Here is a 72,089-nt window from a genome sequence, read left to right on the forward strand (position 1 = left end):
CAGGGTATAATTAGATTACAGTAGCACCGAAAGATCAACACAAGACGACATTCACCTACCTGTATGGTACATTCGTATTTAGACGCATGCCATTTGGTTTATGTAATGCACCTGCTACATTTCAAAGATGTATGATGTTATTTTTACTGATATGGTTAAGAAATACTTGGAAGTCTTTATGGATGATTTTTCAGTATTCGAAGATACATATGATGATTGTCTAGCCAATCTAGCCAAGGTACTAAGGCAATGTGAAGAAACAAACCTCGTACTCAACTGGTAAAAGTGTCATTTCATGGTACGAGAAGGTATTGTTCTAGGGCATCGGATAACGAGACATGGAATCGAGGTAGATAAAGCAAAGGTAGACGTTATTGAGAAACTCCCACCTCCAACATCTATAAAGAGTATTAGGAGCTTTTTAGGCCACGCCAGTTTCTATCGAAGATTTATCAAGAACTTCTCTAAAATTGCTAAACCCTTATGCAAATTATTGGAGAAGGACACGACGTTCAAATTTCATGAGGAATGCTTAAGAGCTTTCAAAGATTCGAAGAGTCAGTTAGTTTTGGCACCTATAATTGTCACAGCAAACTGGTATTTGCCATTTGAATTGATGTGTGACGCAAGTGACTTCACGATAGGAGCTGTCATGGGCCAGTAAAGTAACAAAGTTTTTCATCCCATCTACCACGCAAGTCAGACTTTAACAGGAGCTCAACTGAATTATACGGTAACAGAGAAAGAGTTACCTTCTATTGTGTTTGCTTTTGACAAGCTCCGATCTTATCTTGTAGGTACCAAAGTGACTGTCTATACGGACCACTCGATAATTAAGTATTTACTTGCAAAGAAAAACACTAAGCCGAGACTGATCCGATGGGTACTTCTACTTCAAGAGTTTGATCTAAAAATTCAAGTTCGAAAGGGAGTAGGAAACCAAGTAGCAGACCACTTGTCTAGATTAAAGCCGCAAGAAGGGAATTCTCCACTTATACCTATTCAGGAGACATTTCTAGATAAACACGTATTGAAGGTAAATCATGTCCATAGTACCCCTTGGTTTGTTGATATTGCTAACTATTTAGCTTGTGGTCTGATGCCGATTGATAAGACATATCATCAAAAGAAAAAGTTTCTTCATGATGTGAAGTACTAGTTTTGGGAAGAACCATACTTGTTTAAAAAGTGTGCAAATCAAATGATCACCCTATACGTTGGTCTTTGGGAAAGCCTGTCATCTACCCTTGGAGTTAGAACACAAAGCTTATTGGGATCTCCAACAACTCAACTTGGATCTTAAGCTTGCTAAAGAGAAATGGGTGCTCCAACTCAATGAGTTAGAAGAGTTCCAAATGTTCTCATATGAGAATGCCAAATTGCTCAAGAAAAGACTTAAGAGATGGCATGACAAACACATTTGGGTCGAGAATTTGAAGTAGGTCAGCAAGTCTTGTTATTCAATTCCAGATTAAGGTTCTTTCCAAGTAAATTAAAATCATGTTGGTCTGGTCCATTTACAATTCACCAAGTTTACCCATATGAAGTTGTCGAACTTCAAAGTAAGGGAGGTAATTTTTTAGTCAATGCTCAGCGCTTAAAACATTACTGGGGAGATAAAATTGAATGGGATTAGATATTTTCTTTTTTATTATTTTTAATAAATGATTTAGGGTATATTTTCAGAATTAGCATGTTTAAATAAATTCTGTCTAGGAGATTGGAACTTAACCAGGACCATTGTAACCACTCCAATTTTTCCTAAGAATTGATTTTAACATAATCTTCCGAGAAATTATTCCTTAAATAGCAAAATAAATTTTTAATTTTCAAATAAAAGGGTCAATTTTGATCCAAGTTTTAAATTGCAACTCAATTTCAAATTTTCTTTAAGTCTAAGTACTTAATTGAACTATTTTCAAAATTTGGTTGCTCTTTTTGTAAATACTAAAAATTAGATGTCTCTTTTTGTAAATATTTTCAAAAGGCATCTAGAATAAATGTTTTTTATTTAATTTAATAAATAAGATGATAATCATTAATATATAATTATATCTATTATAATATATATTAATTATTATCAACTTTCCATAGAATTAGGATTAGTTTAAATTTGATCATATTTTGTTTAATAAGTATTTATCTTTATCTTTAATAAATTAATAGCAAATAATAATTTAATATGCATTATATTAATTATTAAGTGTTTTTAACTCTATGTAGAATTAGAATTTGGAATATCTTAATTATTAATTTGTTCTAAGAATTCTAATTAAACTTTTACTCCTTTCACTAATAAATTTCATCCACCTTTGCCAATTTTTCACTCATCCCTCCATCAATCCTAGCATCCAAAACCCACCAAGTACCAAATCACCTAGTGCCAAATTCTCTAGCCACAACACCGCCCAGCTCCGCCTGTCACCCACACGCCTAGCAGCAGCCCACGAACGCACCCAGCAGCCGGCTCCTTGTCGTCGTAGCCACTGCACGTCCAGCTCTAATAGCTGGTCAAGCCTGCTCGATGCACCTGCTTGCTGCCCACTTCCCTGCATCCGCGTGGCACATGTATGCCCTACTGCTTGCGCAAGGATCTACTTGACAGTGCCGCATGTTGCCTACCATCTGTTCACACCGTACATTGCTACTCGCACCAGCACCCTTGCCTATCGCACCACACCATCAAAACACCCTACAACCATCCCTAAACCAACCCCTTTTTCTTTATATATATATTTGCTCTGAGTTCTTAATTTTTCTAAAAAGGTGGTAAGTCAAATTTTTCTCCTAAAATTTTATTTTATTTAATTATTTAATTTTCCAATTTAATGAATTATTAATATTTTATACTAATTAAATTTTTGAGAAAATATTTGTTTCCATCTTATGTTTAGGTTAATCATGCCTCGCAAGAAAACTCATGCCTTTGCCCAAATAAAAAAATCACAAAATAAATTCCACTGTGAAGAAGCCAAAGCGAGATACTAAAGTGTTTTCAAGAATTAACAAATGCACCCAGAAAAAGGCTTTACGCTGAAAGAAAGCAACTATATTGATTTTGATAAACCGTAATATATACATATTTTTACCTTATGCTTGACATATTTAAGGATGATTTTTCCTTGGTTTTATTGAATTCGATGCTCCTAATCCTTTAAATTCATATTTTATACTCAGAAGAGCTTAGGATGGCGAAAATAGCAAGAAACGGTCCAAAAACAGACAAATTCAGCCTAAATCAGTGTTTCACACGGCCTAGGCACTTCCACACGAGTGATCCACACGCCCGTGTGTGACACACGGGTAGACCACACCCCGTGTGTCATGGCCGTGTAGACATTAGTCGAAGTCAGGATTGCACACGGCCTAAGCACCTTCACACGGGCGTGGCACACGGCCATGTCCCTGTCGAGCCGAAGTCTAGTTCTACTCGAAAAAGAACTGTTAAGGGTTTTGAAGCATTCTAAAGACTATATAAACACCCTAGAAGTGGATTAAAGGGGATACGTAGAGTAGAAGGCAGAAAGTACTCAAGGACAGCCATCGGAATCAGCTCGGGAAGAGGATCTACATCAAGACTGAAGATTTCCATCCAATTTTCTAGAAGTTCTTTGGGTTTCTTTATGTTTTGTTGTTTTCCATACTTTGAGATGTTTTCCATTATTATCATGAACTAAACTCCCTAAATACCTAAGGGAAATGAAACCTAAGACGAATCTTATTACTTTTTGATTTATATGATAAATATTTGTTCTTATTCTTAATTGTGAGCTTTAATCCTTACTTTAATATTCCAGGATATTAATTCAGGTTTTTGATGTGCTGATTCAGTGGAGGAAATGTCCTGTTTAAGACTAGATCATTCATAGTTAAGGGGAGTTGCATGCAATCCTAGAGATAGGACGACATAAATCTGTCGGATTAAAGTCAAATCTAATAAGGGAATCCATAGATCCAGTTAATGCGACTATAGGAGTTTTAATTAGAAAGAGATTTCAATTAATCAACCTAGAGTCAGTTGTTTTTAGTCTCAAAATGGATATTAACATAAATCAGGGATTTCTACGGAATAAGTCAAGTGAATAAATCGTCTAATTCAAAGGTAATAAGTGAAGTCTAGGTGGATTCTTTCTTGGGTATTGTCTTCTCAATCGGTTTTTCAAAAGTATTTTCCAACCTTAATCTCTGTCATAATCTTAGCTAATTAGATAATTAGTCTTAGTTTAAAAACATTCTTTAAGTCTTAGGCTAGATAATAAAAAGATAGTAATTACTAGTACTTTTAGTCCTCGTGGATACGATATTTCTGGTCTCACCATAACTATACTACTGTTCGATTGGTCGCTTGCCTTAGTCGAATTTTTTTAGTTAGTTTCACGACCATCAAGTTTTTGGCATCGTTGTCGGGGACTAAGATATTAGGAATACTTAATTTTTATTACTTTAGCCATTTTTATTTTTTATTGCAATTTAATTCTATTTTTATTCACTAAATTTTTTTTTCTTTACTTCTAGTAGGTTTTTATAGTTTATGACTAGAAGAAACCCCTCAGGACCTCTACTTTTTGATAGTGAGATCGAGAGCGCAGCTCGCAGAAACCAAAAAGAAAAAAGGCGCAGCTTACAATACATAGAGGAAGAGCGAGAGGACAATATCCATACTACAACCAAGGATTATACTAAACCTACTTTAACAGGAACTGAATCGAGTATAGTTAGACCTGCTGTTGCTGTAAATAATTTTGAACTGAAACCTAACACGATTCAAATGATACAACAGTTTGTTCAGTTTGCTGCTTTGCAGGATGAAGATCCAAACACTCATTTAGCGAATTTTCTGGAATTCTGCGACACCTTTAAGATCAATGGCGTTTCTGACAATGCCACTCGCCTTCGGTTGTTTACCTTTTCATTAAGGAATAAGGCTAAACAGTGGTTGACTTGTTACCATGAGGGTCAATCACCACTTAGGAACAAATGACCGAAAAATTCTTACTTAAATATTTTTTGCCGGCTAAAATGGCTAAATTGAGGAATGACATCTCTTCTTTTATGCGGATGGATCTAGAATCTCTTTATGATGCATGGAAGAGATACAAGGACTTATTAAGAAGGTGCCCTCACCATGGATTACCCCTTTGGCTACAAGTTCAACCTTTTACAACAATGTGAACCCTTCAACAAGGCAACTTATCGATACAACCACCAGTGGAACTTTAAACAACAAAGCACCTGAAGAGGCTTACGAATTTATTGAAGAGATTTCACTGAATAACTATCAGTGGCATGTCATACGAATAAAGCCGACAAAAGCAGCTGGTGTTTTCAACCTCAACACGGTCACTATGCTATCCAACCAGGTAGAACGTTTAAATAAAAAGATAGATGGTTTGCATGGTTCTATTCAGGTACATCCAGTGATGAGGTGTGATTCAAATGGAGGAGGAGCGCACAATACAGATTATCCATCCTTCAACCCTAGCACCGAAGAAGAACAAGTCCACTATATGGGTAATAATTCTAGACCTCAAAATAACCCGTATAGTAACACTTATAATGCAGGTTGGAGGAACCATTCCAATTTCTCGTGGGGTGGTCAGGGAAATCAACAACCACAACATTCTTTTGGTTTTCAACAACCACCTTCCCAACAAGAGAAGAAACCGAACCTTGAAGAGATGCTCACAAAATTCATCTCGGTGTTAGAAACTCGTTTCCAGAATATCGAAATAGCACTTAAGAATCAACAAGCATCGATTCAAGGACTCGAAACTCAAATAGGATAGCTTGCCAAGTTGCTTTCTAAACGACCACAAGGTAGCATGCCTAGTAACACAGAAACTAACCCAAGGGAGGAGCAACTCCATGCCATCACTGTGTGTGATGAAGAAGGGTTAGTTGAATCTAAATTTGAAACGAGGCTCGAGGCTGGGGTAAGTAATGGTAAGGATGAGATGAATCATGGTACAAAGGAGCAGGTAAGTAAAGAGTATAAACCTCGTGTGCCATACCGCAAAGCGACAAGGAAAGACCACACGGACAAACAATTTGGTAAATTCTTTAAATTACTAAAAAAGTTGCATATTAACTTACCGTTTATTAAAGCTCTTTCACAGATGCCAAACGCAGTGAAATTTTTAAAGGAGCTCTTAGCTAATAAATGAAAGTTAGATGATGCGTCACATGTGGAACTAAATGCAGTTTGCTCAGCCATTCTATAGAATAAGCTACCCAACAAGTTAAAAGATCCAGGGAGTTTTACAATTCCTTGCTTAATTAGTAGTTTGAATGTTAATAATGAGTTAGCTGATTTAGGGGCGAGTATTAATGTCATGCCCTATAAAATGTTTAAGCAACTCGGTCTTGGGAAACCCAAATAAACTAGGATGAGCATTCAATTAGTAGATAAAACAATTAAGATTCCTAGGGGTATTATTGAAGACGTGCTTGTCAAAATTGATAAATTTATATACCCAGTTGACTTTTTTGTTCTAGATATGGATGAGGATAGTGACGTACCACTAATTTTAGGAAGGCCCTTTTTAGCAACTACGAGAACTATCATAGATGTTGGTACAGGTGAATTGATACTTCATGTAGGAGATGACATGATTACACTTCAAGCTCATGATTCTGCTAATATATCTAGTAATTGAGACGATTGTTTAAATTATGTTAACTCGAGAAATATTATGGCTAAACTTCTTTTAAGGAAACCCCTAGGAAGAACATGATGGAGCTCTATTCTAATCCATACCACAAAAACAGAGCGACTCATGAGGAACAAAGATTACAAATCGATGAACTAGACAAATGGTGAACACATGTCAATGAGAAACCAAAAGCACACGTTGAATCTAAGCAACACCATGATGAGCGTAAGAATGAAACAAATCAATTTAAGGTTGAGGATAAAGTATTGTTAGATGAAAAGGACCCCTAAATTGCTGCTTCAGAGCTTAATGCAAACGGAGCGACTCCTTTCACGGTACTGAATGTTTTCCCATACGATACAGTCAAGGTAAATCATTCTCAATTTGACAATTTTAAGGTAAATATTACTCGACTTAGACTTTATGTGGATAATAGAATTGATAGTAAGAAGGAGGAGTCTCGACTTCGTGATCCACCGTGACCATGCGAATAAGAGGTAGGTCAAGCTTAGACCCTAAATAAGCACTTCTCGGGAGGCAACCCGAGCACCAACACCACTAACTAGTTTATTTTAGCCATTTTTCGTGTTTTTATGCAAGAACAGTGACTCATACGGCCTGGACACACGGGCATGTCCTAGGCTGTGTGAAAGCTGGAGCAAAATTTTTAAATTCTTAACAAGTCAGAGAGGTACACGAGCCAGGCACACGGGCGTGTGGGGTACCACACGGGCATGGGAGAAGTGAACAACATTGCACACGGCTGTGCGATTCGGTCGTGTGAACCACACGGCCTGGACACACGGGTGTGTCCTCAGGCCGTGTGACGACTGGGCATTAAATCCTCGCAATAAACACGACTGAACATGATCCATACGGGCGTGTGACACGGCTGTGTGGCCCAACACGGGCTTCACACGACAGTGTGCCTTTTTAAAACCCCCCAAATCTTAAATTTTACTTTTTTCTTCTTCCCCAAACCTCCTCCCTTAGCCGCCGCAGCCCTTAAACCCCCTACGCCCGTGCCTCCCCCAACGTCGACTGCACCAGCAGCCTGTACTTCTCTACTGGTCGACTTCCTCGCCCCTTCTCTTTTCCTTTTCTCTCATCTTTCTTCCCCATTTCTCTCTTAACCACACAGCCACCAGCCCATTTCCCTATCCGTACCCCACCACCGTGTCACCGACCTCCTGATGCCACTTTGACAGATTTATCCGAGCGATTCACTCGCTTTGAGCAGTAGTGTTTTGAGCGATTCGATAGCATCGATGCTACTCTTCGGCAGATTTGCCACCATCTCGACATCTCTCCTTCGACACCGTCGACCCACGAGGCATCCGATGATGAGGACCTCTGGGTCCCTTTATTTATTTTTATTTTCATTTAAATTTTATTTTAATTTTTATCTATTTTTAAAGACTTATGTTTTATATTTTGAACTATGTTTATCTTAATGGTTATTATCTAGTAAGCCCTTAATTCTCTTCCACAGTTGTATTTATTTTCTTATTAGTAACTCAGAATCATGCCTTTCATTGGTCATATCTACAATTCCAGCCTTCGCTATTCCAAGGATTTCATCCAAAAATTCAGGGCAGTTTTGATTCTCTCCCTCTCTTCTGATATTATGCTTAGATTATTATTATCTATCTCTGTACATTGAGGACAGTGTATATCTTAAGTGTGGGGAGGTTATTATGTGATTATCAGAAAAATCCCTGAATTTTTATCTTGTTCTCAAAAAAAAAAGTTCTTCATATTACTATTAGAATGAATCTTGATTGACTTATGATTTTTTTATTAATATGTTTTGAATTAAATCATAAGTAACTATGCATTGATTGTTTAAACTATAAGACATTAGAGAATCAAGCATGATAAGTTGACTTTTGAGAAGTAAATTTGCTAGGTTGTTTCCCTGAATTGATGTATTATCTTAAAGTTTAGAATTCATAGGATTGACATCAAATACCCATAATTTCTGTGAGACTTTGAGCCTTTTAGAGCATATATCTTTCTTGCTCACTGATTTTATCGGTTATAAGTGTGTCAACATTGATTTGTTATTCTAGAACTTGCTTCGATTATGCATGTCAAGACCACACCTTTGATTTGATATATGAAAATGATAAAGGCACTTAGGTTTCAACCCATTTACCCCATAACAAAGCCTACCCACACAGTTGACCCCTAGTGAACCCCTTTGGGCCTTAACTATTATTTCTTGATTTTCCCCTTTATATTAACCCACAACTTAACCCTTTCTGATTCGTTAAGAATTTCTCCCTTTTTATTGACTCCCTTTTTATCGAGATTTAATTTGATTAGTTACCTAATTATATTAGTTCATTTCAGTTGTTGAATAATTTCTTATTATGTATTTTCCATTATTATATTTGTTCTTATTCTTAAAAAAATGTATATTCATTCAAATTACATATTGTTCTAAAAGGGCTTTGATAAGTTATCATATTGAGAGAAAAGCTCCCTTCACGAGTTTTGGTTAGTGTTAATTCTGGCACTTATTTGTAATTTAGTGATCAGCTTTGTTTTCTAAGTTTGGTAATCTATTAAATTAATCTCGATTCTAACCCTCTTTTGCAGCCTTTATCCATACCTTTAACCCAAGCCCCATTACAACCCTGTTAAAGACCTTTTGATTTGTGTATCATTTCATTATAGAGGTGGAGATTTGATTTTCATGCATGCCTATGGTAATAACTTTCCATGTTTGATTATTGAGTGCTTAATTATTGAACCCTAAACACTTTGAGTGATTTGAGTGAATCATTAGTGAGGATGTCAACCTTATTAATTTGGATTTAAAGGTGATTACTTAGATAAATGGGGATACCTATTATTTTATGATTGAAATGCTCAATTTGGATTGTTTGAAACTTTAATGTTCTTGTAGTTAAGCTCTTAATGTATGATTATTTGTGGATTATTTTGAAAATTATTGATGAGAATTATACGTTGAGAAGGATTTATTTTACTTGTAAGTTGAGGATTTTGCTTGAGGACAAGCAAATGCTTAAGTGTGGGGATATTTGATAAACCGTAATATATACATATTTTTACCCTATGTTTAACATATTTATGGATGATTTTTCCTTGGTTTTATTGAATTTGATGCTCCTAATCCTTTAAATTCATATTTTATACTCAGAAGAGCTTAGAATGGCAAAAAGAGTAAAAAAATGGGCCAAAACAGACAAATTGGGCCTAAATCAGTGTTTCACACGGCCTAGGCACTTCCACACGGGTGATCCACATGCCCGTGTGTGACACACGGGTAGACCACACCCCTATGTGTCATGGCTGTGTCGACATTAGTCGAAGTCATGATTGCACACGGCCTTAGCACCTTCACACAGGCGTGACACACGGTCGTGTCCCTGTCAAGCCCAAGTCTAGTTCTACTAGAAAAAGGTCACTTTTAAGGGTTTTGAAGCATTCTGAAGCCTATATAAACACCCTAGAAGAGGATTAAAGGGGATACGTAGAGTAGAAAGCAGAAAATACTCAAGGACATCAATCGGAATCAGCTCGGGAAGAGGATCTACATCAAGACTGAAGATTTCCATCCAATTTCCTAGAAGTTCTTTGGGTTTCTATATGTTTTGTTGTTTTCCATACTTTGAGATGTTTTCCATTATTATCATGAACTAAACTCCCTAAATACCTAAGGGAGATGAAACCTAAGAAGAATCTTATTACTTTTTGATTTATATGATAAATATTTGTTCTTATTCTTAATTGTGAGTTTTAATCCTTACTTTAATATTCCATGATATTAATTCATATTTTTGATGTGCTTATTTAGTGGAGGAAAAGTCCCTGTTTAAGAGTAGATCATTCATAATTAAGCAGAGTTGCATGCAATCCTAGAGATAGGACGACATAAAACTGTCGGATTAGAGTCAAATCTAATAAGGGAATCCATAGATCGAGTTAATGCGACTATAAGGGTTTTAATTAGAAAGAGATTTCAATTAATCAACCTAGAGTCAGTTGTTTTTAGTCTCGAAAGGGATATTAACATAAATCAGAGATTTCTATGGAATAAGTCAAGTGAATAAATCGTCTAATTCAAAGGTAATAAGTGAAGTCTAGGTGGATTCTTTCTTGGGTATTGTCTTCTCAATCAGTTTTTCAAAAGTATTTTCCAACCTTAATCTCTGTCGTAATCTTAGCTAATTAGATAATTAGTCTTAGTTTAAAAGCATTCTTTAAGTCTTAGGCTAGATAATAAAAAGATAGTAATTACTAGTACTTTTAGTCCTCGTGGATACGATATTTTCGGTCTCACCATAACTATACTACTGTTCGATAGGTGTGTTTGCCTTAGTCAAATTTTCTTAGTTAGTTTCACAACCATCAGATTTCATGGCGCGCATTTGACAAATAATTGAAGCTCTCAATTCGGAGTTATTTCATGATAAAAGATCTAGTGCAAATGAGGAGTTAGTTCGTGAATTTTATGTGAATTTGGCCTCAAGCGAATTGACGAAAGTTTCTGTTCGCGGAATCAAGGTACCAATAACCTCAAACGCTACTAATGAATTCTTTGAATTACCTGATTTCAAAGACGGCGAATATTCTTCCTTGATGAGCAATATTGAGTCTAAAAATCTGCAAGAAATTATCAAGGAACTTACAATTCTAGGTTCTAAGTGGATTGTGTCAAAGCAAGGAATTCATACTTGTCGTAGAGAATATTTGACACCACTAGTGAAGGTAGGGCTCTATTTCATCTGATTCAGCCTTATGCCCATTCACATGCAATTTCACTAGAGCGAATTCGATTTTAACTGGAAAGACAATTGATGTGGGAAAATCATCCTAAGAGAAATGCGGAATTGTGCCGCTAGACGTTCTGGCCCAGCTTACTTTCCCTTTACGATAACAATTTTGTGCTTGAAAGCTAAAATTCTTGCAAACATAAAGAAGACAGGTTATAGCCAAGGTACAATCACAGATTGGGATCTCTACCGAATAGCTGGAGATCTGTTCTACAGCAATGAATTGAAAAGAGTGAGGATCCTGAAGAAGAAGAAGAAGAAGAAGAAGAAAAGATCCCACTGAGATCAAACCAATACAGTCAGCTGAAATCCCTGATAAGGCAGAACCAACCGAACTTGACATCGTAACTTCAATGTTTTGGACTCAATCACCTCTCCCAGATCTTCGAGATGAGCTGTCAAAATTGATGGACATCATGCAACATTTGCAGTGGCAGCAACAAGCTTACTAGAGATATTCAAAAATACGGGATGACTCAATGAGAAGTGCTCTTACGAAAATATACAATGGCTAGTTTATTTTTGTGCCTGAGTTTCCAGATTTCATATTTGAACCATGGAGTCCACTATCAAAGAGGGAGCGAAGTGGTTCATGCAAAAACAAAGACAATGGAACAAAAGATGAGTCGAATTCGGAGGGATCTGCAAATAAATAAAAAGGGAGGATCTTGACTTTATTTTATTTCCATTCTTAGGTTATTTAATAGGACTAGGTTTTATTAGGAATATTTATTTTCGCATAATAAAACAAGAGGTGGAAATCATAAATAAAAATGAACAAGTTACAAAGTACAAAGTGTGGCAATAGATATATACATGTTTAGGATTGGATCTAGATAGAGTTTAGTACTTAAGAAGTCAAATTGACTCACCTCCTCTTTTCTAGAATCCTACCTGGTGTTAAGTATCTATTCACTTTTAACAATGAGGACATTGTTCATCTTAAGTAGGGGGATCGAAAAATTGAAATTATTTCCTCTCAGAATAAATTTTTCTTTTAGTTATGATTAGGTTATATTTTGTTCAAAAATTTGAAAATTTGTTAAGTATGCTAAACTTCAATATGAATAAAGTTCGATTATTTCAATAATTGTTATGTTAACTAAAATATGACATAAATGTATTTTTAATAAAGCATGCAAATCATACCATAAAATTTTTAGTTCCTCAAGAAAATTAGGCATGCATGAAAGTTTAAGTCTCTAGAATTGACTTTGTAGTTTCTTGAGGCGAAATCCTAAGAAGCATGGAATGTTGAAAATGATTTAGGCAACTTTTGTTTGGACCGTTTCAACCTTTCAAGCCAACCTTGATGAATTTTTATCCTTTGAAACCCAACTTTGAGACTATATGGCCTAATTTTATTTGAACCTTTGCAATATTTAGCCATCACTTTTCTCTTAAGTTATCTTTAAATTGTCCCAAACACTATACTTAGTACTATTCAAAATATTCTTTGAAACAAGTTTAGGGGAGTTGAAAAGAAGTATCAAATGCTCAAAAATTTTGTATTAAATACAGCAAAATACTCGTAAAAAAAAAAGAAAGCATATGTACTCAAAAGAAATAGATGTATAAAAGAGCATGTGAAAGCAAAATAAGTTGGTGTATTGAAGGTAATTATTTCGAAGGTCCGATTCAAGCTGAGTCTTGAGTTTTTAGCCTAAATTTATCTATCTTTTACCTACACCTAGCCTAGCCACGTTACAACCTTTTTAAAGACCTATTGATTCAAGTTACTATGTTACCTATATTAGTAGAGATAATATGCTATGTTCAACATATGAAGGCATTGAAGCTTAATCTTGAATAAGGGAATAAAGTCAAATTGGTAGGGATTTAACATGTCTTTTTTTGGAATCATTTAGTCTATTTTTGCTATCATAAGAATGACTGAGATTAATTTGAATGATAAGTATACTTAAGTAGCGTAAATCTTAAAATTATTGTTCTTGAGCATAAGTGTACAAAAATCATAATTTTAGGAAGAATGTTGTTCTGAAGGAATTTTTCAAAGGTGTTTTCGAGAAATTCTTTTCAAATTTGTGCATTTCTCGGGACGAGCAATGAATTAAGTTTTGGGGTGTGGAAACACGATAATATTCACACTTTTTCATGCTCTTTTTAACTCAAATTCATGCAATTTTGGTAAAATTCGTGTCGAAAAATAAATAATAATTATAAAATAATTAAATTGCACTCAAATTATGAACATGATGAATTTTAATTAAATTTTATATCAAATTTTCATTAATTTTGATTATTTTCGATAGATTTGCACAAAAGGCGAAAAACAGCTCGGCAGGCCCTACTAGAAGCATAAAATCGAGAAGCAATTTGAAGCATCAAGGCGAATTAATTTTTTAGCCTAAGACGATCCAAATTATGTGTATTAATTCATAATATAATTAATTTTAATTTTAATCCAATTTAATTTGGGTTAAATAAATTGTTGTTAATTAGTTATGAAAAGGGCCCCAGTTGAGCCGAACCGAGAAAACCGATCCAACCGAACACTAGGCAGCCCAAAACCATCCCACATGCTGACCCAATCAGCTTGTTTGGCTTATTATTTGGCTTGCAAAATGGAGAAAACACCGGATTTGATTCTTGTTCCCTATCCTTTTAATTTTGTTGTTGTTATGATAAACATGTCTATGAATATTTGTAATGTTGAATTGTTTAATTTAATTAATATGGCTTAAATTTAATTCGTGTTAGGTTGATTGCATTTCGTCTACTTGAGTTATTAAAATTGTATTTGTGTTGCTATAGGCATCGGTAAGTTGTTTGATTAAGTAAAACCATGACTAAGTTATTCTTGCATTACAATTGTAAGGTAGTAATGAATTAATTATTTAAATGGATTGAAATTGTAATTAATTGACACGATACTTAATCAGTGCATGTTTAATCATCTAAGGTATCTGAGGATTAAATTAGCAATGGTATTTAACGATACATTAGCCTTGCATAACTTGCAAGATTATTGTGATTAAATTGTTTCAAGGTAGAAATACATTGTTACCTCACGTAATCTTTTATGTGCTTATGAGATTGAATAAATGGTTTGAATTGTCATAGATATATGTAAAAGAGATTATTTTAATTTCATAAGCATATATGTGCATTAACACATTTGCTTATTAAAATTTGTTTAATCAGTTGAATTGACATAAAGATATAGTCAAGAGATAAATAGATTTTGGTAGGTAAGTATGTTCATAAGTTAGCAAATTACCGAGTTGCCGTGAATTTATTCGTAACAACATGAACATGAGTTTAATAATTCTAAGTTAATAAATATAGTTAATCTAACACAATTATGTCATCTTGATTAAAATCATCTTTTGAAATCGTGTATTGAAACTTTTGTTTTATTTTTATTTATTTTACTTAGTTAAAAATCTTAGTTTTTAATCACCTCCTCAAATCAAGATATTTTTCTTCACCAAAGTGTTTTTAATTGCATTCATAAATAATTATTTTCACAGTCCCTGTGTGTATGATAACTCGACATTTCCTTGTCACTTTATTACTTGTTGCGATTGTGTACACTTGCACATTTTCGTCGTTCCAATGTTCATATGATTAAGCTCAAGCATATTGCCTATGTTAATTATTTGGATTGAATTTTGATAGGTTAAATTGTATTTCAATTTGAGTTTTGCATATGATAGGACTTGAGGTAAGTGATATTTAAATTGCATGAGCTTACTAAGTAATTGATGTACTTATATGTATTCTTATTTTTCTGTAGATTGTGGACATTCGAGACATGTCGATCGGACCAACAAGGAGCTCACACCTACTGTCTCTTGATTCGGTAGATTTTTAAAGTTTCGTAGTTGGGTTACTTGTGGCATGTATATAAAATGTTTATGTGCAAGCTAAAAATCATGTTTTGGTATTTTGGTTATGAATGGGATTGATGAAACTTAGATGTATTAAATGTTAGAACCTATTTGATATATGGTAATGAGGTGAATTTAGTCAAGTTTTGGTTAGCTTATTATGTGTTTTGGTAAGTATATGTTATGGTAATTGTTGGTGTTAAAATGAATGACATGAATGGTTTATGTTTCACATTGAATTGTGGTTCCATATGTCACACATTGGTTAGACACAGGTTATATTTGAAATGGTATATTTTGGCATGTTTAGATGTGTTTTGAATAAGTAAAAATGGTTGGAAATAGTTTGGCTTGGGTCCTAAAGAATGGTTGAGTAAATGATTTGTTTTTTAAATTATTTTAGGTGTACACAGCCTGGGACACAAGCTGCCACACGACCATGTGCCACACACGGTCACTCCACACGGCCATGTGGCCTATTTGATTTTTGGTGCAGGATTGTTCACACTGTCTCAAAAAGTTACACGGCCTGGCAAACATGGTTGTGTGATCCTATATCCGAACTGTACACAGTTTGGGAACACAAGGCATGTGGGGTAGCCACACGGCCAAACTTGGGGCCACACGAGCTGGTCTCTTTCACATAGCCTAGCCACACAGTCGTGTGACCCCTGTTTACACATTTTACTTAAATTTTTGTAAAAGTTTCAATTTAACCCTGAATTGGTCTCGATTTGTTTTAAATGTTTTGTATGCTCAATTTAGGCCCTAAATTGATTTATTATCATTGAAATAGTTGATATTGAATTATTTGATTGTTATTAAATGCTTTAATGAAAGTTGTTCATAGTTTATTGTCGTAAAACCTTATAGCTCGGGGAGACTAGACCGGGTATAAGGTGTTACAATACCCTTCCAGTCTCACCTATCTCGATATTCTATCAGGTGTGTCACTCCCTAATATACTAAGTACTCTTGAATAAACAACCAATTTCAGATAAATAATTACTTAATAGATATCAGTTTAATAATCGAATCATGCAGAATATGAATAAAGTAGAATAATCTATTCTACTATTCATACAATGATTAATTGGCCAAATTAACGAAATATAAATAAAATAATAGAATATAAGAGATATGAGAATGCTTATGAATATATATTGAAGCACGATCCCGAAGCAATCTCTTCTTGCAAATGTCTTAACATTGAAATATGAATAATTCCAACTAAACAAACATACAAAGAAAACTGAATAGGAAAAATTGTTTGTCTAAGTCTGTCCTCCAATTCCGGTGACCCTAAGGTTGCTTATACAGGCAACAAGCTACCTGGTGACCACTAAACCCTAGATACATTTAGATACCAATTAATGTGATATTCTAATAAATTTTAGGGTCTAAATATGGAAATATCCCAAGAGTGTTGTCCAAGAATTCAACTCTATTTTGGCCTGCCATCGTGGTGTCCTTGTGACATGGGAAGACTCCTTGTCACGATGTTGCCACAATGAAATCCTTCCCATTTTCATCGCATCATTGTGATGAGGTCGACTCCTCGTTGTGACCTCATCATGACGTGGAGTGCTTTCCTGACCTTGGTAGCTTCGTCGTTCTATCGGGCTCTCTTCTCTCATGGCCCGATCATCATCCCTTGTATTATTGGACCTGAATTGGCATCCTACACACTTAAATAACTCATTAATCACTCACAAGGCCCGAGTTAGCCGTACGGGTAATTGAAGTAACAGAAAATGCGTAAAAACATTTATTTTATTAATATTTAGTTTCTAACCTACTAATATTGAAAATGCGATAATTAATTATAAAATGCTAAGAAAACAAGCTCATTAAGTGCCTAAATATAATTTCAATATCATTACAATTGACGACAGGTCAATAACCATTTTAAGGATAACATTGATGAAAGAGTGACTAAGGCCTTCAACTACCACATCCCTCGAATGGCACTTACTAAGAAATCTCATTTCATCATCTTTGAGGAAGTCCCATACTTCTTGAAAAATATAAAGTTAAAGCCATTAGACCTGAGGGTTCACTTCCTATTCATATGGTTTAAACCCAACCTAACTTTTTCCCTTGTTTCGCAACACTTGTATTGTTAACCCTATTAAAGTTGCAATCCAGAAATTCAAATAACTCTTTTATTACCATTTTGATCTCCCTAGAGTGAAGTAGAACCTTGTTTCCTATTTATAAGGACTTGATCTTATTCATTGTACGTCTAATTGAAGAAACTAGATGAAAGTACATAGTATTTTGATCTCCTTCCTAGAACCATTTAAGCCTCAATTTCTACAATCATACTTGCTCTTCTTTTTTGTACAAATTCCATAAACTAGTTCTATGTATCCTAATATCCCTAATCACAATAAAGTCCCTTGCCTTCATTTTCAATTGTGACTCAAGTAGGTTGATCACATTCCCATGGGCTTTCGTAGATATAATGGGATCAAATTTATTATATTACGCCACTCCTTTGCCCCCAAACTTGATCCCTTGAGTCCTAAACAAAATTATTCCTATTTATTTTTAAGATATTTATATATTTTTTATCTCATTAATGACACATCACATTCTAATTAAGAATAACCCCTAATGCCTTGTTTGATTGGTTAATCTAATAACATAATAAAACGCTTAGTTACTACATCTTTGCTAAAATATTTGTAATAATATCAGTACTAAAATAGTTTAATTGATTGGCAGATAAAAATGTAAAGTGAAACTAAGGTATTACATTATGAAGTGTTACATTTATCCTTAATGACAGGGGAAAAAAAGCTTATTAACTCAAATATTTTTTATGACTTGATGAAATAGTTTTAATGTTTATTTTATAATATAGTTCTAATTTATATTTTTCAAAAAATAAAATATTATGTGTATAAAATTACATGCTGAATTTTTATAAATTCTTTATATGCCTATGAAATAAATTTAATTCAAACATATTTTTAAAATGAAAATAATTCATAAATAAAATAATTTATAAAATAAAACACAAATAAATTTTTTTTAATAGCTTAGAAATTTTCTCAAATTGAATACTTTGAGAAATGTTAAACTACACTAATAGTCACCCAATTACTAATAAATTTCTTTTTTTATCACTCAACTATGAAAAGTTACAAAATGGTCATCGAACTATTTAGTTTTGTAATGGTGGTAGCTTTTAAATTTGATATAATAGCAACATTAACCCTCAGCATTTATAAATTTTGTCAATTCAGTCTTGATTCTTAAAAAAATGAACCCTTGGCATTTACACATTGCATAATTTGAGGGGGTTTTTTTATCTTTTTTGCTATTTTGATTTTCTTTATGACATTGAGGGTTAGTTTTAAAAGAATGAGGAAAAATGAAATTTATTATCTTGAATTTTTGGATGTTTCTCTTTTTTGTATATTTTTAATCCAGTTTAGCTAATAAATTTATTTTTTTAGCTTTTGTGAAAGGGTCATTAAAAAAAAGTAAAACTATAAAAAAAGATCAAATTACACAATGTGTAAATGTTGCGGGGTAATTTTTTTAGAATCAAAACTAAATTGGAACAATGTATAAATGTTAAGGGTTAAAGTTGCTATTATACCAATTTTAAAAGCTACTAGAGTTAGCCAGGTAGTGACAAAGAAAAGACAAATTGAATAATTGGGTGACTATATTGTCACTTTTCATAGTTGGGTGATCAAAAAAGAAATTTATTAATAGTTGGGTGATCATGTTGTAACTTTTCATAGTTGGAAGACTAAAAAAATTAATAATAATTGGGTAACTATTAATGTAATTTACCCTTAAAAATTAAGAAAAAATAAAAAAAATATTAATTAAAAATAATGCTAGAAGTGGGGGAGAGAGAAAAAAATGCAATTTTATTTTTTGAGTAATAACGCTCTTGGAAACATAAAAATTGGAGGAAGGAGAAATTCTTATATTATAATTAGTTTTCTTACCCATGATGCGCGGGTTTATTTAGTGTATAAATTAGTTATAATATTATGAAGCATTGAAATCTATCAAAAATAATTTTTTTTGAATTAGAGATCTATCAAATTTTGAATCAAATAATAAATAGCTAATAAGTAAATTTAAATAATTTAATGTATGCTTATGATAATATTAATTATAATTATAAAACAAAGCATATGTCTGGATAAAGTAATACTTATATATATTAATGGATTTATTGTATTTAAATTAAAAGAAACATTTAATTAATTAATATTTTATATATAATATTTACACATAATATAACTTTCTGTATATATTAAAGATTTACCCATAATATATTTTAGTGCAATCCATAAACACATCGTTCCTTTTGAAAAATGTTTGAAATAAACTTTTAGTTATAGTACGAATGCCCATCAGTACATTCTTTTTTTTAAAAAAAATAAGTATTAGCTCTCTCTTTCATATAATATATATTATTATAGAGAAAAATTCATTTATATAATGTAAAAATTAAAGTAGTTTTACATGCTTCCGTAATTATTTATGTAACAATCCGGTTTAGACCCTAGTCGAAAAGTAGTTTTGGGACCACAAATCCGAGGTTGAAAAATTATTTTAATATTATTTTTTGTGTTTATGACATGAGATTAGATATGTGTGAAAGTTTGGTGTGATAATTTTTTTTCGTTTAAGTGGTTAATTTGAAAAAATGACTAAATCGCGTAAAATTTAAAATTTACATTCTAAATGTAAAAGGTGTCAAATTGCTTTGGCTTTTTAATAAGATGGCCTTAAATGGTAAATAAACCATTTTAAATGATAGTGGACGTTGTTGGACATCTATTATATGTTGAAAATATTATTTCATTAAGGGTAAAATAGTAAAACGGCTATTATGTTAATATTAATAAAACAAATGCATGAATTAGTGTTATATTTATCATCTTGGCCGATTATATCAAAGAAAAGAAGAGAAAAAAATCAAGTTAGGGTTCGACACTTTGATTGCTTGATTAAGGTACGGTTTTGACTCCGTTTTTGATGATTTCTACATTTTCGTGATCGTTGTTAAGTGTTCTAGCTAGTCCATACTTAAATTCATGAAATTGTTGATGATTTCATGAGATGACATTGATGAATTCATGAATTTTGTGATACTAAATGGTGAAATATAAAAGCTTGGTGATAGATAAATATGTTCTGCATTGTGATTTTTGATGAAATTGCTTATTATGGACTAATTTGTGAAAATGAGAAATTAAGGGGTTGAAATGTGAAATAAATGATAAATATGGGCTGATAGAGACTATAGGAAAATTTAGCTAAGGCATGGTTTTGATGAATTTTGTAAATTTGGTGTTTTGTGTAATAAGGACTAAAATGTCAAAATGTGTAATTTTAGGGCCTAAAGTGTAAAAATGCCCAAAGAGGTGTTTGTGTATTAAACTGAATGTGTTAGTGATTAAATGAGTTAATTTTGAATAAATACAGATCAAGAAAAGAGGAAATTGGATTTAGATCGAGGAAAATCAAAGATTATCGAGTAAAAGAACCGTACCGTTAATTCCGAGTACGAGGTAAGTTCGTACGTGATAAATGATGTTACAGTTATGTTTTAATGCTTTGATAATGCATAAGTTGTATAGATATTTGATTACGGTTTGAGCATGATAATAATCGACTAAGTTCGGCACTAAGTGTGCAGTTCAAAATAGCTTCGGTTACAAATGGCACTAAGTGTGCGAGTTAGAATAGCTTCGACTATATGAGGCACTAAGTGTGCGATACCGAGATAGCTTCGGTTTATTGAAATGGTGTAACACCCCAAACCCGGCCCAGACGTTAAGGCCGAATCCGACGTGCCACTTTGAAGTCAAAAACTCGTGTTCCCTTTTTAGTGTTTTAAAAAGCCAGCTTTTGTCAAACTAACCAAGTGAATGGAAGCTAGGCACCAAGTAGGTATCCATAACAAAGGAGGTGAGCCATGAAGGCTGCTTAAGTACCAAGCTCTCCGATTGGATCCAATCCAAGACATGTCCACATCCATTGCCACACTTGGTTATAACAAGTTGAAATTTCTTTGGTAAATCGAATATTCGTGACGTCGTGTTATTTTAAAAAAACAAGTATCGTTTTGAAATCACGCCCTACGTCTAGCCCATTTGAATTAGTATCCATAAATTTAAAGTTGTTTTTAATAATATAATCCCAGAAAAATCAAATAAGAAAATAAAGTTAAAATGGACTTATTACAACCCAAAAATTAAATAGTAATTAAAAATAACTTCAGAAAACGAGTCTCTTTTTTTCAACCCAAAAGTATTCACCATGGCCAATCTGAATCCTCTCCAGCTCCAAGTCACCCACATCAAGGCTCACCTGCAAGGTTAAAGAAGGGGTGAGTTTGGGGAAACTCAGTGTGTAAGGAAAACTCATTCAAAGCCCAAGTCAGCTCAAGCCCATTGGGCCTAAGCCCATTCAGGTAACAGTGGTACTGGGCCAGAACCCTTTTCAGATTACAATAAACTAGGCCTTAGCCCCTTATTCAGATAACAGTATGGCTCATAGGCCCATTTCAAAATACATGCAACATCAGTAAACATATGCAAGCCCATTTGGGGAGACTACTCAACCCACCAACCACTACACTCCACCCGTACCAGCCATACACTCCATGTGGGGATAGCTCAACCCACCCAGCCCAACACTACACAGTTGCAGCATTGCTGCTCAGTTAACAGTAAATTGAGGCAAAGCCTCCAGTACGTGGACAAGCCACTTTCAGTACTTCCTCCGTCAATATCCCAGTCCCATGCATCAGATAATAACAACATGGCATGAAGTAAATAACAACAGTCAAACAAGCATTTAGGTCAATTTAACCCTAGGGGTATTTCGGTAATTTATCTCCTAGGGGTAAAACTGTAAATTTTCCACTTTTAAAGGTATTTCAGTAATTTATCTATTTTAGGGTTTTTCATGCATATTCCTACCTTTCACGTACTAACAGAATCACTACCGAGGGTTCTTACCGAATTGGGCCCGTTGGCCCATCATTCCAATTTTGGCCCATTAAGCCCAAAAATATCGAGGGCACAGAAATCATGCACTTTGCAGTCCAAACATTGCAGCTTACCAAAAATATTAATCGATTTACCTCACGAGCATTCGCACACTCGCAAATCTACAAAATACCAGTTTTCGGTATTTCGGCTTTTCGACTTTTGCCGATCTAGACTAAGAAAGAGGGTGTTAGTTACACACCTGTTTGCGACGATATGATGACGAGATCCACACACGAACCGCCTACAATTGGATTACTAACACATTAATCTAACTATTCAAATACAAACTACGTATTAACCCCTTACAATATTCGGCCAACCACACCTACAGATCATAGTAAGCTTATAAGAAATCAATAAGCAACTCATTAATAATTTTTTGTCAATGTTTACCACATAATCATAATTTCACTGCAAGCTGTCTTCCTGAGCAACAGTCACTAAATCATTTATAACTGGAGCTACGAAACTCCAAATCAACTGCCGTAAATTTTCCCTGAAAATAGACTCATATATCTTCTATCCATAAAATTTTCATAATTTTTGGTATGGCCAATCAATACCAGATTTTTCTTAATGTTTCCCATGTTTCACTGTTTGACTAATCTGACCACTCTTAATTACAAATCAAATTTTCCATTGTACAGAATTCAAAATATGTTCTCGTTTATTTCATTTGAAACTAGACTCATTAAGATTTAATTACATAATTTATTCAGCTTCTAATTCATCTCCCACAATTTATGGTGATTTTCCAAAGTCACGTTACTGCTGCTGTCCCAAGCAGATTTATTACCAAATCACTCTTTCACACCTAACTTGCATGCTTGTTATTTAAACATGTATATCACCAATCAATCATCACATATCTATGATTTTACTTAAGTATAATCTCCATTTCATTATTTTAAAGCACAACATGTTAGCTGATTTTTCCCCTTAGCATCTAAGGCACATGCAGGCTCATTTTTTTGGCTCAGCTTCACCGATCTTCCATTTTTCATCAAAAGAACATGAAACAACAACCAAAAACCAAAATATGCTTCATGAGTTAGGGTAGAATCAAGAAGAACTCATGAACATCAAGATAGAAGCAAAGTACCAAGAACTTACCTTCAATTTTCCCCCCTCCTAGTGACCGAATATTCAAGGGTTTCCTCCCCTATTTGCTCTCTCTCAAATTCGGCTATGAAGAACAAAGAATGAACAAAAACCTTCCTTTACTTCCTTTTGTTATTCTTATCACTCAACATTTTATGACACATAAATGATATACTAATATTTGTGCCATACTCATGCCATAATTCCAATAAAAATATGCCCATAATGCTTACCATGCCCATCATCCATTAACTATTAAAATGCTAATGCTCATCATCCATTAACTATTAAAATGCTAAAATGCATACATTATCAACTATCCATCACCTTAGCCGGCCACTACATTAAAAGTGGGGAATTTGACATGCAAATCCTCCTATTTTGCACTACATTTATTTGGCCACTACAAATTAGCCTATAGCATTTTCAAACATTTTCACATAGGTCCTATTTCATAATTTCACTCCCTTTTTCTTATGGAACAAAAATTAACTAAAATTATCGGGTTCTATCTTAAGCTTGGGCCTTCTAAAGGCCCACTAACATAATTAAACCTATGCCAACATTCATAGAATTCGCAAAAATTGGGGCGTTACAACTCTACCCTCCTTAAAGAAATTTCGGCCTCGAAATTTACCTGATCCAAATAGTTGAGGGTATTGTTGACGCATAGTCTCTTCTGATTCCCAAGTAGCTTCTTCCCTTCCATGATTACGCCACAGTACTTTTACCAACGGAACCGACTTCCTTCTTAGAAGTTTAACCTCTCGATCTAAAATTTGTATGGGTTCTTCCTCAAAGGTCAAATCAGTCCTTACTTCAATGTCCTCCACTGGCACAACATGTGAGGGATCCGATCGATATCGTCTTAACATAGACACATGAAAAACGCCATGGATTCTGTCTAATTCTGGTGGTAATTCTAACTGATACGCTACTGGCCCTACCCACTTAAGAACTCGATAAGGCTCTATAAACCGCGGACTCAATTTGCCTTTCTTGCCGAATCTCAAGATCTTCTTCCAAAGTGAAACCTTTAAGAAAACCATATCCCCAACTGTGAACTCTATCTCTTTGCGCTTTAGATCCGCATACGACTTCTGTCTATCAGATGCCTCCTTTAATCGATCTCTTATCAACTTAACCTTACTTTCAGTATCTGCCACCAACTCCAGTCCAAGTACTTGTCGTTCACCCAACTCTGTCCAACACGTAGGCGTACGACATCTCCGCCCATAAAGTGCTTCATATAGAGCTATCTGAATACTTGCTTGGTAGTTGTTATTGTATGCAAACTCCGCCAATGGCAAGTAGTCCTCCCAACTCCCACGAAAATCGATGATACAACCCTTTAACATATCCTCCAAAATCTAAATAACCCTCTCCGACTGTCCATCTGTCTGTGGGTGAAAGGCAGTACTAAAATCCAAACGTGTACCCAATGCCTCCTGCAACTTCTTCCAGAACCGAGATGTAAACCTAGGGTCTCAGTCGGAAATAATCGACACTGGCACTCCATGTAGTCGCACTATCTCTGCCACATTCAACCTAGCCAACTTTTGCAGGGAGTAATCAGTACGAACTGGTATGAAATGGGCAGATTTTGTTAACCTATCCACCACTACCCACACAAAATCTTTCTTGGTGGGTGTCAAAGGTAGCCCACTCACAAAGTCCATAGTGACTCTCTCCTACTTCCACAATGGAATTTTCACCGGTTGCAGTAATCCAGAAGGAAATTGATGTTCAGCTTTCACTTGCTGGCATGTCAAACATTTCCCCACGAACTCCATTACTTCTCGTTTAAGCCCAGGCCACCAGTACAGTTCTTGCAAGTCGTGATACAACTTATTCCCTCCAGGATGCATGGCACAAAGTCCCCCATGAGCTTCCTTCAATATTGACTGTCTCAAGTCAAAGTCCTTCGGAAAACAAATTCTTCCTTGGAAGTATAAAACTCCTTCAGTATTCAGTCCAAAATCCTCATTCTCACCCTTCTCAACTTGCTGAAATCAAAGAACCAACGGGTTATCCTTCAACTGTTTTTCTTTAATCTGCTCAGTCCAAATAGGCCTCACTTGCAATTCTGCTAATAGACTTCCATCATCAAACAGACTCAAACGTGCAAACAAGGCTCTCAAATCAGAAACAACCCTTTGACTCAACGCATCAGCCACCACGTTAGCCTTACCTGGATGGTACTCAATCGAACAGTCATAATCCTTAAGCAACTCTACCCATCTTCGTTGCCTAAGGTTTAACTCCTTCTGAGTTAACAGATACTTTAGGCTCTTATGGTCCGTGTATATGATACACTTTTCTCCATATAAGTAATGTCTCCAAATTTTCAACGCGAAGATTACTGCTGCTAGCTCTAAGTCGTGCGTAGGGTAGTTCGCTTCATGAGACTTAAGCTGCCGCGAAGCATAAGTGACCACCTTACCCTCTTGCATCAATACACATCATAACCCCACATGTGACGCATCACTGTACACAGTGAAGTCCTTCCCAGACTCCGGTTGAATCAACACTGGTGCTTCAGTCAATACCTTTTTCAAATGGTCAAAAGCTTTTTGCTGACTCTCAGTCCAGACAAATGCTACCCCTTTCCTCAACAGTTTTGTCAATGGTGCAGTAATCAGAGAAAATTCTTCTACGAACCTTCAGTAATAGCCTGCCAAACCTAGAAATCTCTGAATTTTCGATATTGATTTTGGTGGCTTCCATCCCAGAACTGCCTCAACTTTTCGAAGATCCACTTTAATTCCTTCAGCAGAAACCACATGACCTAGAAAAGCCACTTCTCGCAACCAAAATTCACACTTACTAAACTTTGCATACAGTTCCTTCTCTCTCAACACTTACAGCACAATACATAGATGCTCTTCATGTTTCTCCTCGGTTTCCGAGTATACCAGAATATCATTGATGAAAACTACCACGAATCGGTCCAAGTAAGGTTGGAACACTCGATTCATCAGATCTATGAAAGTGGCAGGTGCGTTCGTCAACCCAAACGGCATAACCAGGAACTCGTAATGACCATATCGAGTCCTAAATGCTGTCTTATGAATATCCACTTCCTTTACCCTTAACTGATGGTATCCAGATTGAAGGTCAATCTTGGAAAATACTGAAGCTCCTCTAAGTTGGTCAAATAAATCATCAATCCTTGGCAGAAGGTATTTGTTCTTTATCGTCAATTTGTTCAACTGGCGGTAATCGATGCACATGCGCATTGTCCCATCCTTTTTCTTCACAAATAGTACCGGTGCTCCCCATGGAGACACGCTTGGCCTAATGAAGCCCCTATCCAACAACTCTTGAATTTGAGCCTTTAACTCCACTAACTCCTTCGGTGCCAGCCTATATGGTGCGATGGACACAGACGCCATTCCAGACAACAAATCTATTCCAAACTCAACTTCTCGATTCGGAGGCAATCCTGGAAACTCCTCCGGAAAAACATTTTGGAACTCCTTTACGGTCCTAACCTTATCCACTGTCAGTCCCTCCTCTTCTGACTGACTTACAAATGCCAAATAGACCTCACAACCTTTCCGAATCCACTTTTCGGCTCTTAATGCCAACACCACATTGGACAAATAATCCCTTCGCTCACATATCACCATAACCTCTTCATCCTTTGTGGTCCTTAACACCATTCGTTTAGCAGCACAATCCAGAGTTGTTTTATGCTTAACAAGCCAGTCCATTCCCAAAATGAGATCAAACTCTCCGAACGGTAACTCCATCAGATCTCCAGAGAAAATCTTACCTTGAGTTTCTAAGGGTACATCCCTATACAGTTTGTCTACCCTAACCGAGTGACCCAAAGGAATTAGTACAGATACCTCACTCACAATCTCCTCAGAGTGCACACCCAACGACCCAGATATGGCACATGCAACATAGGAATTAGTAGATCCAACATCCACCAAGGCAGTATACGGCATGCTAGAAATAAAAAACGTACCAGTTATGACGTCAGGTGCGTAACCCTTCTCGCGGCTACGAGCAGCATATACCAAAGCTGGCTGACGATCCTCAGTGTTAACAGTACCCTTGCCAGGTGCCCCACGTCCATGGCCATTGCCACCGTGACCTCGGCCATGACCTCTCGACGGCGACGGTCTACCTCACACTGTTTGCACGGGTTGCACAGCCCTTTGTTCAACCACTTGAGCCTGAGCTGGCCTCTTAGGACAATCCCTGATCTTATGTTCCTTTGATCCACAACGAAGACAAGCCCCAGAACATTTCCAACATTCCCTCAGATGTATTCTACCACAATCTCCACAAGCTTGTGGTCTAACAGTATTCACCGGAACCGCTCGAACTGGTTCCTCCATCCTAGCTCTCTTAACATTTCGGTTTGCAGCACCAGTTGGTCCAGCATCTCTCTTGAACTGATTTAGATCCCTGTCGCGGTTCCTTCGTTCAGCTTACTTCACCTCTTCGGCTATCTTAGCCTTTTCTACCAGTGCAGCAAAATCGCACTCTCTTTGCTGAGCTACGAGCACCCTTAGCTCATCCCTGAGGCCATCCTCAAAGTGAACACTGCGCTCGTATTCGGTAGAGACAATACCATTAGCATACAGGCTCAATCGCAGAAACTCTACCTCATATTTAGCAACGGTCTTACCACCTTGGGTCAGGTTCAAGAATTCCTTCCTTCGCGCATCTACATAGCTAGCTCCGACATACTTCACCTTGAAAGACTGCTTAAACAACTCCCAAGTTACCCTCTCAGCTGGGGTACCCTCTCTCACAGTGATCCACCACTGATGCGCCTCGTCCCGTAGTAAGGATACTGCTCCTTTTAACTTTTGCTCTACTGAGCAGTCCAAGTCATCCATAATCCGCTCCGTGGCTTCCAGCCAGTACTCAGCCACATTTGGGGCTACTCTAGATACACCCCTAAAAACTTTCGCTCCGTTGGCCCGGAGTTGCTCAGAAATGGACCCCCTATTCATGGGCCCGATATTAGCTCCAGCCACCCTTTCCAAAACTCTTAACATGGCTTGGGACAGAGCGTCATCCCCCGCGGCCCGATCATACGGCCCATTCTCATCCACCGGTGGTGGTCGTGCTACTCCAACGGGTATGTGTTCAGAAGACGAAGATCCAGCTTGAGTACTACCTCGGCCTCGACCACGGCCTCGACCACGGCCTCTTCCCTGAGTAGCTCTCGTACTCATATCGATTTATCTGATTACGAATTTTATGCAGTTAGTTTACTGTCTCCACTGTTTATTACAGAATATCTTATGAACAGATAAGGTTTCAGAGTTGTTCTCGCGTAACCACAGTTTAGCTACTGTCTCAGTTTCCTAGGGCTTAGTTTACCCTACAGTCTCAGTTTCGTAGCCTTTACACTATATTATCTATAGTACTATCTCTAAGGTTTAGTACTAACTACAGTACAGTTCAGTATATAAAACTGAATAGTACTTACAGCCTTGGTGTCGGGGATTCAGTGCGCCACCTCATCAGTTTTCAGATAAACTCAAAAGATTTAGACTTTTTGAAATCCATTTTCCAAACATTTGTCTTAAAAAAAACAAGTTCGGAGATTATTTCCTTTAAACAGGAAATTTTCAAAAGTCAGATTTTTCCAAAAATACCCTCCTTTTTATTTTTAGCATAAAGTTTTGAAAACCCTTTTTGGACTCGATCCACAGCAGAGTTGTTGCAAGCTAGGCTCTGATACCACTAAATGTAACACCCCAAACCCGGCCCAAATGTTAAGGCCAAATCTGACGTGCCACTTTGAAGTCAAAAACCCGTGTTCCCTTTTTAGTATTTTAAAAAGCCGACTTTTGTCAAACTAACCAAGTGAATGGAAGCTGGGCACCAGCTAGGTATCCATAACAGAGGAGGTGAGCCATGAAGGCTACTTAAGTACCAAGCTCTCCGATTGGATCCAATCCTAGACATGTCCATATCCATTGCCACACTTGGTTATAACAAGTTGAAATTTCTTTGGTAAATCGAATATTCGTGACGTCGTGTTATTTTAAAAAAACAAGTATCGTTTTGAAATCACGCCCTAAGTCTAGCCCATTTGAATTAGTATCCATCAATTTAAATTTGTTTTTAATAATATAATTCCAGAAAAATCAAATAAGAAAATAAAGTTAAAATGGCCTTATTACAACCCAAAAATTAAATAGTAATTAAAAATAACTTAAGAAAACTAGTCTCTTTTTTTAAACCCAAAAGTATTCACCATGGCCACTCTAAATCCCCTCCGACTCCAAGTCACCCACATCAAGGCTTACCTGTAAGGTTAAAGAAGGGGTAAGTTTGGGGAAACTCAATGTGTAAGGAAAACTCATTCAAAGCCCAAGTCAACTCAAGCCCATTGGGCCTAAGCCCATTGGGCCTAAGCCCATTCAGGTAATAGTGGTACTGGGCCAGAGCCCTTTTCAGATTACAATAAACTAGGCCTTAGCCCCTTATTCAGATAACAGTATGGCTCATAGGCCCATTTCAAAATACATGCAACATTAGTAAACATATGCAAGCCCATTTGGGGAGACTACTCAACCCACCAACCACTACACTCCACCCGTACCAACCATACACTCCATGTGGGGAATAGCTCAACCCACCCAGCCAAACACTCCACAGTTGCAGCCTTGCTGCTCATTTAACAGTAAATTGAGGCAAAGCCTCCAGTACGTGGACAAGCCACTTTCAGTACTTCCTCCGTCAATATCTCAGTCCCATGCATCAGATAATAACAACATGGCATGAAGTAAATAACAACAGTCAAACATGCATTTAGATCAATTTAACTCTAGGGGTATTTTGGTAATTTATCTCCTAGGGGTAAAATTGTAAATTTTCCACTTTTAAAGGTATTTCAGTAATTTATCTATTTTAGGGTTTTTCATGTATATTCTTACCTTTCACGTACTAACAGAATCACTACCGAGGGTTCTTACCGAATTGGGCCCATTGGCCCATCATTCCAATTTTGGCCCATTAAACCCAAAAATATCGAGGGCACAGAAATCATGCACTTTGCAGTCCAAACATTGCAGCTTACCAAAAATATTAATCGATTTACCTCACGAGCATTCGCACACTCGCAAATCTACAAAATACCGATTTTTGGCATTTCGGCTTTTTGACTTTTGCCGATCTAGACTAAGAAAGAGGGTGTTAGTTACACACCTGTTTGCGACGATATGATGACGAGATCCACACACGAACCGCCAATAATTGGATTACTAACACGTTAATCTAACTATTCAAATACAAAATACGTATTAACCCCTTACAATATTCGGCCAACCACACCTACAGATCATAGTAAGCTTATAAGAAATCAATAAGCAACTCATTAACAAATTTTTGTCAATATTTACCACATAATCATAATTTCACTACAAGCTGTCTTCCTGAGCAACAGTCACTAAATCATTTATAACTGGAGCTACGAAACTCCAAATCAAGTTCCGTAAATTTTCCCTGAAAATAGACTCATATATCTTCTATCCATAAATTTTTCAGAAATTTTTCTATGGCAAATCAATACCAGATTTTTCTTAAAGTTTCCCATGTTTCACTGTTTGACTAATCTGACCACTCTTAATTACAAATCAAATTTCACATTGTACAGATTCAAAATATGTTCTCGTTTATTTCATTTGAAACTAGACTCATTAAGATTTAATTACATAATTTATTCAGCTCTAATTCATCTCCCACAATTTATGGTGATTTTTCAAAGTCACGTTACTGTTGCTGTCCCAAGCAGATTTATTACCAAATCACTCTTTCACACCTAACTTGCATGCTTGTTATTTAAACATGTATATCACCAATCAATCATCACATATCTATGATTTTACTTAAGTATAATCTCCATTTCATCATTTTAAAGCACAACATGTTAGCTGATTTTTCTCCTTAGCATCTAAGGCACATGCATGCTCATTTGTTTGGCTCAACTTCACCTATCTTCCATTTTTCATCAAAAGAACATGAAACAACAACCAAAAATCAAAATATGCTTCATGAGTTAGGGTAGAATCAAGAAGAACTCATGAACATCAAGATAGAAGCAAAGTACCAAGATCTTACCTTCAATTTTTCCCCCTCCTAGTGACCGAATATTCAAGGGTTTCCTCCCCTATTTGCTCTCTCTCAAATTCGGCTATGAAGAACAAAGAATGAACAAAAACCTTCCTTTACTTCCTTTTGTTATTCTTATCACTCAACATTTTATGACACATAAATGATATACTAATATTTGTGCCATACTCATGCCATTATTCCAATAAAAATATGCCCATAATGCTTACCATGCCCATCATCCATTAACTATTAAAATGCTAATGCCCATCATCCATTAACTATTAAAATGCTAAAATGTATACATTATCAACTATCCATCACCTTGGCCAGCCACTACATTAAAAGTGGGGAATTTGACATGCAAATCCTCCTATTTTGCACTACTATTTATTTGGCCACTACAAATTAGCCTATAGCATTTTCAAACATTTTCACATAGGTCCTATTTCATAATTTCACTCCCTTTTTCTTATGGAACAAAAATTAACTAAAATTACCGGGTTCTATCTTAAGCTTGGGCCTTCTAGAGGCCCACTAACATAATTAAACCTATGCCAACATTCACAGAATTCACGAAAATTGGGGCGTTACAAATGGCATTAAATGTACGAGATTGTTACAGCTTCTGCAAATCACTGATGTACTAAGTCTGCGAATTCTTAAAGCATGGAAAGACTTAGGAATGAATTAATGTAATTGAACGAGAAGTGTGAATGAAATGAATAAATACGGGAAAGTTTAGGTATGTTCGATACGTATGTGGTAGATGATACTATGTGTATGAAGCTTGATGAATTCGTATGAACATATTAAATGAGATAGAATAAAATTAATGGATGAATTGTGAATTACTAAGTGTTTTTTAGTTGATGTTTCGTATATTATAAACTATTGATTATTTATTGTACAAAGTTACTAAGCTTTAAAGCTTACTGTGTGAAATGTTCTCTATTTTACAGTGTGACAAAGCTAGCTCAGATCTGGGGATCGTCAGCGACATCAATCACACTATCGGACCATTTTGAGAGTTGTATATATGGTATATGGCATGTATAGGCTAGTCTCACTTTGGTATGTTTTGTGTTGTGTTTAGCCATGGGAATTGTCTTGTAAATATAGGTATGTATGGCCTCTTAAGTTGGCCAAAATGGTGTGTTTGATAAGTAAGATATGTGATGTTTATAATGTTTATGTGATGGTACATTATGGGATATTGAAGTAATAAGTTTGTGCATTTGGAACTTTGGTAAATTGTGATGATGTTGGCATATTGATTTGGTTGAGGTTATATAGTTTGATATGTGATTGTATTGGCATGTTTTGGTTGCCTTTAAATGTATGCAAATGATGCAAAAATGTTGTGGTTTTGGTATGCTTGAGATAACTAGGAAATGTGGTTTAAACCAAGCCTAATTTCACTCCGATGAGCACACGAGCATGTGTCTCGACCGTGTGTCTATATAACTTAATTATGCAAGCCAGTCTTAAGCACGGCCTAGACACACAGGCGTGTCTAGTGGCTGTGTGAGGCACACAACCTTGGCACATGGGCGTGTGTGGTCATTTCGAAGGGTACATAGGCTAGACATACGGGCGTGTGGTTGGCCGTGTGACCCAAGTCAGTTTCGACCACGGCCAAGGAACACGGGAGTGTCTTGTGGCCGTGTGGTTAAGTCATTATGTATGCCCTGTTTTGACACGGTTTAGACACACGGGCTTCTCTAAAGCCGTGTGAGGCACACGGCCTATTCACACAGGCGTGTGACCTGTGAAACTTTGAAAATTTTATTAAGTTTTTGAGAAAATTTGTATGTGCTCGGTTTAGTCCCGACCCCTTTCTAAAGCATGTTTAAGGTCTCGTTGACCTATGTAAGGGACTTTGTGACGATGATGCTATGATGATTGAGAAATGAATGCGAGATGTTTAGATTTGTCCAGTAACACCTTTAACCCTAGTCCGACGACGGATACGGGTTAGGGATGTTGCAATTTATATGATTAATCTTTTAAATCCCTATCATATATATATCATATATTTTACAAGATCTTAGGTCCCGAGTGATATGGAGACTTAATTTATTAGAATGTAGCATACCTACTTTAATGACATGTGGCAAGTGTGTTATTTACCTCCATATTTTGTTATTCTAAAAATAAAATATAAATTTAAAAGTACAATACATTATTTGAATAATATCAATAATTTATAAATTTAAATATTTATAATACTGAAATTATACACTCTACTATGCACAAATTTTATAAAATTGAAAAAATTTTAACAATTAAAAAAAACAACATATAAATGGATCAAAATTTAAATCTATAAAACTATTGAATATTTGTATTTTTTAAATAATATTATTTCTAATATATATTATTTATAAATTTAAAATAATTAATTTATTATTAATTAAAATTATGTAGGTGAAAATATCAATAACAAAGATGATTATTTAAATTTAAATTATTAAAATCAAATTTTAATTAACACATATTTTCATAATTGCATTATTATTTTCTTAAATTAATTGTTATATATAAATTATTTATTTCAACAACAAGCATTGAATTCACTAATTTAAATGAATATATTTGCTTCTAACTTTTTTCTCAATATGAAATAATAATTTTAAAAATAAATAAACAAGAAATAAAGATTTGTTCATCCAATTAGAATAATCAATAGTATGTAAAATGAACATAAGACAATAAATTAGAGATTTATAGCTTTTAAAGGTATTCAACATTCTAAATCACAATTTAAGTCATCATTGTTCCAACCTTTTTAAAAATTAAGAAATTCATTTATTAAAATAAAAAATTTACGTCCAATCATTTTTTTTGAATAAAAATAGACTAGACATTAATTTAAATTAAACAATAACAGAAGTTCGATGCTAAGACATGGGCCTACTGGGTATACCCCCAACCGGTCCATTAAAGAAAAATAAAAGAAAAACAAAAACTAGTGGAAAGCAGAATACTTAAAGCTACGAAAATAGGAAACCTAGGGTAATAATTACTAGTCGAATAAGATTGCAGCTGGACACCATTTACAAATCGTCCTTTCATTTCCAAAAAACCCATCTACTGCATTTGATAGCTTTTCAGTTTTTTCCATAGTATGCTATCCAATCCTCTTCATATTTCACAAAGCCATTCTCAATCTGGGAGCCTACTCCATCTTCCCTCCGAACACACATAAATATGGTGTAGTGCCTCTCCTTCCAGGTGTGTTTCTTCTCCCCTTCTTAGCACTTCTTCTGCAATTTTATGAGCCAAGATGTTCTCGATTCTATTGATAAATTGGAACCTGATTTCTTGAAAAAACTCCGACTTTTTTTGAATATCACTGATGATTGCTCCTATAACTGACTTATCTTGCATCGATGTTTGACATTTCTTTATGATGGTTCGTGAATCCCCCTTTACCGTAACTGAGTGTATACCCATGGAAAGTCCAAGATTAATCGAGTGAAGACCTGCATAAGCTTCTGCTGCAAAAGAAGTTGAAACATTTGAATTTAAGACCGTCTTCGTAGCAAGAATTACTCCCATCTGATCCCGAACCACCAGGCTTGCCATCGATTTGAAATCCCTTCGGTTAAAAGCAGCATCAAAGTGAATCGTCATCCCAGAACTCGTATCGCTCTGAATGGCCCTCGTAGCTGTAAATAAGGTACTCCTTTTTTCTGCCAGACCATCAATCTCAGCCAAATACCTTTGAAATTTTGATGCTATCTCTCTTCCTGACTCAACTTTTCTTTCATGCATGAGCTTGTTTCTTGACCCCCACAGGACCCATATGCCACAGCAAAGCAATCGACCTTGTTTGGGAGTGCTCTTTTGGAACATCCAAGTAAGCCAGTCCCAGAACCTCTGAACCAAAAATTTATTAACCAAAGAAGATCTAACATTTGCCAAACTTCAATTGCTACAGGACAATACCGAAAGACATGAGATAAATCTTCCTCCCCAGATCTACATCGAGAACAAACAGCAGTGTCGACTACTCGTTTAGATCGTAAATTAACTAGAGTAGGCATATAGTTCCATGATGATCTCAAAACTGTAATAGTAATCTTTGAGGGTAACTGTAAATTCGAGAGGTTTTTGTAGAAATTTTTTAAATCGGTCTGTAATAATAAGTTGTTAGGATTCGAGCTAGTGCTTTGTAATAGTTTGTAGGCACTTCTGACCGAAAACTCACTAGAAATCTCACCCTTCTACACCTGAAAATCAACTCCTAGGAGTTTCGCCAGAGGGATTTGCAAAATCTTTTGGGCAGTATCTACTGGGAAGGTACTTAGTACTAGTTCAGACTTCCACATATTATTTGTTGCATCAATTATATCTGAAACTAATTGGACTTCATTGTTGTTTTCGTGACTCCTAACAACCGTATCAATTCTTGGTATCCACTAATCATTCCACACTGAGATTCCAGTTCCCCGTCCAACTCTCCAACTCAGCCCACTTCGTAACAATCCTTTTACAGCCCAGACACTCTTCCAGGTAAGTGATGGGGAGTTACCCAACTGTGTATTAAAACTTGGCTTTAAGAACTTTTGCTAGTAAGAAATTTGGATAATTAATGAGGCGCCACCCTTGCTTAGCTAACATAGCGATATTAAACTGGCTAATATTTCGAAACCCAAGACCTTCATTTTCCTTCAAAGTACAAAGGTTCCTCCATGCAGACCAGTGTATACCCCTTCTTCCATGGCCCTTTTGCCACCAAAACTTGGAAATAATATTCTTAATCTCACCACACAATATCTTGGGAAAAAGGAAACAGGCCATTGAGTAAGTTGGGATGGCTTGGAGTATGGCCTTAATAAATACTTCTTTCCCTCATTGTGATAAATGTCTTGTACCCCATTGATCAATGCGCTGCTTGATTCGATCCTTTAAAATTTGAAACGACTCCCTTTTCTTCCTGCCTACCATGTTAGGTAATCCTAGGTAACGCTTTGGGTCACTCGAGCTTCGTACTCCCAATATATTACCCACCACTCTTCTATCAACATCAGGCGTATTCTTGCTAAAAAAGGCAACTGATTTGTCGAAATTAATGCATTGTCCTTAACACATTCTGTACTTTCTAAGGATTTCTTTTAAGATATTAGCTCCTCTACTCGTTGCTTTACTAAATAAAATACAGTCATCAGCGAAGAGTAAGTGTGACACCTGCGGTCCACTCCGACTGGCTTTTACTCATTTCAACAATCCTTCACGCATTGCACGATTTATTAGACAAGATAAGCCTTCCCCACATATAAGGAACATAAAAGGACTGAGTGGATCCCCTTGGCGCAACCCCCTCGTCGGTTGAAAATTCTCCTCTTCAAATCCATTAACTATTATCGAATAGGTAACAGAATTGATGCACTTCATAATAGTCTCAATCCAGTTTGAGGCAAAGCCCATACGAATCATTATTTCTTCAATAAATTTCCACTCAACTCGATCGTATGCTTTACTCATGTCAAGTTTCACTACCATAAAACCTTTCTGCCCCACTCGCTTCTGTTTCAATGTGTGAAGAATTTCATAAGCAAGTAGAATGTTATTCGAGATCAATCTCCCTGGTACAAAAGCACTCTGTGCCACATCAATACATTTCCCAATAACCCCTCTGAGCCTATTGGCAATAGCTTTCGCCATGATTTTATAAATCACATTACATAGGCTAATTGGTCTAAACTGCATCATGTTCACGGGGTCAGCAACTTTTGGAATAAGCACAATGTTTGTAGAATTTATCTGTTTGAAGTCTTTATCCTCATTTAGAGTTTGTAAACAGAAATTGATGACATCCTCTCCCACAATATGCCAACACTTCTGATAAAATAATGCCAGTAATCCACCATCCCTTGGGGCTTTAATGGGTCCCATCTCAAACATTGCAGCTTTAATCTCGTCCTTTGTGTAGGATGCCATTGCAATTGATTATCCTCCTCAGATATACACCTGCCAACTTTTGGTAATACTTGATCAAGATTTCCCCTTCCTTCTGATGTAAATAACTTTTGAAAGTAAGCCCGCGCAATGCCCTTAATTTCTGGGATAATCTCCGTTTCCCTTCCCTACTCATCCTTTATTTTGTAAATCCAATTTCTCATTCTCTGATGTGTGGCTTGACTATGAAAGAAAGCGGTATTCCTATCACCATACTTCATCCAATTTATGCGCGCACTCTGTTCTTTGTAACGTTCGTCCTTGTCAATTTCAAGATTCAGTTGAACTCTTATGTCGATCAACTCTGCCATATTAGAATCGTCTTTCTCATCTGCTAAAAAATTCTGATAATCTGTCTGTAAGAATTGTCTTGCACCGTTTGCGGTCAGCTTGGATCCAAATAGCCCAATTCGTCAAACCATGCTTAAGAAAGTCTAATTTCTACAACAAGTTACCCAAAGATAACCCCCCAAAACTTTTGACTTCTTTCTCGAATGACTCCTCCATTGTCCACCAAGCTTCAAACCTAAAAGCTTTCTTCTTCAACCCTTGATCTACCATGATTGTATTTATCAATAGGGGGTAATGATTAGAGAACGAATGAGTGAGGTGTTTGATAGTTACCTCAGGAAACATGGCCATCCATTCTTCATTTGCAACGCCTCTATCAGGCCTTTCGCGTATATTTGTCTCCAATAAATTTCCCTTCTCCCATGTAAACCATCTCCTTGAAAATCCAACATCCATTAGGCTGCAATCACTTAAGACACTATGGAAAAACTCCATTCTTCTTTCATCTCTCGGTAATCCTCTCTTTTTTTCAAAATCGTACATTATTTCATTAAAGTCCCCGCAAACAAACCACGAAAATCTTTCCCCATTGAATAAATTTTTTAACGCCTCCCAGGAATTATTTTGATCACATACATATGGGGACCCATAAAAGCCAGTAAACCTTCATTGACCTCTCACATCAGAGTCATCTACTACAACATCAATAAACCTTTTTGAGTATTGCTGAAGCGTAACACACACCTCCGCTTTCCACGCCAAACATAATCCACCTCTACTGCCATCTGAATCAACTTCAATCCCATGAACATACCCACACCTACTACAAATCCTCTCCATTTGACTTTTGCATATTTTCGTCTCCATGAAGAAGACCATTTAGGGATTTTGTATCTTTAGCATGTACCAAAGTCTTTGAACTGTTCGTGGGTTCCCCAATCCATGAATATTCCAACTTAACAGTTTCATTAAGCCCGGTCGGCTTGCCTCTTGGCAGCTGCCGATACAAATTGATTTTCTTCTAACAATCTCCTATTTCTGCCCATCGGAGAGTTTTCATTTCCCAATACTATCGCACCCTCCATCTCCCCTCTAGCCTGCTTCTTCCCTTCTTCGCCAATCAGAGCACTTTCCTCCAGATCGTGCTCTATATCAGTTAAATCTGGAACTGACAATGAGTTACTCCCCATGTGATTTCCTAGTATTCTCTGACCTTCCAGATTGAACCCCAAGACTTGGTCGAAAGACTGTTCGTATCTTGCTTTTGTATTTGTACCAGTCTGAAAATTACTCCCTTTTCTAACTGTGCTTCCCTCGTCACAGTTCTTTTTCCCATCCCCTTCGTCTTTCAACCACACACTATCCATTGCTACAGCCATCCGAGATTGCGCTTGTATGGACAAATCCCAACCCATATCAGCTACTTCCACCCATAGCGTCATCTTTGCTTCACAAAATGAATCATTATGCCCAGTCGACCGCAATAAAAGAAAAAAAAGGAGAGTCGCTCGTACCTAAAACTTACATAGGTACAATTCCTGCTGAACAAAATTTGTTTCCTCCTTTTTAACGGGCGCCGTACATCAATCCAAACTCTTACCCGCAAATAATTTGTACTTCCCTTTCCCAAATTTGATCCATCATACTCAATAAATTCTCCTATAAAATTTCCTAATTAGGCTGCCAAATTTTCCAAAAAAATTCCTACGGGGACGTCATGAATCTGGACCCAAAACAGCGCCATGAACAGTGGAATTTTTTTAGGATCTTCTCCCCATTGTAACTTATGTAAAACTAGAAAATGAGTATTAAATGTCCATGGAGATCCCTTCAACACTCTATCCAAATCCATGATATGATAGAATTGAAACAAGAATCTCTTTTCACCCAAATCCTGAACATGAACACCCCTAACAGGATGCCAAAGATTTGCCATTGTGCTTCTCATTGCAAGAAAATGAATAACACTAGCAATTAAAAAAATCCTACTAACTTGAAGATCTCCTCTCCTCTTTCTATATTCGGTTCACTTTGGACTTGTAGGATGGCATCTTTTTCTTCGTTGAGTGATAGTCCTGCTAATTCGTTTTCCATTGATTGCAGGTGTAAATCTCGATTGAAACGAAACGCTATGCAGAAAGAAACCCTATAATCTGGATTTGCGCCATCGCCCTCCACTTACAAACAAAAACAAAAACCCAAGAAAAAAGACATGCCAGGATGGCAGACTAGAAACGTTCCAGAGACGGCAGACCCCGTAGCATTACGTCCAATCATTTTTACTTGTTCTAAAAAATCACATTTCAATTAAAAGTCAAATAAATTATTTAAGTCTATAAATTTTATTTTTTGTTAAAAATAATTATCAAATAAAAAAATTATTATTTTTATTTTCTGAAGTTCAATTTTATAAAAAAAATTACTATCGCAAGAATATTTTTATTTTATTACAATATTAGCAAAAAAATTATATATAGTATAATTTTAAAAAATATTTAAACACTGCACACCATATTGGTAAGAAAACCAGTTATTATATATAAATAAGTGTAAATTTTACCACCAATAAGTACAATTTTTTTCAAAGTTAAAGCATAAACTTAATATAATAGGTATTGGGTTTATTTAAGTCCTAACGCCTAGGCTGCCTTGCACCAGAATGGCAAAAACATCTCCGTTGACCCCAGCACCTGTAAAAAAGGATAGAAAACAGAGCAAAGGAAACAGATAGAGAACAGTAGCAAAAAGTAGCGAAAAATATAAAACATTGTAATGAAATCAACTATAAAGCCACAAAAATCGATTGTAATTTTTTCACACGAAGAAATACACAAAAAAATCGAAATAAAAAGTAATCAAATTTTCAAAGGTGGTATTTTCCTTCATTTTTATTTTGAATATATTATATATATAAAATACAGTAAAAAAATTACCTGGTTTTGTTCTCCGTCATTGGGAGACGAAGGGTCCTATCCCCTTTTGGCCTTTTTTTGGCCACTTTTCTGAAAAATCGACCCCAGATTTGGATTATGGGGTCGAGAAGATCAAAGGAGGGTTTTTCTAAAAAAAATTTACCACCAAAGACGACCGCCACCGCTACCGGTAGCCGGTGGCTGTAGCGGTCCATGGCAGCGCTGATGGCCGAACTTGGAACCTTAGCAGAAAAAACAAAAAAAAAAGTGTTTTCTGAAGTTTTTTTTAAATGGGGTTGGAATGACTTTTTTTCAAAGGTTTTTTGGCTTATATAGGGTCCCAAAACAGCACCGTTTTGGAGAGGTCAGAAAGGCCCCAAAACAACGTCGTTTTGGCCTTCGACCCGATTGCTGGAGCCAAGACCTAAGATCCGCGTGCTTTTTATTGAGAGGGTCTATTTGCGCTTTTGGCCCTTCCGCTTTTTAGACGATTTACAATGTAGTTTTTTTATTTTTAATTTTTACCCCTTAATTTTATTTTTCCTTCATTTTGGTCCCTATGGAACAACGCGTTTAAGAAGTTTGGGATAATTTCAGATTTAGTCCCTATTTCTTTTCGCACGCTTCATTTTAATCCCTCATTCTGTTTTATTAATTATTTTTTGATTATTTACAATTCACCCCCTAATTTCATTCTGGTTTCAATTTAATCCTTAGTCCATTTAACTCCAACCTTTCTACAAACTATTTTATTTATTTTATTTATTTTATTTATTTACTTTTTTTTAAATCATATTGTTTATATCCTTTTATTTGTGCATTTCTTTATTTATTTATTGTTGTTGTCATTATTATTTTATTTTAAATTTTTATTCTTGTTATTTTTATTATTCCTTTATTATTTTTGGCACTCTCATGTCATGTTTATATATATATATATATTTTCATCATGCATTTTCCATTTTATTTTATTTTAAGATTTCCTTATTTATTTTATTATTATTATAATTTGATTATTAATATTATTATTCATTACATTACTATTACTATAGTATTCCTTTTTTACTTATTATATATTATTCTAGTGATCTACACAAATTTCCATATTTACATTATTATTATTATTTATCCATGTATATTTATGCCCAAATAAGTAAAATGCATATCGTTTTAAGCATTATATTCGTTTTTCGTACGATGCACAAAAAAGGAAATTTTTTGAACGAGGCAATATTCATTATTTTTAGAATTAAAAAGAGTTGTGTTCTTAACTTACGAAATATGACTTCTTTTTAAAACTGAGATAGTCGAATATCTACTTTAAAAAAATTTAGCGTTTGTTCTCGTTTTCGAGGATTTAAGGCAATGTGTCCTAACTTACGAGACATGATCCTTTCTTCTCGATTAACTTGAAATAAACCCCCTTTTCGTGAAAGTTAATTTAGTTAAGTAATGCCTTAATAAGGAATCGTATTTTAAATTCTCTTCAAATTCTCAATTTTTAACACTAAAGACATCAAGTAATCAATTAGGTACCAATTTTGGGCGTAATGAAGGTACTAATTCTTACTCGTGCGTTACCGACTCCCAAGCCTGTTTTCTGGATTTTTGTAAACCGAAAAATATTATTTTTGTAAACCAAACATTTTATTAAAACGATCGTATTACGAGGTGATCCGATCACACTTCATAAAAAGGATTGGTGGCGACTCCCATTTTCATTTTAAAAATAAAAAAGTCGATTTAAAAAGGTTTCGACAGCTTGGCGACACAATAAGAGAGTCAAGCCGCGAGTTAATTATTTTTTTTCTTTCTTTGGAAAATTGATAATTTGGTTTAAATTTACGATCCTTTTTTTACATTTCATCCGCCATTGTTGCAGTCTTCATAACTTTCTTCGTGCTTGCTTTATTGGTTCAAGTCTTTGGATATATTTCCGCATATTACATTGCATAACTGATCGATTTTACCCTTTAAGTGGGAGTGAGAAACTATTCCTTCTTGAGGTCTTCACCTCCATATAGGATAGTGAATCACTTTCGGGACACATTCGTACCTATGTCTTCGTGAGATCTTCATCTTCGTATAGTCATAGGAAAATGTATTCCCTCTAAACTAAACTTGGTCCCTATGAGTCTATAATGGGTGAGGATCAAGGAATATGCCTGTTTAGGTACCCTTACTTTAGAACCAAACTGCATATAATGAGCCCTAGCAGCCTACCCTAGGTAGAACCATATCGAACCCTAGTGGTCACTCGAATAGGTGCTTTATTTGTTATTTATTTATTTATTATTTATTTGGTACTGAAGTGTTTTATTTCGTTTTGGTTAAGATTGTATTACATTTTTGTTATAGAAAAGAGATGTTGATTCACGTTTAGTTGCTAAATAGAGAACTTGTCATGGAAAAATGATTTCTTAGTAAAGTGGAAGACAATGAGACTGTCCGAATATGGTCTGAGAAAATGTAACAAGAGAAGGGTGATAGTCTGATAGAGGGGTTCACGACTTTTCTTCGTTGCTCGAGGATTCAAGCCAACAAAGCTTATTCGAGAACTATCAATGTCCTGACTTTCTTAAAGAAGCTAATGAGCATCACGGGGATAAGTGAGCAATGGGTCGCGGCTGGATCAAGCAAAAAAGGAGATAGTAGAGGCATCCCTTTGAAAAGTTCGCTAGATTTGATCTTAACATCCAGATATGAATAAAGGGATCGATGTCTTCACTTTGAGTATTAGGACAATGTCGTATATGTAAATATCTATTTTATGTAAAAAGATTTGTTTTCCAGTAAAGTTTTTCTAATTGAATTGAATCAGAATCAATGCCTCTTTTTGTATTCATTCCATTCATATGCATTACAGTTCATCATATGCATTAAATTTCACAAAAGGACCTTAATTAATCAAAATTATGACAGTTATCCTAGAAACTAACAAGAGTCCACCAATAGAATATCGTTACGGTACCCGCGGCAAAACCAAAGCAATGGATCAAAAATTAAAGAGATTAGAACAGATACAAAAGGACATGCAAGATCAGTTGCAAGCGCAGTTGCAAGAACAATTAGCTAAAGTGCAACATGACATAAGGGATCAAATACAAGAGTCCCAACGAAACATGTTAATCCAGTTGACACAGTTGTTGGTTGGAAGGATCAAAAAAGGAAAAAAAACACTGTGGTTAACTCAGGGGATGATAATGAAGACCCTATCTAGCCCCCAGGCTTTACCCTGGTAAATGTCCAGGCCCAACTAGATACATAACCACGAAGGGTACCCGTTACTATAAAGCCTCAACAATATCAAGTCGGTACATCAGCACCTGTTAATTACCTGACGGGTTCAGGTTCCAATCCTAGGGATAATCCAACTAATCCAGTTGTGATCGATTTAGACGACGTGAGTGAAATGGATAGAGCGAGAGTTGAATTGCCGAAACAGCTAGAAGACTGGTGCAAGTGGTTAGAAGAGAAGTTCAAGGATATGGAGAGTGCCGACTACTTCTGCCGGGTTGATGCTAAAGAGCTAAGCTTAGTCCCGGATCTAGTACTTCCACCAAAATTCAAAACTCCAGAATTCAAAAAAATATAATGGGACCAATTGTCCTGAAGCTCATATCACAATGTTTTGCTGAAGAATGACGGGATACGACAATAACGACCAATTGTTAATTCACTACTTCCAGGATAGTTTGGTCGAGTCGACTGCTAAGTGGTACAACCAGCTAAGTTGTGCCAAAATCAACTCATGGAAAGACTTGGCCCAGGCTTTCATGAAACAACACAACCATGTGACTGATATGATGCTCGACAAGATTACACTGCAAAACTTGGAAAAAAATTAGAATGAGAGCCTCAGGCAGTACGCTCAGAGATGGAGAGAGGTGGCAGCGCAAGTTTAACCACCTCTTCTGGAGAAAAAGACAACGACGCTTTTCATAAATACTCTAAAAGTCCCATTCATTAACCATATGTTGGGAAGTGCTACCAAGAGCTTCTCAAATATAGTAATGTCCAGCGAGATGATTGAAAACACAATAAGAAAGTGGAAAAATAGACGTGGGGAAAATGCCAAAAGATTAGCCCCAAGAAAAAAAGAAAATGAAGTGAATAACACAATCATGTATAACAAAAGTTATTCAAAACCAGTCACTTTAGGCCAACCAAGGACCGTAATGACTAGCCAACCAAGGCAAGAATCTAACTCGAGGCCAAACACAGAAAGACTCCAGTTCATACCCATCCCAATGACATATAGGGAGTTGTATCAGAGTTTGTTTGATGCGCATGTGGTATCCCCATTCTACTTGAAACCTATACAACCTTCGTTCCCAAAATGGTATGATGCAAATGCTCAATTCGAGTACCACGTGGGAAAAATGGGACACTCAATTGAAAACTGCACTACATTTAAGAAGTTGATCGAAAGGTTCATGAAGATGGGGATCATAAATTTCGATGATCCATTGAAACCCAATGTGGCAGGAAATCTGTTGCCCACTCATTCAAATCAAGGGGTAAACGCGATAATAAAGAGTGGAGGAAAGATGACCAAAATTGACGTGGCGGAAGTAAAAACCCCACTAAAATGGATTTTGAAAAACATGATACACGTGGGATTAATCATGCAAGATTCAGAGGAGGGACTTAAAGAAGTGAGGAGCTACTATGAGTTTTATGCTGAAGAAGGTCATGAAATCCAGGAGTGTGCTGATTCAAAGCTTTGGTGTAAAGTCTAATGGATAACAAAGAGTTGGAATTCTTTGAAGAGGTCAAAGGCCCAGAAGGAATGTTGGGAAATTTGAGCATCAATACTATATCCAAAGAAGGGATTGGGGAAAGCCTGTCAGACATTCGTCCTTATATCCCCAGAAGTGTTCTGAACAATTAGACTGCGGAAGAGATCATTGTAACTTTTAGAACTAATTCAGAGTAATGTTCAAAACACACTTATTGCTCTAAGACTAAGAGCAATAAGAATCTTTTTGTGAAAAAGGCATATGTCCAACACCTTTATTTCAATAAAGTACATCTTTGTGTCTCATTTTGACAAATATTCTTTTATTCTATCCATTTTATTCATACTCATACCACATTGATAATTATTCTTAGATTCATTTGTTCTTTGGATCTTCCTTCATTCATATAACAGGTCTCCAGATATCAATGATATGAGCGACGCTGCTACTGACTCAGAATCTCTTTTTGAGCAAGATATGTGTCTAGAAGAACCTCAGGACTTTGAAGATGATCAAAATTGTAACCTATCTGCTAATTTGTTAAGGATGGTGGAACAAGATGAGAAACAAATCCTACCTTACAAGGAGTCAGTAGAAATTGTGAGCATAGGAGAAGAGAAAGAGGTGAAGATCGGAACTTGCATCGTCGCAAAGACAAAGCAAGACCTCATTGAGTTTCTCTACGAATTCAAAGATGTCTTCACATGGTCGTATCAAGAAATGCCTGAGCTAAGTACTGATATCGTGGTACACTAGCTCCTTATAAAGGAAGAGTGCAAGCCAGTTCAACAGAAGCTCTGAAGGATGAGGCCCAACGTCTTGCTGAAAATTAAAGAAGAGGTCAAAAAGCAATTTGACGTTGGTTTCCTAGAAGTGGTTAAATACTTAGAATGGGTAGCCAATAGTTTTTCCATCCCTAAAAAAGATGAGAAAGTATGCATGTATGTGGACTACAGAGATTTAAACAAAGCTAGCTCGAAAGACAATTTCCCGTTACCTCACATCGACACTTTAGTGGACAACACGACAAGTTATTCACTGTTCTCCTTCATGGATGGTTTTTCTGGATACAACCAGATTAAGATACATCTTGAAGATATGGAAAAGATGACATTCGTAACTATATGGGGAATATTTTGCTATAAAGTTATGCCATTTGGACTGAAAAAAGTGGAAGCAACATACCAAAGAGCCATGGTAACCTTGTTTCATGACATGATGCACAAAAAAATTGAAGTTTATGTCGATAATATGATCGCAAAGTCCCAAACAAAGAAGGAGCATGTACAGGTCTTAAGGAAATTGTTCTTGAGATTGAGAAAATTCCAGTTGAAGCTCAATCCAGCAAAATGTACCTTTGGGGCTAGGTCGAAAAAATTGCTAGGATTTGTAGTTAGTGAAAAGGGGATCAAGATCGACCCGGATAAGTTTAAGGCTATAATGGAGTTGCCTACGACGTACATTCAAAAAGAAGTTCGAGGTTTCCTAGGAAGACTAAATTACATCGCCCAATTCATTTCACAACTAATTGAGAAATGCGACCCCATATCTCGTCTCCTTAAAAAACACAATCCAGGCATTTAGGATGAGGAGTGTCAAAAGAATTTCGACAAGGTCAAACATTACTTGTCCAATGCCCCAGTACTGATGCCACCTAACTCAGATAAGCCATTAATACTGTATTTGATAGTATTTGGAAATTTCATGGGATGCCTGCTTGGCCAACATGATGAGTCAGGGAGAAAAGAAAGAGCGGTATACTACCTTAGCAAGAAGTTCACTGAATGTGAAATAAGATACTCGTCGATTGAAAAGTTGTGTTGTGCTTTAATCTGGACGACCTGAAAATTGAGACAATACATGTTGTACCATACAACTTAGATAATCTCAAAAATAGACCCTCTAAAATACATGATAGAGTCAACTGCTTTGAATAGAAGGATGGTCCGATGGAAAATTCTGCTTTCCAAGTTTGATATAGTCCATGTAAACCAGAAAGTAGTAAAAGGGAGTGCAATAGCAGATTTTCTGGCTAGTAGAGCTCTAGAAGATTATGAGCCTTTGAACTTTTATTTCCCGAATGAAGATCTAATGTACACTACAACCACTGAAGAAGATGCATAAGAAGGACATCCTTGAAAATTAAATTTTGACAGAGCGTCAAAGGCTATAGGTAACGGAATCGGTGCAGTCCCAATATCTCCAAACGGATACCATTATCCTTTTACTAGTAATTGGAATTTGATTACACGAACAATATGGCAGAATACGAAGCATGCATCGTGGGTATCTGTGCAGCCATAGAACATAAGATAAAAGTGCTGGAGGTATATAGAGATTTTGCATTAGTGATCTATCAACTCAAAGGTGAATGGAAGACAAGAGATCCCAAGTTGATCGATTATCGAAAGCTGGTTCTTGAATTAATTAAACAATTTGATGACATCACCTTCTGCTACCTTCCACGAGACGAAAATCAGATGGCTTATGCCCTGGCTACCTTAGTGTCCATAGTCAAAGTAAACAAACAAGAGGATGTAAAACCTATCCAGATGAGTATTTATGAGACTCTGGCTCATTGTTACAACATCGAAGAAGATGAAAAGGATGATCACTATTGGTACCATGATATACTACGATATGTGAAGAATCGTAAATACCCTGACCAAACAATAGAGAATGATAAAAGGACGTTGAGAAGATTGGCCAATGACTATGTCTTAGATGAGAAGATCCTATACAAAAGTAGAAAGGATCAGGTGCTACTAAGATGTGTGGATGTTGTTGAGGTTAAAAAAATCTTGAAAGAAGTCTATGAGGGTGTTTGCGGAACACATGCTAATGGTTTTACAATGGCCAGGCAAATCATGAGATTTAGGTATTATTGGTCTACCATGGAAGGGGATTGTATTAATTACGCCAAGAGATGTCATAGGTGCCAAATTTATGGAGACAAAATTAATATGCCTCCTTCACCTCTTCATGTTATGAATTCTCCATGGCCTTTCTCTATGTGGGGCATGGATGTCATTAGGCCGATATTGCCAAAAGCCTCCAATGAGCATCGATTCATCTTCGTGGTCATCGATTACTTCAACAAGTGGGTAGAAGCCAGTTCATATGCCAATGTCACAAAGTCGGCAGTCAGCAAATTCTTAAAGAAAGAGATATATGTCAGTATGGAATGCCAGAAAGGATCGTATCTGACAATGTATTAAACTTGAACAACAGTACGATAGCAAAGGCCTGTCGTCAATTCAAGAACAAACACTATAACTTATCACCATATCACCCAAAAATGAATGGTGCAGTGGAGGTAACAAATAAGAACATTAAGAAGATCATGGGGAAAATTACTGAGACTTATAAAGATTGGCATTAAAAGTTACTATTTTCCGTTTATGCTTATCGAAAGTTTGTTAGGACCTCCACCTGGGTAACGCCTTTCTTATTGGTTTATGAACTGGAGGCAGTTTTGTGCATTGAAGTCAAGATTCCTTCCCTCCAAGTTTTTTCAGAACTAATGTTAGATGAAGCAAAATGGATACAATCTCGATATGATCAGTTGAACTTGATCGAAGAAAAGAGGCTAAAGGCTATCCGTCATGGTCAGATGTACCAAAAACGAATTATGGGAGCTTATGAGAAGAAGGTTCGCCCCAGAGAATTCCATGAGGGAGATCTGGTATTGAAAAAGATCCTTCCCATACAAAACAACTTTAGAAGAAAATAGATGTCAAACTGGGAAGGACCTTATGTGGTAAAGAAGGTCTTTTCTAGAGGAGCGTCGATTTTGACCGAGATGGATGACAAGAACCTGCTTAATCCTGTGAATTCTGATTCAATCAAGAAATAATTCACTTAAAAAAAGGGAGAGACCAAGACGAAAACTCGCAAAGGGCGCCTTAAGACCAAAGGGGTTTTGAGTTGAAAACTCGAAAAAGGGCAACTCAAATTTGGATTGAAGATTAAACATGTGATGGTCGGATCTTCTCAGAAGGAAGAACGTTACATCTTGGGGCATCAAAAAAATACTTTAGATCTCCTAAACACATATCAAGTTCAAAATGGTCTTCAAGAAGTTTGAATAGAAAAGCTTATGTTGCGATATTTGGGGCACCTATTTTCATCTTATTCATTTTTAGCAATGTTTGCTATCTTTGATTAATCTATTCATTTCAAGATTTGCTTTCAATAAATTTCAATCTTGTCCATTGTTACGATCTTTTTCAAGTATTTTTCATTAAAATAACGATTAATGGACAAATAATATTCAAGTAAAAGGATTTCTACATATTGCTCTGAAAGGTTTGCTAAATAGTACAAGGACCTGAAACAGGACTACTAGTTAGAACTAACAAAATCTAAAGGTTGGAAATTTTTGAGAATGAATAGTTTAAATTGTGATTATTTCTTCGGGTTTTCTGTCAAAGATACCAGCTAAACAAGAAGGCAGGGTAATGCGTCAGTGATAGAACCTTGATAAACAACGAGCAATGTCAACCTAAACATTAAAAGGGGATCATTCTTGAAGAATGACATTCTGCATTCATGCAAATATCATTCATACGTATCTAGTTAGAAGCATTTGATTCATTCTGATGATAACATCCTAATCACTTGGCATAAATATAGGCCCATGAAATGGATTATACAGGTCATGTTCCCCAGAGAACGGTGTAACAGATCAATGAAACTACATATCCTATACCCTTGAAGTTGCAGTGGGATGGATTGAAGTTATTACAGAGAATTTTATCTCCTTAAAGTTGCAGTAGAGCATATTGAAGCCACTAATCTTATCTCCCTGAAGTTGCAGCGGAGCAGATTGAAGATATCAAATTTTATTTCCCTGAAGTTGCAGTGGAATAGATTAAAGCTACAAGTCACAAATCTATACTTCTGAAATTGCAGTAGTTCAGATAAAATCTACCATGGTGAATCTTATCTCCCTAAAGTTGTAGTGGAACAGATTGAAGTCACTAATCTTATCTCCCTAAAGTTACAGTGGAGCAGATTGAAGGTAGCCAATTTTATCTCCCTAAAGTTGTAGTGGAGCAAATTGAAGCCACTAATCTTATCTCTCTAAAGTTACAGTGAAGCAGATTGAAGGTATCCAATTTTATCTCCTTGAAGTTGTAGCGGAGTAGATTGAAGATAGCAAATCTTATTTCCCTAAAGTTGTTGTGGAATAGATTAAAGCTACAAGTCACAAATCCTATACCTCTGAAGTTGTAGTAGGTCGGATCAAATCTACCATGGCAAATCTTATCTCCCTAAAGTTGTAGTGGAACAGATTGAAGCCCTAATTTTATTTCCCTGAAGTTGTAGTGGAGTAGATTGAAGATAGCAAATCTTATCTCTTTGAAAGTACAGTAAAACAGATTGAAGCTACTAATCTTATCTCCTAGAAGTTGCAGCGGAGCAGGTTAAAACATCAATTCATTTACCTTTGAAGATGCAGTGGGCTAGAACAGGGCTACTTGAAAAAGGAGAAGCACCAAAGGGGATAAGATTCTGTAAGACCTGGCAAATTTGGCCATTTTTTAAGTCTTTACTTCATTCCCGTTACATGACAATAAGCAGGGCAGCTGTAAATGCTCAAATTTGACCAGGCCTTAATAAATAACAGTCCATTAACAAAATTATAGACCCAAATAACAAAAGTACAAGCCCAAAATACAAAAAAGGCCCATTGGCCCAAAAACCTAAACTAATTCAGAAACCCTAAGGTTTCTGAATCCCTCTCCCACCGCACTGCGGTCACTCATGTGCCTCTACAGCGCATATGCTGCCCGAAGCCTGACGCCTTAGCCGCCTTGCACCAGAATGGAAAGATCATCTCTGTTGACCCCAGGACTTGCAAAAAAAGATAGAAAACAAAGCAAAGGAAACAGACAGAGAAAAATAGCAAATAGTAGCAAAAAATATAAAATATTGTAATGAAATTGGCTATAAAGCCATAAAAATCGATTGTAATTGTTTCACACAGAGAAATACACAAAAAAATCGAAAGAAAAAGCAGTCAAATATTCAAAGGTGGTATTTTCCTTCATTTTTCTTTTGAATATATTATATATATATAATACAGTAAAAAAATTACCTAGTTTTGTTTTCCGTCATCATCGAAGGGTCCTATCCCCTTTTGAAAAATTTTTGGCCACTATTTTAAAAAACTGACCCTAGATTTGGATTTTAGGGGTCGAAAGGATCAAAAGAGGGTTTTTTGGAAATTTTTGGCCACTGGAGACGGCCGCCGCCACTGCGGCGGTCCATGGTAGCGTCGATGGCCGGACTTGAAATCTTAGCCAAAAAAAAAGTGTGTTTTCTGATTTTTTTTTTAAATAGGGTTGGAAAGATTTTTTTTTCAAAGGTTTTTCACTTATGTAGGGTGCCAAAACGGCACCATTTTGGAGAGGTCAAAAAGGCCCCAAAACGATGCCGTTTTGGCCTTCGACCTGATTACTGGACCCAAGATCTAGAATCCGCGTGTTTTTTAGCGAGAGGGTCTATTTGCGCTTTTGGCCCTTCCGCTTTTTTGACGATTTACAATGTAGTTTTTTTCTTTTTAATTTTTACCCTTTAATTTTATTTTTCTTTCATTTTGTCCCTATAGAACAGCACGTTTAAGGAGTCGAGATAATTTCATATTTAATCCCTATTTCTTTTCGCGCGCTTCATTTTAATCCCTTATTTTGTTTTATTAATTATTTTTTAACTATTTACAGTTCATCCCCTAATTTCATTCTGATTTCGATTTAATCCTTAGTCCATTTAATTCCAACCTTTCTACAAACTGTTTATTTATTGATTGATTTATTGATTATTTATTTATTTACTTTTTTTTAAATCATATTGTTTATATCTTTTTATTTGTGCATTTCTTTGTTCATTTATTATTGTTGTCATTATTATTTTATTTTAAATTTTTATTCTTATTATTTTTATCATTCCTTTATTATTTTTGAGACTCTCGTGTCATGTTTATTTATATATATTTTTTCATCATGCTTTTTTTATTTTATTTTATTTTAAGATTTCCTTATTTATTTTATTATTATTATGATTTGATCATTAATAATAATATTATTATTAATTACATTAGTATTACTATAGTATTCCTTATTTACTTATTATATATTATTCTAATGTTCTACATATATTGCCATATTTACATTATTATTATTTATTCATACGTATATTATGCCCAAATAAGTAAAATGCATATCGTTTTAAGTGTTACGTTCGTTTTTCGTACGATGCACAAAAAAAGAAAATATGACTTACTGAATATGACGTTACGTTCATTATTTTTGGAATTAAAAAGAGTTGTGTTCTTAACTTACGGAATATGACTTCTTTTTAAAACCGATATAGTCGAATATCTACTTTAAAATAAATAAAAAATAATAAGATTTTAGCGTTTGTTCTCGTTTTCGAAGATTTAAGGCATGTGTCCTAACTTACCAGACATGACTTTTCTTCTCGATTAACTTGAAATAAGCCCCATTTTCGTGAAAGTTAATTTAGTTAAGTAATGTCTTAATAAGGAATCGCATTTTAAATTCTATTCAAGTTCTCAATTTTCGACTCTAAAGAAATCAAGTAATCAATTAGGTATCAATTTTGGGTGTAACAAGGGTACTAATCCTTCCTTGTGTGTTACCGACTCCAGAACTTATTTTCTGGATTTTTATAGACCGAAAAACATTGTTTTAGTAAATCAAAAATTTTATTAAAATGATCGAATTACAAGGTGATCTGATCACAACTTATAAAAAGAATTGGTGACGACTCCCATTTTCATTTTAAAATAAAAATTCATTTTAAAAAAGTTTCGACAATAATATATTTTTTTCAAAAACAAAGGATTAAATATTAATTTGAACAATTTTGCTATTTTCAATGAATTTTTTTAAAAATTAAGGACTCAAATTGTTTGATGAAATTTTCATCGAAAATCCTTTTAGAAAGAGAAAATTATTATTAAAAAAAAAATTTTTTTTTGGATGAAATATTCCATTGAAAAAAGAAAGAAAAACTTTCTAGTTTTATGATCTTGGAGCCTTGTTTAAAATGTCTTGGTGATTAAAAGAGTGCTACGTCATTAATTCTTTCCAGTTCTCTAAACGATGCATTGTTTGTAAGCTAAATTAACTTTGAACTTTTAAATGTTAGTTTTTTATTATGAATTTAATTTAATTTATTAACATTAACATTTATTTAATTAATTTAATATTATTGTTATAAATTTATCTTATTGTTTGTGATTTAAATTATTGTTTGATAGAAAATTTCATTAAAGTTATAACTTTTAATCAAATTCTTTTATTCTTTAGTATCCTCATAGTATTTAATTTAATTATGTGTTAACAGATTCATATTTTATAACAATAACAATATAATAAAATTTACTTTTATGAAGCCATACAAGAATGTTTGACATCATAATTATATTAAAAAATGTAAACTAAATACATATAGGATTAATTTATAACTTATAATTAGAAATTGCATAGAAAAACCATATGGTTGCTTATCGCTATAGCATAACTCCAACATTTTATATTTATATATACCTTACTAAAATATGTTTATTGTAAAAATTATTTATATATGATACTCAAGCCAAATACACATGGTAGATATATTACATAGCAGGACCATGACCCTAAATATAATAGTATGGCCAATATTTCAGAATTCAAAGCTTTGTACTTGGCCATTTCTGGATTCAAATGAAATTGAGTTCTGCAAAGATTTCTAAAGAGTCAAAGGGGGCCTCCCCAAGCCATGGAGGACATCATAAGAACTCTTCACTCGAAACGGCAGAGCCACCACTCGATCCTTCCTCTTCAACCGGTCGATCAGCTGGAGCAATGGTCATCAGTAGCGGTAGACATGTACAACAACAGCAGCAGCAATAACAACGACAACAATCATCATCATCATCAGCCTCAAACTAGCCACATATCAACCAGCCGTTCATCAGACTACTCGGCCGGTGGTGACGGAGAGCCTAGTGCGACAGGTAACAAATGGGCATCAAGGCTTCTAAACGAATGTGCTAGAGCCATCTCCGACAAGGATTCTAGCAAAATCCATCACCTTCTTTGGATGCTAAACGAACTGGCTTCCCCTTGTGGAGACTGTGAACAGAAACTAGCATCGTATTTCTTACAGGCACTGTTTTGTAAGGCTACTGAGTCGGGACAACGATGCTTTAAAACCCTAACTTTAGTCGCAGAAAAGAGCCACTGCTTTGATTCAGCTCGGAAGTTAATCCTTAAGTTCCAAGAGGTGAGTCCATGGACAACTTTCGGTCACGTAGCCGCCAATGGTGCAATCCTGGAAGCCTTAGATGGTGAGCCCAAACTTCACATCATCGATATAAGCAATACCCTTTGCACTCAATGGCCTACTTTGCTCGAAGCTTTGGCCACTCGAAACGATGACACCCCACACTTAAAGCTCACTGTTGTGGTCACTGCTAATATTGTAAGATCGATGATGAAGGAAATAAGCCAGCGAATGGAGAAGTTTGCCAGGTTAATGGGTGTACCCTTTGAGTTTAATGTAATAAGTGGGCTAATCCATTTGGGCCAACTCACAAAAGAGGCACTCGGTGTTGTTGAAGATGAAGCTGTCGCGGTTAATTGTATGGGAGCCTTGCGAGGAGTCTCCGTCGAGGAAAGAACTGCAGTGATCGGGATGTTCCGGTCGCTGGGGCCTAAAGTCGTAACCGTCGTTGAGGAAGAAGCTGATTTTTCAAGCAGTCAAGTGCTTTGAAGAATGCCTGAGATTTTACACTGTCTACTTTGAAATGCTTGAAGAAAGCTTCACCCCAACCAGCAATGAGAAGCTTATGCTGGAGAGGGAGTGCTCAAGGGGCATAGTTAGGGTTTTAGCTTGTGACGATGACCAAGACAATGAAGGAGACCGTGAGAGAAGAGAAAGAGGGAGCCAATGGTCCGAAAGACTCAAGGAAGCTTTCTCACCGGTCGGATTTAGCGACGATGTTGTCGACGACGTCAAGGCATTGCTAAAAAGGTACAATCCCGGATGGGCACTCGCACAACCAGATCAAAATGAAACAGGACTTTACTTAACATGGAAAGAGGAACCTGTAGTATGGGTATCTGCATGGAAACCCTAAAATCTTGGCCACAACTACAACCATGGTTTCAACCTGAATCAATTAGCACTGCATTTATGCAAGAATTTGGAAGCAAATCGAAACATGCAGATGGAGTTCATTACCTTTCATATCTTTCTTTTGATAATTTCATATATAAATCATAAATGTATTTACATATATGTTTGTTTCTTCTTTAATGTCTACTGTTTTTTTCTCAGCTTTATGCTTTGGAGTTTGTGATGTTCCTTTTTCTGATTTAGAACATTATTCTTGTTTGAGGGTGTTTTAATTTGTGCCTCTGCCATCTCCAGGGCAATATCCCATTCCTTCCCTTCCTGTCTTATTTTTCCTTCATCAATTTCTCATATATTTGTAACAAATTTATGCATTATAGATTTGCAATAAAAATGTGAAAGTATTATGTAAAATATCTATTATTAATTCCATTTTTTAGGAATAATATTTGATGTACCGTTGATATATAAGTTCCATACACAAACGGTAAATAATAACATGATACATGATTATTAAATTAAACAAAAAAATATAGATGACTTGTAAATAAATACTAATAATTTTATTTAAACATAATTAAATATTAATTGTAACTATTATAAATAAAAATTAATAACTCTCGCATTCAAAATCTTGGATTTAATGGTCTAGGACTTAAGGTTTAAGGTTTTAGCATTTATTTATAATTAATTGTTATTTAATTATGTTTAAATAAAATTTGTTGATAACCTTGACTTATTAAATAGCTACTAATTAGGGATATTAGCATTTTTTAGGGATTAACATCGTATTATTTTCTTATTTATCATGACACTTTGTGTATATAAACATGTACATATTTTTAGAATTATCAATGAATTGAGTGAATGTTTCCTCAATATTACTTGGTGCATTTCTCTAATTCTTAACATGATATCAAATTTAAGTTTGATTTACGGATTTTTTTCACCAACGAAACATACATTCAAGTACATCATTTTAACCATTCAAAACCTGCTAGTAAACGCTACTCATATGACCTCACATATAACCAATTCATGCCACAACACATATATAAGTTTACCATATTGCCAAAACATATCTTGAAACGTGTATGAACAATAGTTGTAAACTCAAACATTAACCAAGGTTTAAATTATCATTCATTCACAAGTTAACACATATACAAGCTCCTAAACACATGCCACAATACCGAGCTTAAACGAATAAAAGTCTACAGAGTTGATAGAGGAATAGTGTGATCTTCGAGCTGATCTGAATGACGAGTTCTGCAAACGACAATCTACAAAAATAGAAAAATAACTAGGTAAGCATTTCGAATGCTTAGTAAGTTCATAGGTAATATACAATAACTTACCTCGATATACAATTAAACATATTAAACTAAATAATGCAACACATTATACCTGACATAACATATTCAAAAATAATAGGTGAGTTCATCATAAATCGAGTTATATAGCAATTCCATATACAATAAGCTAATCAAATTAGAACCATTCACATAGAGTTTGTACTTCAATACCATGTACATTATCAGATCATCATATACAAATTGAGCATTAAGCTCTTAACATGCCATTTTCAATTCTCTTTCCATTATTCAACTAGCCCGATGAACTTGAGTAAATAAAATCGGATACACGGGTAACTAGACCACACCAGAGAGCACCATACTGCTAAATAGAGAGCACCAAAGTGCTGATCAGAGAGTATCGAAGTACTGAACAGAGAGCACCAAAGTGTTGAACAAAGAGCACAAAAGTGTTAAACCCATACAAGCGCGCAACTAACCTTATTGGCATGCCAATCATATTTTAATCGTTTATTAAGTTCATGTAGGCATAAATATTGAATTTCTATAATTTAAATCATTGTAGATTCATCATATCCATATCATTCCATCATAGAACATTTCTTTACAATTTAGTCCATGTCTCACCTTTTTGTACTAAATCATAAAAAATTCAAATTTACATTTACACACAAACAATTTCATAATTCAAACATATTTATATTACTATTACACATAATTATGCCATATGAACTTACTTGATAGAAACTACAATGACAAGATGTTAGGGGCTAAATGCAATTTCCCTTTTTCTTTAGTTATCTTCCTGTTGGTTCAATTCCCAATCTTTATGATAATTCATTTCAATTTACCAATTCCAAATACTTTATAACACTATTTTATTCATATGAAAGTTCAATTTCATTTTATGAATGTTCTTTAAAGTTTTGCATTTTATTCAATTTAATCCTTAAAATTGAAATTGTTATAACTTTGAAGTTTGAGCTTTGATTTTGAAATTGATCAAAATTCCATCCTTCTACAGCCCTATATTATCAATAATTATAGAAATTTCATGTCAATTTCAAATTGTTTACACATTAGTCCCTTTGTCCGAAAGTAACAACTCTCACTTTTAAAATTAGTCATTTTTTCACTTTTAAGCTTAAAATCAAATCATTTAACACCAAGAAATTCAAGAAATCATCAATGATAACTTTTAAAAACTTTAGCAATTTCGCAAATTAGTACATGGGTTAGCCAAATCAAGTTCTCATGGCTTCAAAAACATAAAAATTACGAGAAGCGAAACTAAAATCACTTACAAATTGATGGGCTCAATGGTTAAAGTCAAAAAAATGGCTTCTTTAGGTTTTTTCTATCTCAAACTGTGGAAGAAAGAAAAAAAAACAAAGATGACAACTTTGGGTTGTCTTATATACCTTAATTATAACTTAATCAACATTTATTAATTAATATAATCCTTCATTAATTAAAATTAAACATATTAACTAAAAATTAGTGGAATTTAATGTCATCCACTATGTATATGCACAAACAAGTGGTCCAATTGCTTAATTAGTCTTTCACTAATTAAAAATCCATAACAATTAAACTTTTACCACTTTTACGATTTAGTCATTATACCTTAATTAACTATCCGTTCAATAAAATTACTAGACTGAAACTCAATATAATACTATAATATACTCGTAAATATTAAACAATAATATTCACGGGCTTGGACATCAAAAAATGGGGTTCCAAAATCACCATTTTAAGCACAACTAAAAAATGGGTTGTTACACTATGCCTCGATCGGTGCTCTTTTTCGATCACTCTCTTTTGTGTGTGGGATACTTGGGCTAATATGTTTTTAGGGTTCCTTTTTTATGGTTTTTGGACTATTTTGGGTTTTTTTTTATCAAACAGTGCTTTTAAGTCTTTGGTTTACTTTTAAGGCTTTATTACGATGCAAAATGAGAAGCACACTATTACAACTAAAAATCTTTCTTTCCAAGTCCATATCGTGAAACTTGATGGGAATAACTATCTTGCTTGGTCAAGGTCAAGTTTGTTGTTTATCAAGGCTCAAGGATTGCAGGAATATATCATTGATACTGTAGAGAAACATGTACTCAATGATAAAACTTTTAATTAGTGGGATTTGAAGAACTCTCTTGTTATGGTTTGGCTTATGAACTCCATGCAACCTCATATTTCTAAAACCTACTTGATGCTTGATACTGCAGAAAAGATATGGAATGTTGTTGCTCTCACCTACTCTCGTGTTGGGATAATGCTCAAATTTTTTTAGATTCACAATAAGGTCCATAATATGAAGCATGGAAAGCTAACTATTTCTTAATATTCTTTTGAATTAAGTGCTTATGGCAGGAATTAGACTATTAATAGAATTTTTAGGCAGATTATCCTAGTGATGTTATGAAGTTTCAAAAGTTGGTGGAAAAAGAACGAGTGTATGAGTTTTTTGTCGAGTGTGCTCAGATTTGGGTTCAAGTACTTTGTAAAACTCATTTTCCTTCTCTTTAGGATGTGTTATTATGCTCTATACTCCACCTATTGAGAAAGTTTGCCTTCTTGTTAGCTAGGACAATCATTCGAGTGGTAAGTTTGACAAAGGTCATCTACATTATGACTATTGTGGCAAGTATAGGCACACTAGCAATTCCTGTTGGAAATTGCATGGCCAACCCATTAGAGGTCATGGAGGAAAATGAGGAAGCAATTCTCAACCCCAAATGAAAATGTCTGAATTTGTGGGTACGAAGGACAAGTCAACTTTTGCTGAGAGTTTCTCCTCTGATGAGATTCAACATCTTTATCGTCTTTTTTCTCAACTGGACTCTACCTCGAGTTCCAAATCTAGCTTTATGAAATCAAGTACTACTTTAAATGCTAATTTTACTTCTAAATCTTGGATTATTAATTCTAGTACGAATAGACATATGGCAAGGTTTAAAAAAAAGCTTATTTAACTAAAATCCTTGTTCCCCTAACGATAGTGTGAGTATAGCTTATTTAACTAAAATCTTTGTTCCCCAAACAATAGTGTGCGTATAGCTTATTTAACTAAAATCCTTGTTCCCCTAACCAGGAAATATTTTCTTTACTTTTGGGAAAGTAAAACTTTCTCTCATAGAAATCGATAGAATTGTTATTCTTGGAAAATATAATTTATAGCTAGAAATAAATTCTCACTATTTTTAGGCAGAATAACAATATCTCAATGTTGTATATAACTTGTTGTATCTTTAACACTATCAGATTCATCTATTTATAAGTAGAGGAAGTGAAACCCTAGTTGAATTAATGGAATGCGTTTGATGTCTATTTAATAGAAAACAATCCCCTAATTGAACTAGCAGAGAGAGGGGCAGCGACCCTATTTAAAATACTAGGGTTAGTCATCCCCTTGTATTCAATATGAGGGGCATTGCGCCACTTTTGTATCGGGTCCAATTATAAGTACTTTTTAAACTTTTAACCGAGCATTTTATAATTTAATTCAACCCAATACATGTTTTTCTATTTCCAAATTAAACATTATAAATTAATCTAAATTAATTAAATTTTCAATTAAATAATTTTCTCAACCTGATTCTGATTTCGTTAAAATCATGAAACTTTACCATACAAAAATCTATGAGAAAATATATTTAATTTTCTACATTTAATGGATTCACAATGATAATTTAATTTAATTCAATTTCTGAACTTTAATTATTTAATTAACTAATTAAATAATAATTTGAAAACCATAAATTAATTCTCAGGTTACTTCCATACTTAATAAGAAAACCATATTCATTTTCGAATGTTCCTTATTTGTCTAACTTTATCATTTCTATCCATTTTTGTTCATTTGATTCAACATGCAATTCAATTCTAGTTTCAACGAGCTAGCGGAGGAACCAATTAGACATATGTGATTAAAGCTCAAATGACTTAAAATTAAGTTACAATTTTTTCCTATTAAATATAAATTCATTTAGTCACGAAGTCATTCCACTATAGTATCGTGACTGAGCTCTCCCCAATGATATACCATTATGAAAGCAACTCGATCAGTGCTCGTCCAATAACCTTGTCATAAGTGTGTTACCCTCATAAGATATCATTAATCTCTTTGGGATAAATCTGTTCTCCCAATACGATCCTATCTCATCTCATGGTATCCATTACATCTTCCTTCGTGAAAAGTCAATTATTAGCAAATATTAATCAAGTCATTCATTACAAAGACGAACAAATTGTGGCCACATTTACTTTTCCTCAACCATGTTATGCCAATGGGAGGATACATTTACCAATGTCTTAAGCTATGAATTCCACTATTGTGAATAACGTTACATACTACAGAAGTCGTATACCCAGTGTACCAACTTTTAGTTCCTTCTTTATTCGAACTCACGCTTTTACTTCCATCAAAGTATATGTGTCATGCATACATAGTCTATCATCCACTCAGGATTTAGGGATACCACACTTTGAACGTCAAAAGTGAACAAATCCATAAACAGATTCAGGGTCTATTTTGTTTGTGTCCAATCTGATATATTATTAGTCTAGTTAGTAACATCCATGTCTCTATCTTTTAGGAATCATCCGTTCCGATGCCTAAGACAAAGCATTTCCACAATTGGACTTGATAGACAGCATATTAGTCTTTCAGTCGGTTTGCTCATTTCAAATTAAACTAACGACATGTTTAGGTTCATCTACTAATATAAGTTATCTTTCTATGTTACGATCCTAACACATAATACCGCCTAGTATTAGTTAAACATTAGACAACCAATAAACTAATATTTGCCTCTATTTTATTTTACATGAAAAAACCACGAGGACATTATACAAAAGGATATTAATGTAGTTCATGAATAATCTTATTAACCAATTTGTTCGAAAAAAATTTCAAGTGTACAAATGAATATTCCATACTTAGAGCACAATATCCAATAGTTTAGTATCAAATATAGGGCTAATGGATCGGTTGAGAGATTCAAAGCAATATTGGTAGCACAAGGATTCACTTACACATACAGAGTAGACTATCAAGAAATGTTTGCTTTGGTTGCTAAAATGAACACAACCAAGATCTTACTATCTTGTGCAGCTAATCTCAGCTGGGACTTACAAAAATTTTATGTAAAAATATCCTTTTTACATGGAGACCTGGAGAAGAAGTGTATATAAAGGTTACTCCACGATTCAATGATGAGGATATTTAGAGGAAGGTGTGTAGACTAAAAAATGCCCTATATGGACTAAAGCAATCTCCTAGAGACTTGTTTGACAGATTTAGTAAGGCCATGGTGCCGTTTTGGCTTTTAGCAGAGTAATGACAATCATACCATCTTTATGAGACATTACAAGGTTAAAATCACTCTCCTTATATGTTATGTGGATGACATAATTATGACAGGAGATGACAAAGAAAAAATGGCTCAACTTAAAAAATGATTGGCTTAGGAATTCAAAATTAATGACTTGGGAAAGTTGCAATATTTCCTTGGAATAGAATTGGCCAGATCAAAATAAGGAATCTTTATTTTCCTAAGGAAGTATGTCTTTAGATCTTTTAATAGAGGTTGGCATGTTGGGTTGCAAACCAACAAAATCACCCATTGAGAGCAAGCACTAGTTACAAGTAGAGATTGGTGAAATACTGGATAAAGGGAGATATCAGATACTTGTAGGACGGTTGATTTATCTTTCTCACAATCAACCTAACTTAACACTTGCAATTGGTCTGGTAAGTTAGTTCATGCATGATCCTTGAGAATCTCGTATGCAAGCAGCATTACGAATTTTGTGCTTCTTAAAGTTTACACAAGGAAAATGTATCCTCTTCTCTAATAATGGCCATATCAAGATAGAGGACTTTACAGATGAAAATTGGGTTGGCTTTTGGATGACAGTGTTGGAAAAAATACGGTTCAAAAATGTTTTTTTAACAGCAAAAAATAAAAATTTTAAAAGCAACCTGTTTGTATATTTATATCAATAAACCATTTACTGAAATCACATTTGTGTTTTCAATTAGACAAATCCTTATTGTTTCTACCTTTCAGCCGAATGACCTTCTCTATTATTCTTGTACCACGAACTACTTCAATTGTGAGCTCAAATTATTCAAATCAAACACAGAATCAGAAATAGTTTTCTTTACTTTCAATGTGAAAGCAAAATTTCTCTCAATAGAAATTGATAAAATTGTTATTCTGAAAAATAAAATTTATACTTAGAGAATGAAATCTCACTATTTTCGAGAAAAATAATTATATCTTAAGGTTGTACTTTTTTAGCCCTATTGGTGCCATCTATTTATGGGGAGAAAAGGTGAAACTCTTGTTGAATTGTAGAAGTCTATTTCAATAGAAAAATGAACTCCAAGTTAAACTAGGATTAGTTGGGTGACAACCCTAGTTAAACAAACTAGGGTTTGTCATTCGTAACATTAAACATGAGGGGCTTTTAGGACTCTCCCATATTAGGTCCACTTATAAGTACTTCTAGGACTTTTAACCCTGTACTTTATAATTTTATCCAACCCAATATTTCTTTTCTATTTCCTAAAACAAATATCTAAAATTAATTTAATATCCTAGTTAAATAATTTTCTCAACCCAATTCTAATTCTATTAAAATCATGATGAATTTACCATAGAAGAATCTATGAAAAAATATATTTAATTTTTTTACATTCAATGGGTTCACTATGACCAAATGATTTATTTTCGTTTTCGAACTTCGTTTAATTTGAAAACCATAAATTCATTTTTAGGTTATTTTCATTTTTTTATGGTAAATTCATCATGATTTTACCATTTATATCCATTTATGTTAATTTGATTCAATGTGTAATTCAATTTGGTTTCAATGAGCTAACGGAGGGACCGATTAGACATATGCTATCAAGGCTCAAATGATTTATAATAAAGTTCCGGCTCTTCATCGATAAATTATAAACTCATTTAGTCACGAATTCATTCTAATATTGTATCGTGATTGAGCTCTCCCCAACGGTATACCATAATGAAAGAAACTCGGTCACTTCTCGTCTAATGACCTTGTCATAAGCTTTTTACCCTCATAGGATATCATAATCACATTAGGATAAATTTGTTCTTCCAATATGATCCTATTCTGTCTCATGGTAACCATTAGATCTTCCTTCATGAAAAGCCAATTACTATCAAATAGTAATCAAGTCATTCATCACAAAGAGGAATGAACCATAGCCATGTTTACTTTTCATCAACCATGCAATGCCAATAAGAGGACATCATTTACCCATGTCTCAGGCTATTAATTCCACTATTGTGAATGACGCTACATACTGTCCAACACACCAGATTTTAGTTCCTTATCTATTCAAACTCATGCTTTTAGTTACATCAAATTATACAGGTCATGCATACACAGTCCATCATCCACTCAGGATTTAGGTATGCCACACTTTGAACGTCACAAGTGAGTGAATCCATAAATGAATTCATGATCTATTCTTTTTAGGTCTAGTCCGATGTATTGCCAGTCCAATCAGTCACATCTATGTCTCTATCTTTTAAGAGTTGTTCGCTTTGATGCCCAAGACAAGGCATCTCCCCTATTGGACTTGATAGATGACATATTAGTCTTTTAATCAGTTTGCTCATTCTCGATTAGACTATGACATGTTTAGGTTTGTCTACTAATACAAGTTGTCTTTTCGTATTACGATCTGACCATGTAATACCGCTTAGTATTAGTTTAAACATTAGACAACCAGTGAGTCAATATTTGCTTCTATTTTGCTTTCCATGCAAAAACCACTTGAGGACAATATACAAAGGGTATTAATGTAATCATGAATGATTTCATTAGCCAACCTGTTCAAAAATTAAAAGTGGACACAGATGAAAATACTTCACTTAGGGCACCAGATTCAACATATAAAAAGTCTACAATGGGCTATTACACTATTGTAGGAGGAAATTTAATCACTTTGAGAAGCAAAAAAACAGAGTGTTTTTGATCGATCAAGTGTAGAAGCTGAATATAAGGCTATGGCTTAAGTTGTCTATGAGCTTTTATACTTGTGAAAGATATCGAAAGAATAGAGGATGTTGGATGAGAATGGATCATCCTTGGACTATGACAACAGGGTGACCATCAGTGTGACCATCAGTGTAGCTCAAAATTTGGTGGTTCACGATAAGACCAAGCACATAGAAATCGATCGTCATTTTATCAAAGAGAAAGTGGTCATTAGTGTCATGAGCCTATTTGATTTAGCGTAAGGTAAACAACTGGAAAATGTTTTTACCAAAGGGCTTAGTGGCTTAGTTGTAAGACTTACCATAATCTACTCTGCAAGTTGCACATGCGATATATCTATGCACCAACTTGAGAGAGAATGTTGACTTATTGGAAGCTTTGACAACTACTAATTAGGGATGTTAGCATCAAATTTTTAGGGATTAACTTAATATTATTTCCTTTTATCATGATACCTTATGTATATAAACGTGCACATATTTTTAGAATTATCAATGAATTGAGTGAATGTTTATTCAATATTACATGGTGCTTTTCTCTAATTTTTAACAAAATTATTAGGATTTATTTATCTATAAATCCTCCATTATTTTTTATTTAATAATAAAGTTTCATATTATTATTCATCAAGAGTTATTTAAAGATATATAGAAAGCCTTTGTAGTATTTAAAAAATTGGCACCAATATTCTAAAATTTACTTTAATTTTGTATCAGCTTTAATCGATTCCTCAAAATTATGTCAAATTTATAGTATATTCTGTTGAGCTAAAAAACACGTTGTTATAAATCTCAATTATTTAATTAAAAAAATAAAATAATTTCTCCTACAAACGTGTACTTACTTCTATTTTAAGTTGTTACCATGTTCTGTATCCTTCGATGCAGTTATAAAAATTTGAAAGAGCCAATGAGAAAATCAATAATATGTAAAAATAAGATTAGAAGTATAGTTCATAATCAAAATTTGATCGAGCATTATCAAATTTTTAATAGAAATATCTATTTAAAAAATGTATACTGGATCCATATCAAAACGCTCAAAATTGACATTATTTGGTTATAATGTGTTTTCTCATTTCTGATTTTCACTGGATTATGTATTTGAACTTTGTTAAGAAATGGCTTAAAATTGGTAGTGGATTGTTGTTGTTGGTAGTGGGTTGTTGGTGGTAGTGGATTAGTGGATGGTTGTTGGTGTCCATTTTCAACCACAAATCTTTGCCAAAGTTTTGGACAATTATGTCCTTGAACTCTCTTATAAATAGAGAGGTTCATTAGCCATATTGATCATCCCAAACCAAGAGAGAGCAAAGCTTGTTCTTTGAAAGCTAGGATTTTAGCTTTCGGGTTTTCTATAGGGGTTGAGAGTTGTGAGGTTCTCGGGTTGTGTCTTGAGTGTAAAACACTTGTAATCTTCATCTTGTTATAGTGAAATTTCTTTTCGCCTCTGCCCGTGGACGTAGGCATTAAAGCCGAACCACGTAAATCCTTGTGTTCACTTTATTTTTCGTTCCGGTCAATTTACTTGTAGTCATATCGGAGTTCTCGAATCGATCCTTTCCGCAACAAATTGGTATCAGAGCGTAGTTGAAGGAGTGATAATATTTTCTGAATTGCCCTGTGACTGCAGCTTTGTCTGATCTTTCACATCAGGAAGAAAATATTATCATTCATTCAAAGGTTCCAAATTATGGCTACAAGTGTTTCATCGACTAAGTATGATGTCGAGAAATTTACCGGGAAAAATAGTTTCAGTTTATGGCGCATCAAGATGCGGGCAGTGCTGGTTCAACAAGGATTGCTAAAAGCATTGTCTGGTAAAGATAAATTACCAAGCACGCTTTCGGAAGAGCAAAAGGATGACATGCTAGAAAGAGCACATAGTGCTATTCTGCTATGTCTAGGAGATGAAGTGCTACGAGAAGTAGCGGATGAGAAAACCGCGTCCGGTTTGTGGCTCCGGTTAGAGAGCAAGTACATGACGAAGTCATTGACGAACCGGCTCTACCTCAAGCAAAGACTCTATGCCCTGAAGATGGAGGAAGGTACACCTGTTTCCCAGCACCTGGATAAATTCAATTCCATTATCATGGATTTGAATAATATCGATAACAAAATCGATGATGAGGACCAAGCAATAATTGTTTTGTGTTCTTTGCCTCCCTCGTATGAGAATTTTGTTGATACAATGATGTACGGTCGTGATGACCTGACTCTAGAGGAGGTGAAAAATGCCTTAAGTTCCAGTGAGTTGAGGAAGAAAATCACTGGTAAGGTGGTCGAAAACAATGAAGGCGAAGGCTTGGTTGCTCGAGGAAGATCCAAGGCAAAGGGTGGAAGTTCAAGTAAAAGCCATCCTAGATCGCAGTCCAAGAAGAGAATACAGTGCTACTACTGTAAGAAGTACGGGCACATGAAGGTAGATTGTCCGAAAAGGAAGGAGAAATCAGAATCACAGGAGCAACAAAATGATCGTGCGAATGTAGCTGATGCAGATTCTTCAAGTGATGCCGAGATCGTTCTTGCAGTATCCGACTCTTACGCTGGTGGGAGATGGATTCTTGATACGGGAGCTACATTTCATATAAGTACTTCGAAAGATGCATTCTCAACATACGAGAAGCATTCTGGTTCAGTACTAATGGGAAATGACCACGCATGTCAAGTCATGGGGATTGGCACAGTTCGTATAAAGATGTTTGACGGTATTGTTAGAACTCTAACTGATGTTCGGCACATTCCAGAAATGAAGAAAAATTTGATCTCTTTGAGTACGTTGGACAAGAAAGGCTTTCGGTACTCTGCTGAAGGTGGAGTTCTCAAGGTATTCTCGGGTGCTTTGACTGTGATACGTGGTAATTTGGAGCGGGGCCTTTACTTCCTCGATGGTTCCTCGGTTACAGGTGTTGCGGGAGTGTCATCATCAGATGATCTAGATTCTGACACCACGAAGTTATGGCATATGCGGCTCGGGCATATGAGCGAGAGAGGCTTATCGGTGCTAAGCAAACGAGGATTATTGTCTGGGCAGTGTACAGGAAAGTTGAATTTCTGTGAGCACTGCGTCTTCGGTAAGCAGACTCGGGTAAAGTTCAGCACTGGGATTCACAAGACAAAAGGCACAGTGGATTACTTCCATTCTGACCTTTGGGGGCCTTCTCCGACAATTTCTAAAGGTGGTTACAGATATCTGCTTACCTTTATCGATGATTACTCGAGAAAGGTTTGGGTGTATTTTCTGAAGAGCAAGTATGAGGTTCTCATCAACTTCAAGCAATTTAAAGCTTTGATCGAAAATCAAACAGGAAAGAAGATCAAGCGATTCCGGACGGATAATGGCTTGGAGTTTTGCTCAGGTGAATTCAATGAGTTCTGCAAAAATGAAGGAATAGTGAGACACCGCACTGTTCGTCGAACACCACAACAAAATGGAGTTGCAGAACGCATGAATAGAACTCTCTTGGAGCGAGCTCGTTGCATGCGATCAAATGCTGGGCTCGGTGAAGAATTTTGGGCTGAAGCTGTTAATACTGCTTGTTATTTGGTTAACAGATCTCCGTCAACAGCTATTGAGCTGAAGACTCCTGAGGAAGTATGGTCTGGTTCTCCTGCTGATTACTCTGGTTTAAGAGTGTTTGGCTGCCCTGCGTATGCTCATGTAAATGAGGGAAAACTCAAACCGAGGGCGAAGAAATGCATATTTCTTGGATACGGCCAAGGGGTGAAAGGATACAGGTTGTGGTGTCCTGATCCGGTTTCGTCCAAGTTCATCATCAGCAGAGATGTGACTTTTGATGAGTCATCCATGCTTCGATCCACCACAAATTCCCGGGAAAAGGAGGTGTCAGATAGAATGGGAGATCACGGTGTTGAGAAGCAGGTGGAGTGTCAGGTGGACGCTCCAATTCCTACGGAAGGTACTTCAGTCCAGGATGATCAAGTTGAGGTGCAAGATTCCGATGAAGATGAGTCACCTCAAGAAAAACCATATAGCATTGCCACTGGAAGAACGAAGAGACAAATCAAACCAAATCCGCGTTACGCTAATCTGGTGTCTTTCGCGCTCAGTGTGGCGGAGTCCATTGGTATAGAACCTTCCAGTTATAATGAGGCTGTCACGTGTGATGAGTCGGCACAGTGGGCAATTGCTATGAGTGAGGAGATAGAATCTCTTCACAAGAACCATACTTGGGAGTTGGTTAAGCCGCCAAGTAACCAGAAGATAGTTGGTTGCAAATGGGTCTTCAAGAAAAAGGAAGGCATCCTAGGGGTTGAAGCAACTAGATTCAAGGCACGATTGGTTGCTAAAGGCTTCACTCAGAAAGAGGGGATTGACTACAATGAAGTTTTCTCCCCAGTCGTAAAGCATTCTTCCATTCGTGTATTACTTGCCATGGTGGCCAAGTCTGATCTAGAACTTGAGCAGCTTGACGTAAAAACGGCGTTCTTGCATGGTGAGCTCGAGGAAACAATCTACATGCGTCAACCAGAGGGTTTTACAGTTCCTGGTAAAGAAGACCATGTCTGTCTATTAAAGAAGTCTTTATATGGATTGAAACAATCCCCAAGGCAGTGGTACAAGCGGTTTGATAGCTTCATGATTCAGCATGGTTACACAAGATGTGACTATGATGCTTGTGTCTATCATCGGAAGCTCTCAGATGGTTCGCACATTTATTTGTTGCTGTATGTTGATGACATGTTAATTGCTTCCAAAAACATGTCGGAAATCAACAAGTTAAAGTCGCAGTTGAGTGGTGAGTTCGAGATGAAGGATCTGGGTGCTGCCAAGAAAATTTTGGGCATGGATATTCACAGAGATCGCAAGGCGGGCAAGCTTCGTGTGTCGCAGAAGAACTACATTGAAAAGGTTCTTCAACGCTTCGGCATGGATAAAGCGAAAACTGTGAGTACTCCGTTGGCACCACATTTCAAACTCTCTGCAGAGTTGTCACCACAATCTGATGAAGAAAAGCAGCAAATGTCTCACATTCCATACTCGAGTGCAGTTGGAAGCGTGATGTATGCAATGGTTTGCACTCGTCCAGACATTTCACATGCAGTTAGTGTGGTCAGCAGATACATGAGTTGTCCTGGCAAGGAACACTGGCAGGCCGTGAAATGGATTCTCAGGTACTTGAGAGGTTCTGCAGATTTATGCTTGGTATATGATCAGAGTGACTGCACTAGCAGTGTCACGGGCTATGTGGACTCTGATTATGCTGGAGATCTGGACAAAAGAAGATCTCTGACGGGTTATGTTTTCACTTATTCTGGAGGAGCCATTAGTTGGAAAGCTGTGTTACAGTCTACCGTAGCCTTATCTACGACTGAGGCGGAATATATGGCGTTAGCAGAAGCAGTGAAAGAAGCATTGTGGATGAAAGGTCTAGTAAGCAGTTTGGGTTTACAACAGGATTTCACTGTTGTATTTTGCGATAGCCAGAGTGCCATACATCTGACTAAAAATCAGATGTTTCATGAACGGACCAAACACATTGATGTCAGATATCATTTTGTTCGGGAACATGTTACGCAAGGTGACATTGTTATCAGCAAGGTTGCTACCGAGAAGAATCCTGCAGATATGTTAACTAAGGTGATCCCTGCATATAAGTTCAAGCATTGCTTGGACTTGATAGGTATTCGGGATTGATTAGCGCCAGAGAGGCGTTTGGAAGAGGTGATCCAGTTCGAGGAATTCACTATGATGTTCAGCTTGGTAAATTTCAAGCCAAGGTGGAGATTTGTTAAGAAATGGCTTAAAATTGGTAGTGGATTGTTGTTGTTGGTAGTGGGTTGTTGGTGGTAGTGGATTAGTGGATGGTTGTTGGTGTCCATTTTCAACCACAAATCTTTGCCAAAGTTTTGGACAATTATGTCCTTGAACTCTCTTATAAATAGAGAGGTTCATTAGCCATATTGATCATCCCAAACCAAGAGAGAGCAAAGCTTGTTCTTTGAAAGCTAGGATTTTAGCTTTCGGGTTTTCTATAGGGGTTGAGAGTTGTGAGGTTCTCGGGTTGTGTCTTGAGTGTAAAACACTTGTAATCTTCATCTTGTTATAGTGAAATTTCTTTTCGCCTCTGCCCGTGGACGTAGGCATTAAAGCCGAACCACGTAAATCCTTGTGTTCACTTTATTTTTCGTTCCGGTCAATTTACTTGTAGTCATATCGGAGTTCTCGAATCGATCCTTTCCGCAACAAACTTTTTATGACAATAAATTCATTTTACCAAGAAAAAAAGAATAAGCAAAGAACCCTAAACTTCATCAATTAATTAATTATGAGCTTTTAATTTGTAAACAAGTCCCACCTATCTCATTTCTTTAATTGGTAGCATAAAGCATATTGTCGAAACCATCCTTTTGAAAACGGGGATCGACTTTGTTTGAAAGTGAAAATTTAAACGGGAGTCGCCACCAATCTTTTATCAGGTGTGATCGGATCACCTTTGTTTTAATAAATTAATTTTAGTTTACTAAAACAGGGCCTTTGGTCTACGAAACTTGAGAGAATGAGTTCGGGAGTCGGTTACGTGCGAGGAAGGATTAGCACCCTCGACATGCCCAAAAAATTGGTACCGAATTGATTAGTTATTGTCTTAATGTCGAAAATTAAAAAATCAAGAAGGGACTTGAAATATGATCTTTTCTATTAATACTGATTTTAAAATTCTTGAATTAGCTTAAATCGATTTGTTTAATGATTTCCTTATCTCGAGATGTCGGAGTATCACATCCCGTAAGTTAGGACACAATACCATGAATTCCCGAGCACAAGGTCGTCTTTTAATTTAAATTGGAAATCCGTGTATTTCAAAACTCAAAAGGATATTTAGCTATTTAAAACCAACGAGAGAACCGAAACCCCGTAAGTTAGGGCACAATTCTTCGATGTTCCAAAATGCGAAACATTGCCTTATTTATTGAAATTAATTAAAACATGAGAAAAAATATTCCTAAAGTGAGAAATTAAAAATAGATAAATGACGCAAAAAATGATATCATTAATGAAAAATATTAACATGGAATACTAGAATATTAGAATAACAATAACAATGATATTTACAAAAAAAAAAGAAAATAAAAGCAAATCATATACTAATAATAAAATAGG

General features: G+C 35.5%; 1 protein-coding gene, 1 long non-coding RNA gene, 1 other non-coding gene and 1 pseudogene across 6 annotated transcripts; 2 read left to right on the top strand and 2 right to left on the bottom strand.

Annotated features, from left to right (window-relative positions):
• Window positions 1-5,025: 5,025 nt before the first annotated feature.
• Window positions 5,026-5,132, bottom strand: LOC121208861 (small nucleolar RNA R71). Its single transcript, XR_005903985.1, has one exon. It is a non-coding gene; the product is annotated as a small nucleolar RNA R71 (small nucleolar RNA).
• A 29,577-nt stretch (window positions 5,133-34,709) lies between these two features.
• LOC121208305 (uncharacterized) lies at window positions 34,710-35,505 on the bottom strand. The gene is made up of 3 exons (XM_041078857.1): window positions 35,488-35,505; window positions 35,318-35,406; window positions 34,710-35,226 (listed from the first exon to the last, which is right to left on the bottom strand). Exons 1-3 carry the CDS (start codon window positions 35,503-35,505, stop codon window positions 34,710-34,712), a joined length of 624 nt encoding a protein of 207 aa, XP_040934791.1.
• Window positions 34,945-40,191, top strand: LOC107896925 (uncharacterized). 4 transcript variants are annotated; one of them, XR_005903256.1, is made up of 5 exons: window positions 34,945-35,226; window positions 35,325-35,406; window positions 35,488-35,849; window positions 35,995-36,062; window positions 39,903-40,191. It is a non-coding gene; the product is annotated as an uncharacterized lncRNA (long non-coding RNA). The 4 variants fall into 4 exon arrangements; XR_005903257.1 differs by lacking the exon at window positions 34,945-35,226 and having other exon boundaries at window positions 35,318-35,406; window positions 35,988-36,062; XR_001683941.2 differs by lacking the exons at window positions 35,995-36,062; window positions 39,903-40,191 and having other exon boundaries at window positions 35,488-35,921.
• A 13,885-nt stretch (window positions 40,192-54,076) lies between these two features.
• LOC107896924 (protein SHORT-ROOT-like) lies at window positions 54,077-55,927 on the top strand (annotated as a pseudogene).
• Window positions 55,928-72,089: the final 16,162 nt, after the last annotated feature.

This window comes from Gossypium hirsutum, chromosome A10 (assembly GCF_007990345.1).
Source record: "Gossypium hirsutum isolate 1008001.06 chromosome A10, Gossypium_hirsutum_v2.1, whole genome shotgun sequence".
Classification (NCBI taxonomy): domain Eukaryota; kingdom Viridiplantae; phylum Streptophyta; class Magnoliopsida; order Malvales; family Malvaceae; genus Gossypium; species Gossypium hirsutum.

Excerpts from the sequence above, each read along its gene's own strand:
- LOC121208305 (XM_041078857.1), bottom strand. Across the intron at positions 35,227-35,317 it reads GTCAAGAAACAAGCTCATGC|CTTATTTACAGCTACGAGGG; the intron begins ATGAAAGAAAAG and ends AAAAAGGAGTAC.